Genomic DNA, 67,928 nt, shown 5'->3' on the forward strand with positions numbered 1-67,928 from the left:
CATTAGAGGGAGGAAGGTAAGGTGAGGGCTTATCTGCAATGGAGGAAGGCCTTTCTGACATCCACACCCACACCCTGTCCAGAGCATCCTCCCATCAGCTGTGAATTCCTGGGAGAAACAGGGCTCGGGGTCTACAGTCTGGTGCCCAAATGCCAGTTCTGTTCTCAGTCTTCTAGGGCCTGGTCTAGAGCCCCAAGAACTACAACCCCCACCTCTGTCCACCATGCAAGAGTGTCCTTCATATGACAACTGCGGCCATGTCAGTATCTCTATTAACCCCTCTGCCCTGCCAACAAAGAATCCAGGACGGACAGAGGGGTTTTAACTCCTAAAAATGCCAGCAATCCCACCCCCAAACAAAACTGTAGCTGGTGCTGCACACCTTTAATCCCAGCATTTGGGGGGCAGAGACAGGTGGATCCTGATGACTCCAAGGTCAGCATGGTTTGCAATGTGAGTTCCGGGCCAGCCAGGGCTACATAGTGAGACCCTGTCTCAAACAAACAAAGAAAAAGTCCTTCTGAAGCTAAATCAGAGAAGGATCTCATAGATGTTCTGCTTTAAGCATGTCCCTCCAAAAGGATGGTTTGACATTAAGGAGATGGGAACCTTCCCTATTTTGGGTCTCCTTTGGAGTTCAGGAGACCGGATAAAAACATCTTCCCTCCTTTACGATGCTAATCCCCAGCCCACCTTGATCCCCTTCCACTTCACCAGAGGCTACTGTAGCTAGAGAATATGTAGGACTGTCCCTTTAAGGGAGGAATGGGGTGGGGGCGTCCCTGGCCTCAGGGAGACCTGACTTGTGCCTGCCTGCCCAGGTTTGCTCAGGGCGTGGCAGTTGTGGATAAAGGACTGCCCAGGCTTGGCAGTCCGCTTTCTGCTTTCTCCCGGAACCACCTCTCAGCCTGTTGAGCTGCTCAGGTGAGCGGCCCTGGGGGCCCCTTCCTCTCGGAGCCCTTTGCCTCTGTCCCCCCTCCTCTCCCTGGCTCTCCTCTGACTGTCCTTGCTACATAGAACTGGGGTTAAACATCCCAACAGTCTTCCAGCTTCAAGATTTCTTTTCTGGGAGCAGGAGACTATCCTCTCCTGCCTCAGTTGACTGCTCCTCACGGCTCGACTCTTTGGGACTAGATTAGACAACTGGGGTAACCCACCTGGCATTTACAATGGGGATCAGGGAAGACTGGGGGGGTCTGAGTGGATGGGAAGTCTGGGTTTAACCGGTGGGGGTGTCAGAGTAGACAGGAAGTGATTACAACATGGTATCACGATTGGGGATTTTCTTGGGGGTAAGGTGGGGAGGGGTACCTGGGGGTAACTCAGTAAACAAGAAGTAATTTAAATGCAGAGGGATGACGCGGATGGAGGCTGTGTCTGTATGGACACGCATGTGATATTGGGGCACGCGGATGATGATGAATGCCAGGAAAGAGGGGTGCTCTCCTCTCTGGAGGCTGTAAAGTGTGACTTGGGTAGGAGATGTGGGGGACTCAGATGACGAGAGTTTATGCAGATACCCGGCAGATGTGGCCATCCCGCACCGTCGTGGAGGAGGAGAGAACGCAGGAGGCAGTGATTGCAGCTGTCCTCCAGCTTGCACAGCCAGGAAGTAGATGAGGGTAGGTAGTGTCTCAGGCAAGCAGGCAGCTCTCTTCAGAACACAGCACCAGCAGGACAGGACAGTGAGGGTAGATGGCGGTTTCCAGCTCCCTGCAAATGCCAGGGTCGAGACTGCGCAGTGGCAGGGCTGCAGATGGAATCTCTGTCTTCCCCCACCCCCGCCCAGGCTCTCAGATTTTGGGTGTTTTGTGGGGATGGGAGAGTGCTGGCCTTTCGGGGCCTCAGAGGGGTCTGTAGGGAGAGATGTAAGAGGCGAAACCCTGCAGTGTGACAACAGCCTATGGTGCTAGAAGAGTTCAGAAGTGAAGGCTGTGACGGCAGTGCCGAATTCATCCAGCTGTGAAGATGATATGAGGGAGTCAGGGTCAAACTGAGAAAAATGCATGGGCTGGGCACTCAGGCAGAGCCAGCTGCCACAGCTAGTGTCTTACACACGCGGGCAACAGAATATTCGGAGGCAGCCTTCGACCACAGACATCTGCAGCATGTACCCCTAAACACCACTCCAGCTCTCTAAAGTGCTTGCTGGGGCCCTAGACATCTGAGACATAGTCCCCAAATCTACTACAGAAAAAACATACATGCTGAATCTAAAATAATGAGTTGTATGTGGTGTGTGTGTGTTGAGTATTAAATCCAGGACCTGGAGAGTAGACTAAGCAAGCCTCCAGTGCAGGGCCACTCTCCTGGGCCCTCATGGAGGAATTCTATGCAGGGACTCTACCACTGAACCACACCCCAGCCCCTCACTGGGAGACTCTAAACAGGGGCTCTACCACTGAACCACACCCCAGCCCCTCACTGGGGGATTCTAGGCAGGGGCTCTACCACTGAGCCACACCCCAGCCCCTCACTGGGGGATTCTTGGCAGGTGCTCTACCACTGAGCCACACCCCAGCCCCTCACTGGGGGATTCTAGGCAGGGGCTCTACCACTGAGCCACACCCCAGCCCCTCACTGGGGGATTCTAGGCAGGGGTTCTACCACATCCTCACTGAGAGATCCTAGGGAAGAGCTCTATCATTGAGCTGCATCTCACATCCTCTTTTTACTTTTTGTTTTGTAACATCTCACTAAGTTGTTTGGTCTGGCCTTGCACTCTGTATTCCAGGTTGGCCGTGAGTTAGCATTTCTCCTGCCTCAGCTTCCCTGGTAGCTTACATCACAGGTCTGGACCAATTTAGATGGATAGAGAAGCTGAAGGATTTCCCAGGCCTCTGGGGGTGGACCCAGGGAGATGGAGATGTCTGTGTGAGCATATGGGACACCCCTGCACCATCGGTGGCTGGCTGCATTCCTTCTAAGTGTGTGCTTTGGTGGGTAAAAAGGGTTAGTTCTGAAGGGTGACATCAGGGCTGCTAGGGATTGAGAAAGGAACCTGCAAGGTCACTGGGCAGTGTCCAGCATGTGGGGAATGGGGACAACTGTTCGCACTTACTATCTTGATGTGTGTGTGTGTGTGTGTGTGTGTGTGTGTGTGTGTGTGCACGTGAGCTTCTGATAGCTGAACAAGGCAAGCACAGGAGGTGCACAGAGACCAGGAGTTTATTTCAGGCCTCCAGGGTGACAGAAAGGCAGACTGTTATGGCCAGAGCTGTATGGAAAGGGGCTCTGTGCTGAGTGAGCCTCACTGGGGAACTAGGGGTTGGGGAGGTTGCTGCTAAGTGAAGCCCCAAAGGGCCAGGGACTTTGGTGAGGAGCAAGCTCAGAGGCAGAGTCAGGGGCGAAGGCTAGGGTAGGGGGCAAAGACTGGATTTGAGCTGGGACAGGGGAGAACTCTCTGTGGGGTCTAAAGGGCAGACCCAAGGGTGGGGCAGTAGCTAGGAACCCCCTCTGCACATGCCCTACCGACCTGGCATTATTTCTGCCATACTCCCACCCAGGAGCCCAGGGAGTCAGCTCAGGCCCCAACTAGAAGCCTGCAGCGTGTAGGCAGAGCCGGGCAGGCTCCAAGCTGTCTGTGGGAGCCACTCCCAGAACCCGGGCCTCATGCCACCTGGCTCCTGACACCCTACTCCCCAAAACACCCCGAGGCCCTCACTGTTCTGCGTTATAAACCTCTAGTGGGGGAAAAGGCATTGTTTAAATCTTGTTTTCAGGACCAAGTGATCTTGGACATCGACTTTCACCTCTCAGAACCTCAGTTTCCCCATCATACAGACGGGGATAACAAGCTGAATATGGTGCTGTAATCCTAGCACTTGGAGAGCTGAAGGCAGGAGGATGACAGATTTAAGGCCAGCCTGGACATAGCAAAATACCACTCCACCTCTTCTCTCCAAGAAAAGATTCATGCTGGGCTGTGGTAGCGCATGCCTTTAATCCCAGCACTCTGGAGGCAGAGGCAGCCAGATCTCTGTGAGTTTGAGGCCAGCCTAGTCTACAGAGTGAGTTCCAGGACAACCAGGAACACTTAAAAACCCTGTCTCGAAAGACAAAAAAAAAAAAAAAAGATTCATTATGGTAAAACCTAACTTCACTGTCCAAGCAATGCAATGGCTCCTCCTTCCCAGAGCTTGAGTGCTCACCCAGCCCCCACTTGACTTTGGAGTTTCTTATCTCCAGCCCAGCCAGCTTCAGGCTCACTACCAGCCTTCCTATGTGTACCTTGGGCTGTGCTCCTGTGTGAGCAACAGGTGGGACAGGGAACCAGTGGCGCAGGGCCTTGTGTCCTGGTCACTCTGCTAAGACTGGTCCTGTTCTCTGGACTCCTCTAGATCAACGCTGTGCCATGCAAGAGGTCCTTCTGAGCCTGCTGGTCCTCCTAGCAGGTGAGTGTCTGGCCACCAAACTGCCCTTGCCCCTGGGCCTTGTCTCTCAGCTGGGTGGTGACGAGCTGTGTGCGTGTGTGTGTGTGTGTGTGTGTGTGTGTGCGTGTGTGTGTGTGTGTGCATGTGTGGAGTATGTGGTGTGTTTCCAGTGGGGAGATGCCATTAAATTTTCCCTTACAGCAAGCCGAAGGATCTGCCCAGTAATCTTGTGTGTCCTGATTACTGTCATGGCCTCTCTACATCGCCTTCCCAGATGCATCTAGGAGCCTAGAAGTGATGTAGCGGATAATAGGAGTATCTCGTGCCTCAGTTTCCCCATCTCTGAAAACACAAGAGAAGAACAGCACTTAGTCATAGGGGCTTTGTAAGGCTTCAATGCATTAATGTTTGAACAGCGTGAGACAGGGCCTGGGTGGAGTAGTCTCAAGCATTCATGCCTTAAATATAATTAAGCATTGTTTTTGTCCCTGTAACAGAACTCAGGCCCAGGCTGAAGCCAAGCAAGCTTTCCACCAGGATTTAATCCTCACCCTGTGCTCGCGTTGTGTTCTCTCCTTCCTTCCTCCCTGCCTCTGCCTCTTTTGTGTGTTCATGACTGTGTGTGCTCGTGTGTGTGTGCAGCTGTGCATGTGTTGGTGTGGCTGTGCCTGTGGCAGCCAGAGGACAGCTTTGGCCATCATGTCTTAGGAGTTAACCATCTTTTCTTTTTTTCTCAATTATTTTATATGTATGGCTTTTGCCATTTGAGTGCTTGGCAACTGCGGAGGTCAGAAGAGGGTGTCAGATCCCCTGGAACTGGAGTTACACATGTTTGGGAACCATCACATGGGTGCTGGGAACTGAGCTTGGGTCTTCTGCAAGAGCGGTCAGAGTCATCTTTCTCCAGCTGCCCCCACACCTTTTTTTTTAAAAAAAAAAAACAAACACTTTTTACTTTACCATTCTTTGGGTACACGTGGCATTATTTAGAATAGGGGTGTAGGAATATATTGAAGTTGCCAGCTGAGAGTCATTTCAAAGGGGGTGGTCGGCAATCCTGATAACGGCGGGCTAGCGCTGCGGAGGACTGTGGGCATCGCTGGTGTGGAGGAAACAGCCCTGGGAACAGAAACCATCTGCCACCTTGGAGAACAAAGCTTCTCCAGCAGGAGGCGTGGCCAGGCCGCTGTCTGGAAACATTCACTCAGACAGAGGCCAAAAAGTACCCAGAATAGGATCTGTTTCCGGTGGCAAAATGCTGGTGTGACTCACAGTTGGGGGTGGGTGGGTGTGTCCAGGTGGGACAAGCCAGCGGCTGATTCCTGTGCACTTCGGAGGTGGGGCTGTGCCCCTGCAGAACATTTTCCTCAGGCAGCAAACCTCCACGGCTCTTCTAGGGCCACCATAGTCACCACTTGTCATTCCTTGTTCCCACAGGCCTTCCTGCTCTAGATGCCAATGACCCTGAGGGTGAGTCAGAGCCCACCCCTCCAGCCCACTTACCCCAGACCCCTGCTATTGTCTCAGACTCATGTGTGTGTGCCCTTTCTCTTTGCAGATAAAAATAGTCCTTTCTACTACGGTAAGAAGAGCATCCCTTTTCACTTCTTCCCGACCCTACATAATATTTTGTATCAAGGGTTCCACACAAGGGTGCCTGACAGTTCACAGTGACCCAGGGGCCAGGTTAGGAGAGGGTGTGAAATGGGTCACTGAGTATCCAGGCAGATTAAAGGAATCAGTTGTGAGGGGTAATGCAAGACAGACACGGGAGTGAGTCCAGTCTGCTAGCTGCATTAGGTTCAGATCAACCTCCAGAAAGTTGGTCATGAATATCTTCCCAAAAAAGGTGGGTAATTCTACCCCCCCCCCTTCTCCACTCCCAGCTTCCACTGGGAGCTGCCCCTTGCCCCTGCCCTCTCCTTCTCCACTGACCCTCACCCCTGCTCCAGCTAATGTCCTCAGATACAGAAGGCATCTGCCAATCTCATGACCTATACACGCGCTGGGCCACTCTGTCTTCCTGCAGATCTCTGTTCCAATGGGGCCTCCTCAGAGAGCCCTTGCTTGACAGTGGTCTCTAAAGACCCTCATCTTGACTTTCTATCTTCCCAGCACACTGATGCTTTCCCTTCAGACAGCTTCTCTGCCCCTGAATGCACATGAAGCATCTTGCTTGCTTGGATATGAACTGTAATGTGTGCACCACGGGGCTGCGGTTTTGCTTTTTCCCTTTTACTGCAGCGGAGTGAGTTGGGAGATAGATGTTGGGGGTAGAAGGGGCAGGGGAGCTAGCTTTGCGATTCTCTCTGTTTCTCAGATTGGTACCGACTCAGAGTCGGCGGGCTCATCTGTGCAGGGATTCTCTGTGCTGTGGGCATCATCGTCCTTATGAGTGAGTACAGGAGCTTTGGGAGGGGCGGAATGAACGGGGAAAGGACTGCGTGGTCCTTCCTCTGACCACATCCCTCTCCAACAGGTGGAAAGTGCAAATGCAAGTTCAGACAGAAGCCCAGGTGAGATGGGTTCTGGGCATGCCCAAAAGGCTAAGCCTTGTGCAAAGAGAACAGGCCTGGGTAGCTGCCCTGAGGTCTCTTGGTATTTGTTTCACACAAATCATCCCCTAGAAGGCTTTGGTCCCTAGCTTTGTACAACCCTGTAGGGAGAACCAGCCAAGAAAGTGTCTAGGCAAGCTGAGAATCCCGTAGCCCTGTGGGAGAGAACAAATAAGGGATTTATTTGTATGTTATCATTTTTATTTCCCTAGTCACCGCCCAGGGGATGGGCCGCCTCTCATCACACCAGGTAAGACACTCAGGGGGTGGCAAGGGATGGGGTTAGGGTCACAAGTGGCAGCTGGAGAGGGATTGTGCCTGCACTGGAGAGAAGGGGCTGGAGAGATCCTTGCAAACTGACCCCATCCCCCCACCAGGCTCTGCTCACAACTGCTGAAGATGGACCAGCTGAGGAGCACAGAGCGCCTCTGAGCCCAGGTCCTGGTTTTGGAGGTGGCCTGAACTCTAAGATGACCGTCCCAACCTCTCCTGGCACTGCCTTGTCCAAGCCTCGTTCTTACCTCTCTCATGGTAGCAGGCTCGTTGTTCAGTTTTTAATCTAAAATAATTTTACATCGTGCTCATGTGAGTTAGAGACTCTGTGTTCTGGACTGTGGCTATGGGCAGTGAGGAGGTGGGCAGATGTTGAAGTGGGCTTGGGGGGCCTTGATGAGATGGGCACTTGTGTGCAGCAAGTGGCTGAATCTCTATTAGACCTGCGTGTCATGACCTGATGGTGGACATGAGACGTCCCTCTCTGTCCAGCAGCCTCCTGTCCACTGGTCAACTAAAGACACTTCTGGGAGTGAAAAGGAGCCCTAATCACAAGCAGTGACGTTGAGAATAACTAGGGTTATAAATAAATAGGGCCATCCTACTATGTTGGAGCCACTCAATAACTTAGCCCCACCTTCACCCCTGCAGTGGCCTTCTCGCTCATTCTGAGACCTCACTTTATCATGAGACATTCCCATATACCAAGTGTCCTTTTAATTCCCCAGGGCACCCCTAATAGTTATCAGTGGTCACATAGAGTGAGACCCTCCACTGACCCCAGGCTTTTTTGAGACCCCCCTCCCAGCACCCTGATATCAGGGCCTCCAACAGGATGCCATGTGACACCCTGGAAAATGCCTAAAACCGTTCAAAACAAAATTCTTGCCCAGGGTCCTATCCAGGGCCATCACCCGCCACTCAACAGCATTCACAAGACCTTCCTGCCATGAGTCCGCAGACAGGGCAGGTTGTGGGGAGCACAGGGCATTTATTTCTGTTCTTGCCCCTGTCACATTCTGGGAACAGGGTGCCAGGGCTTTCTCTGATACACCCAGACTCATCATTACCGCTTCACCGTTTCTGCACACACGTAAAAGCAACAAGACACCAGCAGTCAGTCTTTGGCAGCAGACATGCCTACATGCAGCAAAGTACCAGGCCCAGAAACTGCCCAGCAGCTGTGATGTCACTGAATGTCACAGAGATACATACTCCTCCACTAAAGCCAATGGCCAGATTGGGTTTGAGTGGAAAAGAAAGCTTTCTCTCGGTACTTTATACGGAGAAGGGCCAAGGGATCATTGAGGGCGGGATATTTAGACCTCTTGGAGCTCAGCAGATTGCCCTTTTAGCTTCTGTATCCCAGCTCCCTGCTGTGTCCCAGGCTGAGTACCCAAGTCATTGTCTGTAGGAGCATCTGTCCTCAGTCAAAATGTGGCCTCAGACTGCATGGGATCCAAACGTTGTTGGGAGCAGAGAGACCTCTTCCCGTTTGCCCCTAAGCTGCAGATCCTCCAGAGTGTGGGCTAAGCCTGACCCAGGCTGATGCATTTGGATAGTGAGTGGTCTGTATCATATAGGACTGGCTGTGATGGCCAGGTGACCAGGTCCGAGAGAGTACCCCAATGCCGCAGGATGCCCTTGCCAGCCCCTCAACCACTTCCGCCCCAGCCTCAGGCACTGAGATCCAACTCATGGTGCTGGTAGATCTGCGTGGGGCCCTTGAAGCACGCTGCGAATAGAAAGCGTCTTCCCGCTACGGTGACTTGGGCAAAGGCTCGGGGGGCCACCAAGGCCGGGGGTCCCAGTTCCTGTAGCGGCTCCAAGATCCCTTTGTCAGGCTCAAGGCGGAAGACCTGGCTGAAGGCGAAGTCACTGCCCAGGATGGCCAACTGGTCTCGGGCTATTAGCATTGGCTGGAAGACATGGGAACCTCGAGATGGAAGCTGCTGTACCAGGCGGAACATGGAGCCATCCCAGCGCATGACCTGCAAGGTGTGGAAGCTAGTTAGAGCCTGGGCCAAGAGACGCTGGGCCTGCCCGTCATCCTCAAGGCTCTGGAGAACTTGCAACATGAGCCTGTGGGTCCTCAGTTTCTCTGTAGATCTTTTTTTTTTTTTTGAGACTTGCTGGCAGTGACTGTCTCAAACCTTCTAGGTAGTGACAGGACAAGCCTGTGACACCAACACTATGCCTAGCAGCTTCCTTAATGTGTAGATAACAATCACCTTCTCAGAGCAGATAATTAATTGTTCTGGTCCTTTCTCTCTCCCTCGCATACTACAGAGTGCCCAGCAAGAGTCTATTGATCTTACTGCCATGCGTTATATTTACCCAATCTGTTCTGGCTGCATCCTGACCCAGCTTCCAGTCTCCTACTGGTTTCTGACTCCTGTTCTTATCTCCACTGTTTTCCCTTGGAGACCCCTCAAATAACTGAGTTGGGGGGGTCTGTCCCCGACTGTACCTCATTCTGAAAAGAGAATCCTGGAGACTGTGAGCGGGGCCTAACACCAGCTCAACCTTGAGGGGGTAGTCTCCCAATGGGAAGGGTGTGGTTGGAGTTAACTGTCATCCTGGAATGTTCTAGCGTTACAGAGCAAAGCTTAGCAGAGGAGAACAAGCTTAGCAGAGCAGATCATGTTGGCACATTCTTGTTACAACAGCACAGTGCTGAACCACGAGATCGAGGCCAGCCTGGACTGCATGTTAAGACCCTATCTGATTCTGCCTCGGGCTCTAGTTCATCAGTTGAGGGTCAGGAGTGCAGCTCCATTGTGGAATCCACTAGAAAGGGGGTGGGGGTGTGGCTTGCTTGCCTAGAATTCGTCAGGGATTGGTTGTGGGTGAGGCTCAGTGGTAGAACCCATGCCTAGAATTCACCCGTGAGGGGCTGTGCTGAAATAGTGGTCCAGCCCCCTGTCAACTGCTGTGATCAGGCCTGGACCCCACTGACTGCCCCCAGTCTCACCATGGAGTCCCCAATGTATCGTGTCAGGCAGAGGAACACATCTCCACCGGCCTGAAAGTGTTTCGTGGCATAGACATCTTCGGCCTCTGGGATGTCTGTGCGCCTTTCGAAGCGGCCACCAAACCAGTGGAAGAGCACTGGTCTCTGGGAGGCTGAAGCAAGCAGCAGATGCGGTCGGCCATCCAGCTCCAGGACCTCAGCATCGGTGTCGCGGTGCCAGGCATGCAGGCTCTGGCGTGGGTAGAAGCCGGACCCGTCTCGGCACAGCAGGGTGGTGCTACCAGCTTTGGAGGCATCAGCCACCACGAAGCAGGGCTGCCCATCCAACCACAGGAGTTCGGCATCATTGGGTCGCAGTAGGCGTTGAGGGGCTAGGACCTGTATTGGGGCCAGATGCAGGTCGGCGCTGGGCCGAGACCACAGATATGAGCCTCCCCACAAACGGGCAGCCAGTATGAAGAGGCGTGGGCCCAGCACCAGAGGTTTGCAGGACACCACGGAGGGCGCTGTAGGGAGAGTGGGACACAGTCAGGCTCAGTGGCAATCTGGGGACAGGAGGGAAGGGGCCAGGAGAGGAGGCGAGCTCACCAGACACCTCTTCCTCTATCCGGAAGCGGTGCACGCTGTAGTCCCAGACCAGGATCAAGCAGCGGCCAGCAAAGGGCTGTGCCAGGATCATGTGAGGTTCCCCCTGATAGGAGAAGGGCTCCACGCTCAGTGCCGACTCTGCAACAGTCTGGAGCCAGGACAGTTCTAGAGGCAGCAAGAGAGTCAGGGGTGCCTAGGAGTGGGTAGGAGACCTCATTGCTGAGCCTTGGTTAGCATGTTTTTGAAAAGACTTCACAGAGTTCACCACATAGGGACCTACAGAATGGAACCTTTTTGTCCACAGATGTGTTAACTCTCAGAAACATGAACGTGTTTCTTTTCAAGGCCGAGTGGCATCATCAAATAATCCCTTGGAAACTGTCTTAGACAGATGCCATGGACACGCTTGTGATCGCAGCCTTGAGGAAGCCGAGGCAGGAGGATCTCGGGTTGATGGCCAGCCTGGGCTAACGATATAATGCAAGCAAAAATAACATGCTATATATTGTGATCCTGTCTCAAAAACAGAAAACAAAACAAACAGCACATTTAGTTACTCAATTAACTCCACAACAATCCCGTGAGCTACACTCTGTTACCACGAGAACTTGAGGATAAGTGGCCGGGGCAGCCAGCTAGCCAATGACATTCATTCTCCCAAGCTGGAGCTGGGACATAGAAGACAGGCCTGTCAGCCCAGCTATTCAGGAGAATGAGCCAGGATGATTGAAAGTTCAAGGCCTGTCTGGGAAACAAGAGTTCAGGATGGTCTCGGCAACTTAATAGCAGACCCTATTCAAAACCAAAAAAAAAAGTAAAAAGAGGGTTGGAATGTATGTAACTCAGTGGTAGAGCCCCTGCCTAGAATCCCCCAGTGAGGGGCTGGGGTGTGGCTCAGTGGTGGAGCCCCTGCCTAGAATCCCCCAGTGAGGGGCTGGGGTGTGGCTCAGTGGTAGAGCCCCTGCCTAGAATCCCCAGTGAGGGGCTGGGGAGTGGCTCAGTGGCAGAATGCTTGCCTAACATGTGAAAGATTCTGAGTTTAATCTCTAGTAACATACACACGCACATACAACACAAAGACACACAAACATAGAGATACACACACCACTTTTTTCATGAAGCATGGAGATAACCATCAGGCAGCCCCACCAGAATGTTCCAGCACCCCTGCTAACACGCTCCCCAGATATCATGATCAAGTTCACAACAGACAAGAAGTGCGATATTCGCATCACTATGTGAGCAGGACTTGTCCTGGATCTGGCCTCTTTCAATCCGTTTTTCCCATATCCCAAATCACACAGCATGTCACAACCTGGTCTGAACCATAAAAACAAGGCAGCAGCTAGGGGCTACCCCACTCATGCAGAAGATGGGTTATCTGCTCCTACTTGTGTTTTTGTTTTGTTTTGTTTTTTTGTTTTTGGTTGTTTTTTTTTTTTTTTTTTTTGTTTTTTTTGGATTTTTCGAGACAGGGCTTCTCCGTAGCTTTTGGTTCCTGTCCTGGAACTAGCTCTGGTAGACCAGGCTGGCCTCGAACTCACAGAGATCCGCCTGTCTCTGCCTCCCGAGTGCTGGGATTAAAGGCGTGCTCCACCACCGCCCGGCTCCCCACTTGTGTTTTTATGTGTACAGTTGCATGACACGTGCCTGGGGGGTCAGAGGGCAAGTGTGAGAGCTGGTTCTCTCCTTCCATCAAATGGGTTCTGGGGATTGAGCCCAGGTCACCAGGCTTGGTGGCAAGTGCCCTTACCCACTGAGCCATCTCACCAGCCCAGGAGGCTCCTTGATTCACTCTCCAGGTTGTCAGTGAGAGACCCAGGCTCTAACTCCATTGGTGGTGTGCCACCCTATATACCAGGCCCTGTTCCTAAGTAGCAAGGTTGGAATAATAAGCTAAAACCGAGAACGTTCAACAAAGGGAATCTTTGTTTTTTTAGGTAGGCCTTTACCATGTAACCTACATGGGCCTCAAGTTTATAATCCCCCAGCCTCAGTCGTTCCAGTGCTGGGGTTGCAGGCATGTGCTACCATGCCCTGAAGAATCTTTGAAAAATCAGAGTCCTTTAAATCAGCCCTTCCTGGGCTGGGGAGATGGCTCAGGACACTTGTCAGTCTAATGGAGCTGAGTTCAGTCCCAGAACCCATATGGTACAATGAGAGAATCAGTTTCCGCTTGTCCTCTGATCTCTGCACCTGTGCCATGGTACACATGGGGCCACTACTCCCTCACACACATATTTTGAAACAAACAAAGCTGGTCGGTGGTAGTGTATGCCTTTCATCCCAGCACTGAGGGAGGCAGGGGCAGGCGGGTCTCCATGAGTTTAAGGCCAGCCTGGTCTATAGAGTGAGTTCCAGGATAGCCAGGGCTACATAGAGAAACCCTGTTTCAAAAAGCAACAACAAAAAAAACTGCAAACAAAGCCCTATAACTGGTGTTTGCACCCTTCCTTGGCTTCCCTGGTCCCGGCTCTGGGCTTCCTCAGATGCTAAGGTCTTCTCCAGTCCTGACCTCCTCACTCCTACCCCGGACTCTGCCTGTGCCTCCCAACTCTGTCCCTACTCCCTGTCTGTGCCTTCTCATTTTGGGGGAATCATCCGGGACTGTGTGGGATTGCCTGACTTCTCTCACCTCAGGAAGGGTGCGATCCAGGGCCACCCATCTCCTGGTCCTTCTTCATGACCCAGAACTCAGAAAATGTCACGATATATTCTATACATTCGTGGAAGAGCTAAAAGAAGACAAGCTCCAGGGAGGAGGGATGTACCTGCAGCTACCAGGACCAAACAGGTGCATAGGAGGGACATTTAAAGGCCTCCTATTAACAAGACCAGCAAAGACTCACAAAACGCTTGTAAGCCAAGCATAGAGCTGCACGCCTGTCTTCCATACTGGGGAGGCTGAGACCAGAGTATTGCTACAAGTTTGAGGCCAGCTCTGGCTACATAGTGAAACTTTGTCTCAGAAAACAAATCAAAAATAGCTACAAACAAGGGCAGGAGAGATGGCTCAGGTTAGGAGCGCTTGCTGCTCTTGCAGAGAACTGGAGTCCTGGTTCCCAGCTCCCATGTAGGACAGTTTACAACGCCTTTAACTTCAAGTCCAGTGAATCCTACATCTGCGCTTGAATGCACATGCCATACACAGACAGACACACATATGTATTGCAACAACAACAACCATAATAATATAAAAGTCTCTTGTCCCGGGACCGGCATCAGAAACTGTGCCCACAGAAGGTGGGGGAGGCAGAAGAGTCACAAGTTCAACGCCAGCCTTGTTGGTGAACTGAGAGTCTGTCAAAAAGGAAAGAGAAATACTACCCAGCGTTCAGTCCTCACAGAGACCTGGGATCACTGGATACATCCCTGCTTTACAAGTGAGGAAACCAAGGCTCAGGGAGGATAATGCCTCAGCCCTGTGGCTGCCCCCTTTCTCCCTGATTTCCTCCTCTACTTTGGAGGCCCTGTTGTCCCTCCCACCGCTGAGGAGTTGGGGAAAGGACAGGAAGACTTCACCTGTAGCCCTGCACTTGAACTTCTTCGGGTCAAGGTGGTTGAGTTGCATTTGGGCAAGGGCAGAGGGGCCTGCACAGGCCCCCAGGCCCACGCTCGCATTCACCGTAGGCACCCACTGCAGCAGCCAAAGTACTCGGCAGTCACACTGAAATGGGTTCCCACGGAGGTCCCTGGGGCGAGAAGCCAGGAAGAAGCTGTGACCCAGTGTCCCTGGCTTAGAGGCTGAGAAACCTTCTCAAGTGAGGGTCTAGAATGGCACCCTCAGGTGACAAGGAAGTTCAAGCAAAGCACACTGGCAAAGCAAGCCCAAGGAGGCCCACCTCTCCCTCCCTATCAACATTCCCAAGCCCTGCCCTCTGCCCTTCCCGAGCCTGAGCTCACACGTGAGTCAGAGTTTCCAGGCCTCGGAACAGGAATCTGGGGAGAGCCTCGAGGTGGTTGTTGGCCAGGCTTCTGATGGAGCAGGAGAAGAAAGAATGTCAGCCGTGGCCAGGAGATGCTATGACCTTGAGGGATAGGTCGGGTGCCTATGGTGGAGGACTGGGCTGTGGAGATACACACAGGTGTGTGAGCGAGCGGAGTCCTCTCAGGGCATTCTTGGAGATGGAGCCAATCTTGTTGTCCTCAATGAAGCTGTGGGGAGAGGGTAGAGTGAGGGAGAGGCCCGCAGTGCTGGAGAAACCGGCCCTAGGAAGCCACCGGAAGAGCTTCTTTCTCCTCTCTCACATAGAATGACCACAAGGAAACCATTCTTCACCAGGCTGCTCTCACAGTAGCCAAGGCCTTGCCTCTATGGTCACTGACAAGCTTATCATAAGTATGGCTACCACCACCACCACCACCACCCTGGCACCAGTGGCACCAACATGTGTGCCTCTCTTATCATTACTGAACTCAGCATCAGCAACTGCTGTTAACCCCAGAACCACGCTAGTCATCTCCACCCACTTCCAGCAGCACCTCACCACCTTCCATTAACACCCATTGCCAACCCCACACCAACATCACACCTTCATGACCAGAAACAAAACTGTCGCCATGACGCCACCGCTGCCACCGTTGTTACAAATCTCAGCTGGTACCAACAGCATCACCATCACCACCAACATTCTCACCACCCACCACCACCCCCAGCATGGTTTTTTCATGAAAAGCAGCAGCTTCATCATCATTTGTAAACCCAGAGCCAACACCACCATCAAAACTGACAACAGGGATGGGGCATGACTCAACAGGTAAAGGCGGTTGCCACCATGGCAACCCAAGTTCAATCCCTGGAACCCATGTGGTGGAGGAGAGGCTCTGTTCCCACAAATTCTTGTCTGACTTCATATATGGGCCATCGAGTATGCACTGTCACCTCACCCCTCCAAATAAATGCAACATTTTTTAAAAACATGGCACCTGGGCTGAGGTGTGCCTCAGAAATAGAATGCTTACCTAGAATACCCCAGGGAAGGGTTGGGCATGTGTTTTGGCTTGATGGTAGAGCCTCTGCCTAGAGTCCCCCAGGGGGGGGCTGGGATGTGGCTCAGTGGTAGAGCCCCTGCCTAGAATCCCCCAGTGAGGGGCTGAGGTGTGTGGCTCAGTGGTAGAGCCCCTGCCTAAAATCCCTCAGTGAGGAGTTAAGAACTACTTTCCTAGCATGCCCTAGACCCCAGTTTTCAAAACAAACAAACAAATAGAAAATACAAAACTAGAAAACCCCCACCAACATTCTACCCATTGCTGTGACCAACATCAACACACACCATAAGCACGGGCCCCTACACTGACAATCATCACAAACACCAGTCCCACACACCTTATACATAGCCCCAGTAACACCAACACTATTATGGCAGCCATTTTGGTCATCAGTCCTCTTATTCTGTTGGCAGTAATATAACTGTCATGAAAGAGAGATAAGGCCATGTGGCAGAATGTAGATGAATAGAAATGGGTTAACTTAAGTCGTAAGAGCTAGTTAGTAATAAGCCTGAGCTATTGGCCGACCATTTATAATTTATATTAAGTCTCCGTGTTGGTTATTTGGGAACGGTTGGCAAGAAAGAAGTAATAAGCCTGAGCTATTGGCCGACCATTTATAATTTATATTAAGTCTCCGTGTTGGTTATTTGGGAATGGTTGGCAAGAAAGAACAGTCCATCAACAATCAGTTACAAGGGACACCCCCTACATCCCATCATCCACAGCAGCATTACCACACTGCCAGGGGCACTGCAAACCTATCATACAGCCGTGCCTTCCAGCAACCTGACTCCCGCACACTGGCACTGCCACCCACACTGTCACGTGGTCACTGCATAGCTTCAAGTGGCTTCTGGGTAATTTTAAATGTTTCCTGGCTCTGACCGCTTTGTATACACTTTCCTAGAATCCCCCTGCATCAGAACAACTGAGTCTGGCTACCTAGACCCTTTGCTAATTCTTGGTTTCCAAGACTGGGACTGGAACCTGTGGTCTCACACAGGTTAAGCAAATATCTACCCCCAAGATATAACTCTAGTCTTTTACTTTATTATATTTTAATTATTTCTTATTATGAGACAGGGTCTCACTGGGTTGCTCAGGTTAGCCTTGAACTCACTCTGTAGTCCAAGCAGGCATTGAATTAGCCATCCTCCTGCCTCAGCCTTCTGAATAGCTGGGATTACAGGCCTGAGCCACAGGGCCCAGCTTCCATTGTGAATCTTTTTTTTTTTAATTTAAAAATAATTCCTTTATTTTGTTTCCCATTTCCCTCCCCCTCCTCCCACCCTTCTCCCCCTCCTCCCACCTTTCTTCCCCTCCCCCCACTCCTCTCCCCCTCCCTCTCCAGTCCAAAGAGCAGTCAGGGTTCAAAGAACACAAAGGTGAGATTCAGTTCTGACCAGTAGCCCCTGAGCTGTCCACACTGCATCCTTCCTCCTATGGACCTGCCATTGGCCAGATGCCCCCTTCCCCAGGCCACCTCCGTTTGTCTTCTTACACTGGGAGTCACTGAGAGGCTCGCCCGCCCCTCCAGACCCACTTCCCCAGTCTCTGGCTGTACTCACAGGTACTGAAGGTAGGACAGGCCGATGAAGGCATCGTCCTCAATCACGGAGAAGGTGTTGGATGTGAAAAGCCTGGCAAGAGGGCAAGGCAGATGTTTTCAGAGTTGCAAACCAGTATCTATGTCTGTACCCTTAACCTCCATCCAATTCAAAGACACACCTGCAAGTGTGGGTGTATGTGAATGGACACAGATGCTTCCATAAGTACACCCAATGTACACGTGTCCTCACAGGTGTCTGAGCACTCCCCATGAATGTCCATGTGCAACACACACACACACACACACACACACACACACGCATCTCCACACACACACGCACACACAGGAACAGCCATTCCCTTGAGCAGAGAGTCATGGGCCCAACCAGGACATACTCACAGGAGGTGCAGTGATGGCATCTTCATGAAGCTGCCAGCCTTCAGCTGGGAGACCCCCATCCTGACAAGGGATCTGGGGGCATGAGATCAGTGAGCAGGAAGACATTTCAGTTTCCCTCTCTAAAATCAGAGGTCTTGGCTGCTCTGAAGGCCCTGGTCTCCCATGTTGAGCCTGGGGTGCCTCCTACTACCCTCTATCTTTGCCCTCTGCCATTCCCTCCACACAATACAAAGTTCTTGGCAGTACTCAGCCCCGGGATACCAGTGTTCCCATTGTTCCCCCTGCCCTTTGGGACACCCCTAATCGGCACCTTTCCAAATCTCAGCATCCCTCTTTCAGACATCCCAGAATTCTTTGGTATCCAAGATTCTGATAGAGACCCCCAACCTCCTACCCCAAGCCGTGTAGTTCCAGGTCTCCTCCCCCCTTTAGGCCCGCAGAGGGCCTGGCACTCACAGTGACAGGAGCGTGGTGGAGAAGCTCTCGGGCAGCTCGGTGGAGCCCTCACACAGAGTACTTTCCTTGGAGCAGGAACAGCGTGGAGGACACTTTCCTTTGGGAGGACTCCAGGCCACTCCTGCCCCAGCTCCGGCCAACAGCAACAACAGAATGCCTGCCCCTCCCATGCCCCCGGCCCCTGCCCAGGCTCCCACCGACCCTAGTCCACCAGACCCGGACTGCTACATCTTTGTAGGATGCTCCTCCACCCTGCTGCTGGCCATGCTGCCTGTGACTGCCTCGCCTTGTTCTTTCTCTCAGTCCCTTCCCTGGGGACTCCCTGTATCCAGGGAGTGTGGGATTCTCTGTCACTAGCTTTCTCTCCCTATCTTTCTATTACTCTATTTCCCACCCCTGCAATCTCTTGTCTATTTCTGTCTTTGTCTCTCTGTGTCTCTGATTTGGCCTCTAGAATTCTGGTGTGTGTGTGTGTGTGTGTGTGTGTGTGTGTGTGTGTGTGTCTGTCTGTCTGTCTGTCTGTCCTGGTCCTTCTGCCTGATGTCTGTAACTCTCACCTCCCTGCCCTGGTTCAAGTTTCCATTACTTTCTGTGTGTCCTCCCACACTCTTGTCCCACTTGTTGTGGCCTGGGATGTGCCCAGCAGAAGGGTAGGAAGGAGGGGGGGTCAGAGGCCATAGGAAGAAAAGGCTCAGGGAAGGGACTGAATGGCCTTTGAGGGGGCGGGGCTGCCAAGAGCTTGAGCCACCCTAGGCACTCCCAACCAACCCCCTCATCAGAGTCCCTACTCAACCCCAGTTGGGGAGAGTGGGAAGGATGTCCCCAGGGTGGAGACCAGATGGCTCTGCAGACTGCAGATGGGAGGGGCTAGGAGGAGAAGTCCCTGGGGGATGGGGGATATTCTAGCTGTCCCACCAGCCCCTTCTCTTAAAGGGTGTGGTCCAGCCTGTCACCAAAGCTCCACCAGGCCAGTACCGGTCTGGCTGCTCCCCCTGGTGGTCAGTTCAGAGCTCACTCCAGGTCCCTGGGATTAACTCTATGTGATCCAAGACTGAATGCAAGAACTAAGGTGATGGCGCCACCTCTCTTTTCCATGTCAGATCTATCGAGCTTTGTCCTAAAATGTCGCTACCAGTGGTCTACTCTTCCCATGACCCCCAGGTCAGTGTCATTTGCATGACCAATTTACAACTGAAGAAAGGTCAGGTCAGGGGCTCAGGGTGGCTGGCCCCAGTGGAGGCAGAGCAAAGATGCAAACCCAGGAAGCCGGCTCCAGGGCGCTCGTGTTATTATGTGTGCTTTCTTTGGAGGCTGAGATGTGCGGACATATGTACAACCGGGTATTGTCACCTGTGCTAAGCTTTTAGAAACTGAGACAGATTCTCTCCATTAAATGAGAAAAATATGTAAATCACACAGAACCCAACCTAAGGTCCTGGTGGGACGTCTCTCCCATGCCCCTCAAGCTATATGCCAGTCTTTTATGTTTGCTTGCTTGTTTTGAGACCGGCCAGGACTTATTTTGTAGTCCGGGATGCCCTCACATGCATACTTCTCCTGGCTTCGCCTCCCAAGTGCTGGGATGACAGATGGGCGCCACCACACTCAACTGTGTGCCACGTTTTACACGTGGTAGCTCATTGACGTCACAGCAGCTCTGTGAAGCGGGGAGGTAGGTCAGTACTGCCCCTGCTTTACAATCCCTGCTCCAAAATGGGGAAACCGAGGCACGAGACATTCAAATGATTAGCTTCACAGAGCCAGTTATGTCTAGCTTAGTAGAAACAGCCACTTAGTTGCCTGGGGGCAAAAGGCTGAGGAACACCAAGCCTCTTGCCACTAAGATGCCCTGGAGTACTGGAGCCAAACAGATCCTGGGTCCAGCCCAGGCTGTGTTGCCACAGTCAAGTTACTCAACCTCTCTGCTTCTCAGTGTCCTCACTTGTCAATGGGATTATTCATGCCACCTTTGCCCCTACTGAGGAGACTGCTCAGTGGGCTAACAAAACAACGAAACAACTCTGATCTCTGGGGTTCAGGCAGGCGTGGTGGCAATTATTCTAGACAGGGCCTCACATAACTCAGGCTGGCCATGGATGACCTTGATCTCCCAACCCTCCTGCCTCCCCCTCTGGGAATCAGCCTGTGTGCTCACTCCCAGGTGAGATCACTCCTCCAGTGCTGAGGACTGAGCCCAGGACTCCTTGAGAGCTAAGGACGCACTCTACTAACCGAGCCACATCCTCAGTCCTACAGCGGAGTGCACTAAGAAAGGCTCAGAGTGGTGGGCACACGGTATCTGCATCACTCAGAGTGGGGGGCACACCTGTGTCTGCAGCGCTCAGAGTGGGGGGCACACCTGTGTCTGCAGCGCTCAGAGTGGGGGGCACACCTGTGTCTGCAGCGCTCAGAGTGGGGGGCACACCGCATCTGCAGCTCTCAGAGTGGCAGGCACACCTGTGTCTGCAGCGCTCAGAGTGGGGGGCACACGGTATCTGCAGCTCTCAGAGTGGCAGGCACACCTGTGTCTGCAGCGCTCAGAGTGGGGGGCACACGGTATCTGCAGCGCTCAGAGTGGGGGGCACACCTGTGTCTGCAGCGCTCAGAGTGGGGGGCACACGGTATCTGCAGCGCTCAGAGTGGTGGGCACACGGTATCTGCATCACTCAGAGTGGGGGGCACACCTGTGTCTGCAGCGCTCAGAGTGGGGGGCACACGGTATCTGCAGCTCTCAGAGTGGCGGGCACACCTGTGTCTTCAGCGCTCAGAGTGGGGGGCACACCGCATCTGCAGCTCTCAGAGTGGCGGGCACACCTGTGTCTGCAGTGCTCAGAGTGGGGGGCACACCTGTGTCTGCAGCGCTCAGAGTGGCGGGCACACGGTATCTGCAGCGCTCAGAGTGGGGGGCACACCTGTGTCTGCAGCGCTCAGAGTGGGGGGCACACCTGTGTCTGCAGCGCTCAGAGTGGGGGGCACACGGTATCTGCAGCGCTCAGAGTGGGGGGCACACCTGTGTCTGCAGCGCTCAGAGTGGGGGGCACACGGTATCTGCAGCGCTCAGAGTGGCGGGCACACCTGTGTCTGCAGCGCTCAGAGTGGCGGGCACACCTGTGTCTGCTGCGCTCAGAGTGGCGGGCACACCTGTGTCTGCAGCGCTCAGAGTGGGGGACACACGGTATCTGCAGCGCTCAGAGTGGGGGGCACACCTGTGTCTGCAGCGCTCAGAGTGGCGGGCACACCTGTGTCTGCAGCGCTCAGAGTGGCGGGCACACCTGTGTCTGCAGCGCTCAGAGTGGCGGGCACACGGTATCTGCAGCGCTCAGAGTGGGGGGCACACGGTATCTGCAGCGCTCAGAGTGGGGGGCACACCGCATCTGCAGCTCTCAGAGTGGCGGGCACACCTGTGTCTGCAGTGCTCAGAGTGGGGGGCACACCTGTGTCTGCAGCGCTCAGAGTGGGGGGCACACCGCATCTGCAGCTCTCAGAGTGGCGGGCACACGGTATCTGCAGCGCTCAGAGTGGGGGGCACACCTGTGTCTGCAGCGCTCAGAGTGGGGGGCACACCGCATCTGCAGCTCTCAGAGTGGCGGGCACACCTGTGTCTGCAGCGCTCAGAGTGGCGGGCACACCTGTGTCTGCTGCGCTCAGAGTGGCGGGCACACCTGTGTCTGCAGCGCTCAGAGTGGGGGGCACACCGCATCTGCAGCGCTCAGAGTGGCGGGCACACCTGTGTCTGCAGTGCTCAGAAGCCAGAGGCAGGAGGATCCCTGGTTGGAGACTAGTCTAGGCTACATAGTGAGTTCAGGCCAACCTGGGTGTGTGAAATAAGAGCCTGTCTCAAACAAACAAACAAACAAACAAACACACAGAAGAGAGCAATTTAAAAGTTTCTGCTAGGAATCCAAAGGGGACAGTGGCAAGCCTGAACCATTCTGGCAGGTTCTCCTTCCGATACATCACGAGAAAGATGGCTCTTACGTGAAGACAGGGGTAACTTGGTAAAAACAAACATTTACCATGTGCACCGCCCTTGCAGGACAGGCACCAGTTTTCACTGCTTTGTGTGGATTGTTCTAGATAATCACACCGCCTCCCTCTGTGGGGGGAATCCTGCTGTTCTTTCCATTTTACAGAAGGGACAACTGAGCTCCAGACAGGCTGCCACCATTGTAGCATCACACAGCAACAAAGGATGGAAAGGACAGAGCTGTTCCATCCTGGGTCACTGAGCACTTCAGAGCCACTCTGTAAGCAAGGGAAGCTAGCCAGGCAGGTTGACTGCCCCCCCCCAGCACCCTCCCGGTGTTGTGTAAACATGGGGGTTATCTGTAACCAGGGATGCTGGGACAGCCTGGGTAGAAGAAGGCTGTGGGACCTCAGAATATATGAGGCGAGGCTGTGTCCGTGACAGGGCTAAGCTCCTGTCTGTAGAGCACGGTGTCTGGGCTGCTGTTTGCCTGAGGCTGGGGACATTTCTACCAGCGGGGAGGCTTAAGGAAAATCAGTTATCTAGACCTCAGTTTACCAGTCTCTAAAATGGAGATGACAAGAAAAAAATCAAGTTCGTGGCCCTCTGAGCCTAGCCAGGAGTTGCAGGTATGTCAGAGGCTTCTCCATTCTGTAGCCCAAGACAGCCAAGCAACAGTGAGGTCTCAAAAGCTCCGATCAAAGGTCATACAGCAAGGAGTTTTGAACCCATGACTGCCTCCCCTCCCTCCCCCCCCCCCACAGTGCTGATTTCTCTGTCTCTCGGGCCTGTGAAGCTATCTGGCTTGTGAAAATGTTGAAAGTGTTTTCCCCATGGCACCATCAGGATTACATGAGCTCAGGGAACGGGAAGTTCAAGATCAAGTACGTGTCTGTGGCTTCGGAGCGTGTGGCCCTGCGTGTCTGTGACTGCATAGACCGTGACGTGCCCACGGGTCATCTGTGACTGTATATACCACTGGTCTGTGCACAGTGTGGGGGCTGGAGATGGCCGTGCAGAAGAGGAGCCCCCACTATCAATACGCTGGTGTGCCCACACTCCTATGGACGGCCCTCATCTCCTTGTGGTGTGGGAACAGAAGTGCTGGGTGTGAGTCTGTCTTTGAATGTGTTCCTGTGGGCTGGGTGGGATAGTGTGCAGCTGCGTGTAAGAGCAGTCAGAGGCACAACACTGTCCTTTTTATGAGAAGGAGTGTGTGTCTCTGTCGCTCTTTCTGTAGCTCATGCTGCAGGCCAGGCTGACCTTGAACTCCTGATCTTCCTGCCTCTGCTTCCTGAGTGTACTACCAGACCCATCCAGTGGTTATATCCCAGTGGTTTCTGCCCAGATACCCAAGTGTGTGTGTGTGTGTGTGTGTGTGTGTGTGTGTGTGTGTGTGTGTGTACGTGTGTACAGATAAGCTGTTGTGTGTACAAATATGCTGGCCACGTTTGGGTCTAGTGTTAGAGGGCTAGTGAACTAGCTAGGTGTCTGTGACTTTGGTGTATGCATGTGTGTTACTCCTGGTGAATCTGAGTCAACAACACACAATACACATACAAAATCGAAGCACCACACATTTAAAATAAAAATCTACTTATCAAAAGCTGGCAGAACACTGGGTCAGAGGTCAGTGCCCTCGTAAGCGCTTAGGTTGTGTGACCTTAGGCCCCAGCTGGGCCAATTCCCAGGAATCCTAGCAGAAAACATTCTCTGACTTTGGTCTAGAAGCAGGCTTGTATTTGTGTTGTGTTGTGTGTGTGTGTGTGTGTGTGCCTGCACATGCTCGTGCGCGCGCACACACCACACACACACACACACACACACACACGCACGCACGCACGCACGCTTGCGCGCGCGGCAGCCCACATGCGGCCACATGCTGCTCCCGGGCTGTGCTGAGAGAGTTAATCTAGCGGGCCAGGGCGGTCTGGGCTGGGGGCCGCCCCCTGGCCCCCCTCCAGCCTGGGCTCCAGTTTCAGTTGCTCGCTGGGGAGGGCAAGAGTGGGGTGGGGCCAGGAGGGAAGCCTGCGGGGGTGGAGCGTCCAGTTCTGGGCCAGGGGGTCTAAAGTGCTTACTTAGTTCCCAGGGTGCACAGCTGGACATTTGGGGGTCTCCTGTCAGCAGGGACAGCGTGAATGGGGTGAGCATCGCCCAGCCCTTTCTCCAGGCCTCTCTGCTCCCCTAGTTGGGAGGCCTATTTTGGGAACAAGAGTGGCCAGCCTGTGGCTTCTCAGGCAGGCCTGACCCAAGAGGGAGGAGAGCATGGGGACGGGTTGCACAGGGGCGGGAGAGCCGATGACTCCTCCCTTTTTCAGTGGCTGCTGTGTGAGACCCCTGGCTGGGGTTGAGGCTTGGGTACTCATTTGTGTAGGTCTGTTTCTGTCACTGTTTGGGGCACAGAGGGCCCGGAGGAATATGTGCTTATGTCTACACCCTGTGTTTCTCCAATCGGCAGTTTGGGGAGAGGGTGTTGTCTGACTCCATTCCAGCCACACCTGTTTTTGGTGTGTGTATGCGTGTGTGTGCACCCACATATAAGTGTGTGTGTGTGCTCATATGTGTCCCTAAACCAGACATCTAACTTCTCTCAGGCCCAGTAGCATGGGCCTCTTGTCACTCACTTGCCTAATGTTGTCTTGTTATGAAAGATGTCATCCAGGGGAGGGCTAAAGGAGGGGCACTGTCCCCTTTTCTCACAGTTTCCAGGAAAGGAGATGGGGTGGCCTGTGGGGATGGGACTCCTGGCTGAGCCTCACCCCAGCAGCGTTATACAGGACCCCCCGAGTCTTCAGGAGGGGGGGGTCTGTTGCCATGGTGGCCTGTGTGCAGCGAATTCCTCCAGGGTGAAGTGGGAGATATTTATACCCAGGGTCAGGGAGAGAGTGGGCAGGCAGCCGAGGGAAGGAGAGCGGGGACTGTTAGGGTCCAGAGAGACCACTGGTTGAGGTGTATAGGGGCAGGTGGGCCCTGGCGTGTCCTGCTGTCTGTTTCCACCTGTGTCCAGAGGCAGCTTGCTTCCCTTACACGGGTAGGTTTGGGGACTCTGGGACCAACAGTTGGTGGGGGTGGCCCGCGGGAGGCCGCCCGAGGGCTGTGTGTCTCCCCACCCTGCCTTGATGTTGTGTGTGCTGTGTGGCCTGACTCCTGATCCCCATATGGAGTTGTTTCAGTGACATGATTCCTGTGAAGCTGGGGAGCCCCTGCTTCTCGGGCAACTAAGTTGAATGGCTGACACTCCTCCCTCAAGTCCTTCAGCTGTCCTTGACCTAACCCTGTGGGTTCAGGCCCTTCCTAGGAGGGGAGGCGAGCAGGGGAGAGGACATTTCTTGACCCTGGCTGACTCCTTAGGGCAATGGCATCTCCCAGCCACATCCTGGCTCTCTGCGTGTGTCTCCTCAGCATGGCCAGTGCAGGTGAGTCCAAAGGAGATGCCCTCTGCCTCAGCCCTGTGGGTGTCAGAGGGAGGAGAAGGCTCCTGAGAAAACCAGGTGGGAGACCCCAAACTAAAGGAATCGTGTAACTGGAAATCAAGCATCACCACAGAGGCTCTTGTCATGGCTGGTGTCTGGGGGAGAGAGGAGGATACCTGAGTTACACAGAACGGGGAGTGAATAGAAGCTGGGTCTCTGGTAGACGGAAGCATGAACAACCTGTAAGATATCAGGGTACTGGGTAACCGCAGGAGGTTGCTAGGATACAGAATAGACTGGCAGTCTGTCTGTAGTCCTGTAGCACCCAAACTCCCAGCCCAAGAAGGTCGGTAGAGCCCCCAAAGGGTCCTGCTATGCTTCTCCCTGTCTCCAACCCCAAGAGATACTCAAACATTCATTTTTATTTTTATTTCTAGAAGGTCCACAGGAACCAGATCCATTCACCTATGGTGAGGAAAGCTACTATGGGGTTTGGAGAGAGGGACTGGGTGTTTCCATGCTCTCTCTCTCTCTCTCTCTCTCTCTCTCTCTCTCTCTCTCTCTCTCTTCACTTTCTCCTGCCCTGCTTGTCTTAGACTCCTTTGCCTGTCTTTTAATCTTGTCTCATTTGTACTGGTTTCTCAGTATCAGCGGCCCCATCCCCTACTGCCTCCACTTTTCGTGGCACCCTCCTCTCCAACCTTCCCTTTTCCGGCTACCCCCCTTCTTCCTCTCTCCCTCTCTCCCTCTTTCCTCTGCCCTGCCCTCTCCTTTCACACATCTGCTCCTTCTCCTCTCTCACACATCTGTCCTTCCCTTCCCCTCCTCTCTTCCCCTTTGCCCTGCATACTCTTCCCCATTGGACCCTCTTCCCCTACGGTCATTCTCCTTGGGACTATCCACAGATTACCACACACTGAGGATTGGCGGCCTCACCATCGCTGGGATCCTCTTCATCCTGGGCATCCTTATCATCCTTAGTGAGTGTCTGCACCTGCCTTCTCAACCCCCCTCCAGACTTCCCTCCCCAAGCCCGCTCCCGACAACGCACACAACTTGCCCTACCCACTCAGGCTCAGCCTTCAACCACATCTCTCACCCCACTCCAGCCTCGCCCCACACAGACCACACCCCACTTTAAGCCACGCCCCTCGTATCCCGCCCCATCCATCCAGACCACGCCCCCACACCCTACCCTTCCTCCAGCCCCGCCCCACGCCCCACCCCGCGGTCTCCAGAGTTTGGAGAAGAGCCTGGGGATGCGGGAGCACGAGGAAAGCTCAGCCTATACCCTCCCACTCCACAGGCAAGAGATGTCGGTGCAAATTCAACCAACAGCAGAGGTGAGTGCTCCCTCCGGGCCTTCCTCGCTCCTCCCGCAGTGGAGAGGCGGTTGGGGAGAGGCGGCAAGCGCACCCATCCTGCAGTCAAACACGAACCACGTATTAAGCGCTTAGCGTGTGCCAAATTCCAAGTCAAGCTCCTGGACCCAAGCGATGGTCAAGCCCTCTCTTTACTTGGCCCAGTTCCCAGTCAGTGGGGGCGCTGGGTTCCCACCAGCTCGGCAGACGGAAACTCAGGCATAGTGAAGCGAAGCTGGGCAGGAGCTGCCTGTGCTGAAATGAGATCACCTCACAGGGCGGCCCAGTTTAGCTCCAGTCCCCATCCTCGCGCAGGATCCCTCTCGAAATAAACCTTTAAAGCGCAGGCAACGTAGGCATGCCTTCTGCGTGCTAAGACGATCACAGATGCCTCCATACCACCCTCTGGCATGCATGAGTGCACACCACGCGCCAGGTGCCACTTCCTTCCCTGTTATCTACCCCTCACCCCACCTGGATGAGGTGGGTACCACCATCAATCCCGTTTTGCACATGAGGAAACTGAGGCACGGGAGGTAAGGTGACTTAGGGTCATTCACTGGACCCAAGTACCATCAGGGCGGTCTCTGAAGACCCTGTAACTGTCCCTCTCCCCAACAATGTTAAATCCCTTCCCCAACATCCCGGAGGCTTCCACCATGGCCGGCTGAGAGCACCTCCTGCCTCACCCCGAAATAGCAGCAGAGGCTTCTTGATTTGGATGGACCGTGCCCATATCCAAGTCCCCGGGGCGGTTTGGGAAATAAGGCCTGCACTGGGAGCTTCTCGGAAGTGACAGATTCTCCTGGTCCATCCGAATTCTTCTGCTTGTCCCTTCCCAGAACTGGGGAACCCGACGAAGAGGAGGGAACTTTCCGCAGCTCCATCCGCCGTGAGTTCGTGGACACTGCGGGGGGGGGGGGGTTGCGGGGCAGCTGTTTCCAAGAACCCCTCTTCCTGGGCGCGCAGCACGATGGGTTTGGCGGGGAGTTACCTCGGGTTTCCAATCCCCCCTCACCCTGAACTCTGTGTCCCCCTCAGGTCTGTCCACCCGCAGGCGGTAGAACCTCCACCTGGCTCCGGAAAGCTCAGCCAGGTCCTGCAGCTGATGGACTGAGCTAGGAGGGAGGGAGGCAGAGGGGCACAGTTCCAGGGTGGGAGAGTGGCGAGGAGAGCTCGGGGTCTCTGCTTGCCATTCACTCCCTTCACCTCCACAGGACTCCCTTGACACCTGACTCCTCTCCCAACCCAGCTGCTTGCCCGTGGCCACCTCCAGTGTTCCTTGCCTCAGCCCTGCCTCTCAGACACCCCTTACTGCTAAGACCTCCAATAAAACTCGGTTTTTCCTCTTGATAGCGCTTGGTTGATCTCAGTGCCTCTCGTGCGAAAACCCCGGAGCCCCCTCGGCCCCGGCAGGGGGCGCCCCCACCCTTGGGAAAGGGGCGGGGACGTCAGCAGTGGGCGGGGGCGGGGGCGGGGGATGGCCTGGACGGGGGCGGGCTCTCCGGGCCCCCATTGGCTACAGGCCCCCCGCCCTACCAGGGCTCCCCACCTTACCCCCCCACATCAGTCTGTCCTGCTTCCAGCTGCTGCAGCCGCGCCTTCGCTGCCTCAGCATTCAGCAGCCCCCTGCTCCGGCTCAGCATGGCCACCCCAACCCAGAGCCCCACAAAAGGTGAGCGTCGCCTAGGGAATGGGTGCTAGTATGGAGGTGGGGGGGGACCCTGGATCTAAAAGCTTAGAGGGGACAGGATGTGTTGTTAATCCCATACTGAAAGGAAGAGGAAGGGGAAATGTCTGCTCCTATCATGGGCAGAAGCCCAAGAGCACATTCCTTGACGCCCCTTGGGGTTTCTTGGGCACCCTGTACAGGACCTATGATTAGAGAGTGACAGTCCCAAGAGAAAGGATGCTCGGACAGGTTGCTATGGCAACCGGGTGCCTGGTCCAGCACAGCGGTGGAAGCTAAAAGGAAGAGATGGGAATTTAAGGGTGGGAGCTGATGGATCCTGCCTGCAGCCAGAGAGGTTCTGGAAGACTTCAGCACCTGAGGTGGGCCAGTTAAAGGGGTCATTATCCCATGACTGCCTAGTATAGTGTGGTTATTTCCTGAACTCCCTGACAGGCAAATGCTAAAGGACCAGAGGGACTGTTGGAGGGGGAAGAGGGTGGTAGTGGTGTGGCAAGAGATGAGCTAAGAAAGCTTGAAAGAGATAGAGACCAAGAGAAACAGGACAGCCAGAGGCACAAAAACCCAGGTGACAGTCTCAGAGATGCAGAGTTGGGAGGAGACAGAGAGATAGAGAGACAGACAGAAAGGACGAGAGGCCAATTTTTAGACGTAGAGACACTGAGACAGAGGAATATAGACAAGTATGGAGGGAGGGGGAACGGGTGGGGCTGCTGCACTGCAGTGAACGCGCGCAGGGTGGGAAAGGAATGTCGGGGACCCCCCCTTCCCAGCCCACATGTACTTTGGCTTCATCTTGGAGACACACTTGTCTCCCCACATTCAGTCGCACTGAATTTGCTCTTAGCACCCATTAACCCAGATCTGCGTGCACCGGCTTAAACATTCTCTGGCTCCGTGGCTTCCTGATCTCTCCCTGCAGAGGAGCTAGTGTTATGATGCCTGAACCCGACTAAGGGTAAGGCAGAGTATCCGGGGTGCAGCGGAGCTCCTAGCGGTAGAGGGAACCCCAATTCCACTCTCATGGCACCTTCTCTAACCTCTTTCCCAGCAGGCAGAGGGTGGGAGGTTGGTTGCTGTGCAGAGCCCTCGCTGCAGAATTCCGGGCAGGGCGGGGGTGAGGGGCTGCAGAGGCTGGGAGCCACCCCAGGGAGAGGTGGGCAGGATTGAGCTAGCAGGTCTGGCGGGAGCCCAGGGTTTCTTTTTCGCAGAGGTGGTGGTTAGCAGGATCGATGGCAGCAGACGGGTGGAGGTGGGAGGGCAGATGCCTCGCCAATCCCCTTCTCCCTGATAGGGGACCGCAGGACTTGGGAAACCCCGGGGGAGGAAAAGCTCCGGTGCATTTTTCGCAGGCAGCTTACGGAAACAAATTAATGAATTGTTGAGGGAGGGAAGGGAGATGCGGTTCTTGCCAGAGAACAAGAGGGAGAATCAGAGATGTGCAGAACGGGCGGCGATGTGGGCACACCTGAGTCTAGGTCCCTATTTTTGGGAGCAAAGATACTCAGCTTGGCCAGAAGCCAGGTCTGCAGGGGTAAAGGGGGGAGGTAAGATTGACCCAGCCACCAGACCTCACACAGAACCCCACCCAGACTAAAGTGCCAGGACCCCAATCACCTCGCAAGATGCCCTGGTTACCATAGCAACCACCTCCTTCTTGATCTCTCCCTGGCTACTGGCCAAGTGTAGTGAACATCGCTTCTCCTGCCTCTTGGCTCCACCCTTAATCCAACCACACCCTGAAGACTGGAACTGCCGTGGTCAGGGACCCGCAGGGGATCTTTGCAGGAGCCCAGGAAGATGTTGGGATAGGCAGGCACCTGGAGAAGGGATGTATGGGAAACCAGGAGATGGAAAGATCCTCAGCCTTTGCTGCAATCACCTGCAGGCTCAGAGGTCCACTCACCACTCATTTACTCATTCATTAATTCCAGAAAACTTCTTGAAACCAGACTGAACTGCAGAGACCAACTGTCCAATCTGTGCTGAAGCTAAAATGCAGCTCAGTGGTCCCAGCTGTATGCATCTGACTTTTGCCCTATTAGAACGTTCCTTTTATTGCTGTTTATTTAAGATTTTTTTCCTTCAAAGAATTAACTTCTTAAAAAACAAACGTCAGTGGGCTTTATTTCTTTTTGTTACCACCACAAATGGAAAATTTGTACTATTTGTTTTTTCTATTGCCCTGAAAGATAGGAGGCAAGTGTGGTGGTTCATGCTGAACATCTCAGCATCCTGAAGGTAGAAGCAGGAGGAATATGAGCTTAGGACCATCCTGGACTACATAGTGAGATCCTGTCCAAAAAAGGCAAAACTAGGGCCGGGCGGTGGTGGCGCACGCCTTTAATCCCAGCACTCGGGAGGCAGAGGCAGGAGGATCTCTGTGAGTTCAAGACCAGCCTGGTCTACAAGAGCTAGTTCCAGGACAGGAACCAAAAGCTATGGAGGAACCCCTTCTCGAAAAATCCAAAAAAAAAAAAGGCAAAACTAAACCACATTTACCAAACAACAATTCAGTTTGCTAAATTCAAATGCTAAAGATACGTAGGCACCAAGCCAGGACTTCTTTAGAGGGGGAACAGAGACCTGGGAAGGATACACCAGATAAACCAGCTCTATCGGTCAGTTTTAGGCTCCAGGTAGTACTGGTAACACATAGTACCAAAAGTCTCAGTGGAGGAAAGCCACTAGGAAGCATTGCTAACTTGTGGACATGTAGACTGAGGCAGGAGGTCTCCACACCCCAGAGTCAACCAAAGCACTCATCATCTTGGTCGGCTTTAAAGACACAGCCCCTCCCAGTTCCAGGAGAACCCAGAAAGGGGGAGAGAAACACCAGTGTCATCACCGCCCCCCCTTTCACAAGCTGCAGAATTTGCTGGAGACAGGGCAGAGTGTGGTGAGAGTTGCAGGGAGAAGCTGACAGCTATAGGGTGGACATCTTTTAATTTAACCTTTACAGACAGGGTTTCACGATGTGGCCTTAGCTGGTCTGGAACTCACTATGTAGACCAGGCTGGCCTTAGACTTTCAGAGATCCACCTTCCTCTGCCTCCCGAGCATTGGGATTAAAGATGTATGCTACCATGACTGTTCAGGGTGGACATCTAACACTGGAAGGATGTCTGAGCTCCCTCTCTACGTGGCAGGGTCTCCTTGTAGCCCAGGCTGCCTTTGATGTCTCTATCCTGTCTCATTCTTCCAAGTGCTGGGGTATGGGTGTGGACCACCATGGCCTCCTTTCCTAGCCTGCTGGAAGGGGTTTAGGGCAAATGCAAGAGACTGAAAAAGGCACACACATGCGCACAAACACATGCACACACACACATGCACACATGTGTGTGCACTATCTGAGGTTGGAGGAACCCAACCTCCGAGACCTAAGGGCCTTCTGTTTCATGGGGTGGGAAAGATCCATTTACGGAAGAGCACAAAGTTACCACAAGATTGATCTCAACTCCCCAAACTGCTGGTATCTTAGGTGACAGATATGTCAGCACAGGTTGCCCACATGGGCTTTGGTGACAGCCTAAGCCAATGGGAGAGCCCTGCAGAGGGCAGCCTCACAACCTCAGGGACCCTGGGATGACTGGGAGGGTTGAGGGAGTCCTCAAGGAAAGCCAATACATCCATCTGGTGGTCCTCTTGTGGGACTGGGCTCTGGTGGGCCCAGAGGGTGCACGTGTGTGTGTGCATGTGTATGCATGCATGTGTGCGTGTGTGACTGTTCATGAGTGCAAGTGTGTGCATATGTATGTGTGTATGCATGTGTGTATGCATGTGTGTGCATGTACGTGAGTACATGTACGTGTGTGTGCGTGCATATGTATGTGTGTGTGCATGTGTGAATGTGCGTGTGTGTATGCATGTACGTGAGTACATGTACGTGTGTGTGCGCGCATATGTATGTGTGTGTGCATGTATGTGCACATGCGTGTATGTTTCACAGAATAACTGAGGGGTCTAGGACCAGAACTGTTATGCACAGCTGGGCAGGTGGTACACTGTACAGGGTGTGTAACTGACAGAGTGACTGGGTCTGGAGAGCATCCCATGTGTCTACTGAGAGGCGGTATCATCCACAATCGAGGGGCTTCCTACTCCAAGTCCCATAAAGAAACAGCTTGCCCATCTTAGTCCTCAAAGATGTCCAGCAAGCCAACACTGAAACATATCTCCCCCTCTTCTCTGTCTTCTTCCCCACAGTTCCTGAAGAACCAGATCCATTTTACTATGGTGAGTGTTGGATCTTGTGCTGGGAAGCTTCAGCGGGGACTGCAGGACATGGGCCATCAGCTGTGTGGTCACGTGGCTATAGCTCACTGAAGGGGTCTGTGGAGGGCAGAGCCAGGTTGAGGGTAGGGAGGTGGTCTCCTACCCGTCCAGCCCCCGATGGGGACGGTGAGCCTTGTAAAGCCTGTTTTCTCTTGGGTTCAGGGTAGAGATTAACTGGGGTCAGCAAGCACCCACCTAAGGCTGCCTGTTTGGAGACTAGGAAAAGACCTGGAAAGGGCAAAGGAATCCTTGTATCAGTGCTAGATAAACTCCATCAATTGAAGGAGGCTGCTGCCTGCCTCAATAGCAAACAATATTCAGCGCCTCCCTGGATTATGGGCTCGTGAGCTGAAATAAGCAGAGGGGCCACTTGTGAAGAGCTCTGAGGTTTGAGTCTTAATTTATCCATTTCTAGCTGTGTGGCCGAGGGCAAGCAACTTTGCATCTCTGGACCCTCCTAGAAATAAGGTGCAATATGGTTCCCACTTATGAGAACTGTGAGAAGAGTTACCATAAAGACACCTTTCTCTCATCCCTAAGACTCTGAAGTCCTGGCTCTGGCAGATCAGAGATCTAGCCTGAGTTCCCCCCATTTTGTCTCCTGATCCCCTCCATCTTTACTCATGAATACAGACTCCCTCGTAGGCCAAGGTCCTTACTAATAACCTCAGGGTCTTTGGACTTACTCTTTCTTCTGCCAGTAACATGACCCCTCCCCCTCCCCCACACAGTGAGCTAAGGCTCCTCTCCTTGCTGGCCTTGGATCAGATATTGACTGCTCCCTAGGAGGCTGTCCCTGAGTCCCCAGCAGGAGCAGCCACGCCACACCCTGCCGTGACTTGGGGATTTGTGTGTGGCTTTGTGTCTGTTAGCATTTTTTGTTGGTTGCTGAATGCTTGATCACAGCATCGGAGCCAGCTGCTGAAGGGCGGACACAGGGGGTACACTGCAGGTGCTCCCCCATCCCCTCCCTGAGAAGCCTGTGTGCGCTGGGTGGGTGCTAGGCCCCTTACCTGGCTCTGGAGACACCATGGGGCCCTGGCAGCCTCCTGCTCACCTACTTACCACACATGTATAACAGACAAGAACAATTCTTCCCAGCGTTCAGGAGGCTGAGGTAGAGGGATTGTGAGTTTGAGATCAGTCTGCACTATGCAGTGAGATCCAGTCTCCAAGGAATAAATTCTTATGAAAGAAATTCAAAGAGGGAGTGGGGTTAAAGAGAGCTGGGACCTCATGAGACCATGAGGCTTTTAAACGGGACAATTCAACTAAACCCACAGGTTGGTGAGGAAGTCAAGTGCATGGAGCCTTCAGATAGAGGAAGCAAGGTGGTGCAAAGGTCCTGAGGCAGGATGGCATGCTCTAGGATTAGGGGCTTTATACAGCTAAGCAGAGTACTGATGAGAAGATGGGGGGTGGTGAATCCTGAGAAGAATCAGGGCTAGGTCGTGCACATCAGTGCTAGATGAACTGTGTTAGTCAGGAGAGGCTGCTGCCTGCCTCAGTAACAAATAGTACTCAACATCTCCATGGGTTAGGACCAGGACTATGAGCTCATGCCCTGAAATAATCAGAGAAGCATCTTGGGAAGAGTCGTAAGACGACTCTGAGGTTTGAATCTTGCCTTACATTGGTTTTTGATTGGAAAACTGAGGGGGGGGCATTTGGGAGGCCTCTGCAGGCCCCTGGTCTGACTGGGAGTAATAAGGTTCTTGTTGCTGCGGGAGGGAGAGTGGAGGCAGGGAAGCAAGACCATAGAGATGTCTGCTGGGATAGTCTAGTTCCTGACCATGGAGGACAGGACGAAGACGAGGACCCGAGAAGGGGCAGCTGATGGAGCTGAGTATCTAGTGTGAGAATCCAGAAGGGCAGCATTGGGAAGGAGGGTGGAGGGTAGAGAGACACAAAGCTTAGGCTGGCTCAGGCAATTTGGGTCCTCCCCCAGTCCCTGGTGGAGTTGGTGGGCTCAGCTGGCAGCTTTCCTGTCCTGTTGGGCCACTGACCTGAGCCTCAGACTGGGCTGAGAGCTGCCGTGCCCTGAGGTACCCCTGTCTCCCTTAGACTATGCCACCGTGCAGACTGTGGGGATGACCCTGGCCACTATCATGTTCGTGCTGGGGATCATCATCATCCTCAGTAAGTGCTCCCCACTTGTGGGGTGTGTCCCCACCTTAGAGGCTCTCCTGCCCACCCCGACCCTATCCCCATGTGCACAGGTTCCTCTCTTCAATCTTTGAGGGTTCCCTGCTGGCCCTACCCTCCCCATCCTTACCTGTGAAGGTCCCCTGCTTGCCTTGCCCTGTCTCTTCCTACCTTACCCGCATTGTTCCCTGCTATTTCTTTCCTAACAGGCAAGAAGGTGAAGTGCAGGAAGGCCGACTCCAGGTCTGAGAGGTGGGGCAGCCTGGGGAACTGGGATGGAGACCCCTAACATAGGGCCCAGGGAGCCTAGCCACCCTCCTAAACTTCCTTCTCCTCTCTCTCTCTCCACAGCCCAACGTGCAAATCCTGTAAGTCGGAACTGCCCTCCTCAGGTAAGCACGGCTTTGGAGGACACTAACAGGATCCTTAGAAGGCTACCTGTGAGGACCAGAGACAAGGGCCCCACCAGGCCGCAGCTGATTCTAGGTTCTTTCGGGGGGGGGGGGGGACAAAGCTGCAGAGGGGGGATTCCAGCAGTATCTCAAGGAGGTCCCAAGGAAATGCAAGAGTCAGAAAGCTTGGTGGGTGGGGTGTAGCTAGGGAAGTATGCAAGGATGGAAGCACCCAGCTAGTGCCTGGGAAAGCCACACAGGCACCTTTACCTTCCAGTGAGCCCGTGGGAAGAGGAAGGGCAGGAGAGAGAGGAGAGGGAAGGAAGAGAGACTGGACTTCTGAGTAAAGGCAATCAGAAGAAGCATAGGATACAGATTTAGCCTGGCAGTGGTGCCACAGGCCTTTAATCCCAGCCCTCAGGAAGCAGAGGCAGGTGGATCTCTATGAGTTCAAGGCCAGCCTGGTCTACGAAGTGATTTCCAGGACAGGCTCCAAAGCTACACTGAGAAACCCTGTCTCAAAAAACAAAAGAAAAGAAAAAGAAATACAGATTTAAAGATGGAGGAAAAGCAAGAATGGTGGTGTATACCTTTAATCCCAGTGCCTGGGTGGGGAGCAAGGAGGGAGCATCTCTGTGAATCCCAGGCCAGCCAGGGCTGCGGAGTGAGACCCTGCCTCGTAAAAACAAAACAAACAACAGCAACACCAAAATGACAACAACACAAAAGATGAGGTTTAGAAGGGCATGCTGCTGGGGATGCTGGCCTCCATGCGTGAGGCCCTGGGTCTAATGCCAAGCACCGCCTCAACTGGGCGCAGCGCCTGTCCAGGAGACTCAGGAAGAGTTTGAGGCCATTCCCGGTAATAGAGAAGGCTAAAGGGCAGCCTGGGCTACACAAGACTGTGTCTCAAAAACAAGAAAAAGCAAAAAAGATTCCAGCTGGAAGGAAGTGAGGGAAGAGGAAGCCAGTGTGGAGGAGAGGAGAGGAGGGCATGGAGAGTCAGTGCAGGGGACAGGAAGATGATAAAGATGGGCTGGAAGGTGATGGGGGTGGCTGCGGAGGGGGGAGGGGAAGGGAGGCTGCAGACGGTGAGCAGTTCAGGGGGAGGCTTTGGGGTGTTTGTTAGCAGAATTACCTCCTTTCTAAGGACTTTAGAGGAGTAACAAAATATCAGAGGCAGGACTCTCCACCTCTTACGGTGTCTACTTAGCCCTGGCTATCCAAGAACTAACTGTGTAGCCCAGGCCAACCTCAAATTTACAGCAGTCCTTCTGCCTCAGCCTCCCAAGTGCTGGGGTTGCAGGTGTGAGCCACTAGGCCAGCTTCCCATCATCTCCAGACAAAGGGCGGTGCTCTGAGGAGTTAGGTTACTCGGGGGGAGGCTGGGGGAGAAATTAGATCTTGTTTCATGTCTTCCTAATGAGAGTTAGGAACATCAGCCGTGTCTCTGTGGTGCTGGGGCAGGAGTTTGGCCCAGCCTTAGCTGAGGCAGGAGAACAAAGATGTCCTGTCCTGGAAGGGAAGTGGAGGCCTGGAGGATGCCTGCTAGATGTTCGGGTTCTCCACAAGGAGCTTGTGGGTGTAGCGTGAGATGGGGCCTCTTTCTGCCAAGGAGACTTTAAGCCCCCAGGAATACCCAGGTCAGCCGTAGGTGTCAATCACAGCTAGGTTCCCTTACTCTGTGACCCGGGGTGGAGCAGACAGCAGCAATGAAGATGTCCCCATAGTGACCAGATATCAGGGAATGGGAAGATATGTGGATTCCCCAAGCCTAGCCAGAGATAGATCGTCCCTAGCCTCTGGTTTTTCCCTCACTTGGGTCACTAACGTGGATTCTCTTCTGTTCCCAGCACCTGGAGGTGGTGGCGTGTAGGACCTTCTGCAGATCTCCACTGCTGTCCCTGGCCGGAGCGCAGGAGCCCGAGGACCGGGTGAAGGCGGTGGGGACCCAGCCTGGCGCCGGGGAGTATGCCCCCAATGAGCCGCCACACCCACCCCAAGGCAGGAGCCACTGCACCCCGCTGTCCTTCCCCAGGCCTTGGCAACGATGATCCCCCAAAGAGCCCATTTGCTCCCCAGACCCAGAGACTCAGGCCTCCAGCTCCTGGGATCCAGGAGTCTGTCCCCAGTTCCCTGGGATCCTCATTTCCCTTTCTCCTGCATTTCCTGGTCTTCTCCAGGACCTTCCCGGCTGTCCCCTCAGGGTCCACGTGTTAAGCTTAATAAATGTGCATTCGTTTTGCCCCCGTTCTGTCTGTGTGTTGTCATCTGTGGGCACCCAAGAACTGGGTGGGAGGCTGAGGTGGTTGTGCTGTTTCTTCCTTCCTCTTCTTCTTTTCCTCCTTCTCCTCCTCAAGAGCCTCCTCTTCTCACCACATCCTTTCCTCCAGACCTTCCCAAGGGGCCTTCCCTTCTCTTTACCCTTGTCCCCATCTGTGTCCCCCAGACCCTCCAGTGGAGGCCACCGCCCTCGGTCCCCCATCACCCTCCACCGCTCCTGCTCCCACCCCTGCCTGTGGGGCCTGGAAGCCAGAGAGGAAATGACTGAGCTGCTCTGGTCCCCGCCCGCCCTTGCCCGCGCCCCTGGCCACACCCTCCGCCCCGAGGCGGCTCCCACGCGGGACTCTAATACTCCAGGCTAGAGACCCTGGGCTCCGACGTAAGTCCCTTCTTTGCTCTACCCTATTGCTGAGGGCCACGCATGCAGGTGGGAAACAGCTTAGGGGTCGTGGTGGGGGGGAGCCTCGATGCCTCTTTGCCTCGCATTCACCCTGGTTCCTCTGTGGGCACACCTCCCGCCTCAGTCTCCCCAGAGCGGAGTCTTGGTCCCGGGTAGACTGGTCCCTCAGAGATATTCTCAGCATGGGTGCGGTAGTGCCTGCAAGGCAGCCGGACACCAGCTCACTTTTTCCTCTGAGTGCAGCCTTGCATTAGTCACCCTTCCTCTTCCCCTCCGGGCCCCACTGCTCTGGGCTCCGGTCCCCAAGGGAGCAGACACAGCGGGGCCCCTGGCTTCCTTGGCCAGGGAACCACCGGCGAGGAGGCTGAGCTCCAGCAGCAGGAGCAGGGAGCGGATTCTCGGCCTCAGGGGTGTCAGGAGACCAGGCTCAGCTGACGCTTCTGGTTTTCTTTGGGGATCAGGTTTTGGAAGAAGGGGATGGTGGCTTGGGGCTCTAGAAAGCATCCCTTCCCAGAGGCAGGTACCAGAGGGTCCTTGAGGCCGGGGGTGAGGGGGAGCCGGACTGCTCCACGGAGGGGTTGAGGCTGCCGAGGGACCATGCCTCACTCTCCTCCGCCTTCACTCACCCACAGATGTTACCGTCCAGTTGTTTGTGTCTGCTCACCGTTGTCGCCCTGATTCTGCCCAGCAGAGGTAAGACGGCCCCCACCCCCAACCTCAGTTGGCAGCTAGGTACGGGTAACTGAAGCTAAATGCTCAGTTCCATCTTCTCATGCCCCTGGCCCGCAGTGAGCTGGCACCAGGAAGTGGGGGTGGTGAGGCGGGCTCTGGGTTGAACCCTCTTCAGACACTTCACACCTCTGGTGCCTGGTTCCAGAGAGTCTGGCTGGAGCCTGCCTTGCTGAGCGCCCTCCCTTTCACCTCTGAGAAGGACTTGTCAAGTTTGACTTGGCTGACAGATTGGTGTCAGTTTTCTCCTCGGCAGCCAGGAAACCCCAGGCTCCCAGGAAAGCAGAACTGTGGGGGTTTTCTGAGACAACAGTCAGGACAAGGGGTCCAGGTGGGGCTACTGGACAGAGTAGGAGACCCTGAGCCTCACCTGGAAAGCTCTTGTCAAAAGGGTCAGGCCAGGTGGCACTTGCCAATGTGTCTGGCGCCTTAGCTCACTTATGCTTAGTTAGGTCCATTCTACATGGCGACATGATCATTGTATGGATGGGAAGCTGACGCTCAGTGAGCAAGAGTGGGGATACGGGAAGGGGCAAGAGCTGCCTGTGGGAGTCTGAGACACAGTAGCAGGCTGGGTTGCGGTGAAGTCAATGAGAAGAGGTGGTGGGACTGGAAGCAGGTGAACTTGGGGACCAGGTGAACATTTTGGCTTTCCCTAGAGTGAGGTGCAGCTGACCTGGGCTCTGAGCCTTCAGGATCTGTCCTGACTTGGGTGTCCTCACAGGTTCCTTCTGGCTACAGGAGGTCAGAGAGAGGCTTCTGGGCACCCTGGTGGGAGGTGACAGGATCTAGATGAGGAGCTGCCTACAGGGCAGGGGCCACAGTCAGTTACTATCTCACAATTTTCAGATGAGGCAAAGGGGCGGGGGGGCTTCAGTGGTTCAGGACACACAGCAAGGAGGAGGTGGCTGGGAGCAGAATCTGAAGCCATGGATGGCCCTGGCTGGCTCTACCACTGGGCCTCTCCACGAGGCTATCCTGCACGGATGTGCAAAGGCCAGGCTTAATGCATTCTTAGGATCATGGAGTCACCCAGCAAGGCTGGTTCCCCTGGGAGTCAGGACCTTCAGAACTACCAGGAGACTTCAGAAGGTCAGGCACGGTGGTCCAGAGGGGAGTATGAGGCCCCTTCTGACGGTTCAGCCTTGGTTCCCCAGGACAGACGCCAGCAAAGGCCACACCAGGTTCTGCGATGGACCAGACTTCCGCGAATACTCCAGTCCCAGGTAAGGAAAGTGATACAGGTCTGTAAAATTCCCACTGCGGGTAACAACGCCACTGCACTCGGACCAAACAGGGAAATTTACAGTCATGTAACTGAAAAAGATTTAAAAAAAAAGTCAGGGATTGAGCTTCAGGCATGGCCTGAAGTAGCTTAAATGCTATGGTCGGGGACCTAACAACCAATTCTTGCTTCTGGGACCTCTGTTTTGGGTCCATCCTTAGTCAGCTTCTCATCTAGAAGAATCTAAAGCCGGCAGGGGGCGGGGGGACATTTATATCCCAGGAAGAGGATGCTCCCAGTATGGCCCACCTCCTGAGTGCCCAGCCCGAGGCCTCTTACTAGAGCAGCTGATACTGGTTGGTGGTCAGGGAGGTTTGGGAAACTGAGTCAAACCCTCTTTTCTGGGAAGGGTTTCTGAGTCTCACTCACAATCTGGAGGCAGGGGAGACCTGGGCATCGTGTTTGAGTGCTTATCAAAGGCCCTGAATTCTTCTCGTCACCTCACAATGGAGCTGAAGGCAGTCCAGTGAAAGGCTCGCCTCACAGACATAAGGACCCAAGTTCAATCCCCAGAACACACATGAAAGGCTAGGCATAATGGCTACAAATCCCAAGGTGGACAGGTAGGGGCAGATAGATCCCTAGGGCTTGCCAGCCTAGCTTACCTGGTGAGTTCTGAGCCAAGGAGAGAGCCTGTCTTAAAGAAAGTGGGTGGCTCTCACGGAAAGATGGTGGAGATTGCCTCTGCCCCCCCCACCCCCCCCCCCACATGCATACACGCATTGAAAAAAAAATGGAGTTGCTATGGAAACATTCCAGTCTCCACCTGAGGAAACTCTCTGCTGCTCCCTTCCCACTTCTCTCTCTCTGACCCTGTTTTTACCTCAGTTCCAGATGAAACCAACCTAGAAGTCCAGCCTACCCCTCCCATTCCGATCGGGGAAACTGATGGTGAGTGAGGTGGGAGGGCCCACGATGCACCCCCTCCTCTGACATCTGAAGTTTCCTTGCTCACCAGCCACCACAGCTCTGGACCCTTGTCAGCTCCACTCCATGTTTATCTTGTCCAGAAACCTCTGCCTTGTAGCCCAGGGAGGCCTTGAACTTAGGGCAATCCTCCTGCCTCAGCCTCTGGAGTGCTGGCATGACAAGCTCCCTGTGCCTATTTGGCATCTGATTCCATTGATTTAAAAACAAAATAATTTTTTTTTAAAATTGACCCATTTTCAAAGTTGAACACTTGCTCTTTACAGACACTCCAAGTGCCTGCTCTGCCGTGGCTTCCACTCAGCTCTGTATCTCCCTAAAAGTTGTTTTTCAAGTAATTATTGCACTTTTCTTGGAGTATAACATAATTTAGAGTGTTCTTTACCATTTCTTCAGTTAACAATTAATGATGCTGGAGACATGGGTCAGTGGTAGAGCCCCTACCTAGAATCCCCCAGTGAGGGGCTGGGGTGTGGCTCAGTGGTAGAGCCCCTGCCTAGAATCCCCCAGTGAGGGGCGGTGTGATAGCATGCCAGTCATGTATGAGGCTCTGAGTTCAATCCTTAGTATGCCCCCCCTCAAATTAAGTATAAATTGTTTTATGCCAGCACACAGAAAGTTGCAGCAAGAAGACAAAAACTTTAAGTCAGCCTGGGCTACATGGTTTTGTTTTTAAAGAAGAGTTGTCCTGGTAGTAATATGGACACACATTTTCAGTATCCTGCAGTGGTCAAAGGTCCCCACCCCATCAAAATAAAGGAACACCTGGTATTTTAGACTGTGTAGACTACAATGTGGAGGGAGCCCTGCTTGGCAGTTCTGTGGCCATCTCATCCTCTCACTTCTGTCCCTCCCATCCTTATCTTCTCACTGGAGTAGAAACCACGCAAAGCCAGACAGCGGCCAAAACCGAGATCCAGCAACCAACAGGAATGGACACCATGAATCTGGCGACAAAGCCAGGGACACACATGAGCAGAGAAAAAGGTAGAGCCTTGGCTGACAGCAGCAGCCTCTAGGTTTTGTTTAATTTCCTCCGTTCTGGGTCAGCATTCCCCCGAGTGCCTTTCTTAAAGTGCCTGCCTGGGAAATTGCTAATAAGCTCTGGGGTGGGGGAGAAGGTGGGTTCATGCATGTGTATGAGTGTGTCTGTGCATGAGTGTGTGTGTGTGTGTGTGTGTGTGTGTGTGTGTGTGTGTGTGAGGGGGTGAGTGTATGCATGTGTTTGAGTGTGTCTGTGCATGAGTGTGTGTGTGTGAGGGGGTGAGTGCATGCATGTGTTTGAGTGTGTCTGTGCATGTGTGTGCGTGTATGTGTGCGGGTGTCTGCATGAGTGTGTGCCTGTATGTGTGAGAGAGAGGGGGTGAGTCCATGTGTGTGTATGACTGTGTCTGTGCATGAGTGTGTGCGTGTGTGAGAGAGGGGAATGAGTCCATGTGTGTGTATGAGTGTGTCTGTGCATGAGTGTGTGCGTGTGTAAAAGAGAGGGGGTGAGTCCATGTGTGTGTATGAGTGTGTCTGTGCATGAGTGTGTGCGTGTGTGAGAGAGAGGGGAATGAGTCCATGTGTGTGTATGAGTGTGTCTGTGCATGAGTGTGTGCGTGTGTGAGCGTGTGTATGTGTGTGTGTATGTATATGAAGCTGTCCAGAGTTAAAGTTCAATGCCTCTGTGTGGAAGACCTTCTCAGATCCTTGAGAAGCCATTCTGTAGCAAGCAACTCTGTGCAATAGAGGAGCTGACTGGCTGTCTGTTTCCCTATTTCTGGGCTGGTTGGTGCTGAGAAATGGAGTTGTGGGTTTCCTTTGAGTCTTTTTTTTTCTGTTACAGCAGAATCTTTTCAGTTGCAAAATATCTCTCTTAAAAAAGATGTTATTGGCTCAATTCTGTAAAATCTGAAGATAAAGCATCAGGCACAGCTGGACCAGGAACTGTCAGTGTCTGAATTGCTACCCCTGGGTCTTTGCTGTCAACATTCTCTTTCCTTCTTGGTGGCAAAGATATCCCATACTTGGGCGCTAGGAGACACCTAACTCTTTCCCATAAGCCTGGAATTGACTCCTATTGGCCTGGTTGAGATCACATGTCCTTGTTTGACCCAACGGAAGCCTGAAAAGTGGGCCATTCTGATTGGTCAATGGGGGCCTTGTTTCCCCTACCTTGAGGCTGGAAAAGTTCACCCAGCCCGGAATCAGGAAGTAGTTTCTTCTAGACCGGCAGATTGATGGTGATACAGGTGCCAGGAGAGCGCCCCCCCCCAGCTGAGACTGAAGCAGGAGATGATCTAATCCTCACGTGATGTCAGAACTCGGGAGGCAGAGGTGGAAGAGAGAGCATGAGGCCAGCATGGTGGACCCTGTCTCCAAATTTTTTAATTAAATTAATTTTAAGAAGAGAATGCCCTGCTATTTTGAGTCCCAAATCAGAGGGAATGCTCACAATATCTTCAATAAGTATGTCTCCATAAAATCCTGACTTCTGCGCTTGGGTTATGACTGGCGTTCAAGGAGAGGGGTACGCTTGGGGCTGAGCAGCTGGTCCTGCCTCGGGGTGCCAGCAGATGCTTGCTGCCAGAGTGTCTATGGGAGGTGCCTGGGCGCCGTCCCCCAGATGCACAGATGTAGCCCCGTTATTACATCCACACCCCTGTCTCTGCCCCTGCGGCCCTCCTGCCTTGTCTTCTGACCGTTTTTTTCTGCCTATCACCTGAAGGTACGACGGCACCCCCTGAGATGGGGTCTCCAAGCCCAACCAAAGATGAAGTGTGGCACTACTCTTCCGATTCACACGGTTAGTACCTCCTTGTCCTGACCATTGACAGGTGTCCTTTAGTTTCTGCTCTGTGTGGGGAAGTCTGAAGGGCTCATGCCCCGGAGGAGGCTGACAGAGGGCAGGAAGGCGGTGATGTCTGACTGGACAGATGGCAGCATGTGCCTAAACGGCTGAACAAGTCAGGTCACCACCTCAGCGTCTTTGGGTGGCTGCTTTCTGAGCTCTGAATTCTGATAATTGAAATTCAGGCTGGGTGTAGCTGGGTGGCTCTTCTAGCCGCTAGAGACTGGCTTACACACCTAAGATCACTCGTGGACCAGCAAGGACTCCATTTGTTAGTCTTGATTCTTCCCCTCCTGATCTCCACTTCCTGTCTACCAATCCCCAACGGAAGACATAGAAGCCATATGCCCAGGTCACCCATTCACCTGTGTATTCATCCCAGAGTCATGTGTGTGCCAGGCAGCCACTAACAAGACAGACAGCTATCTCTGCTGTTACTGGGCATGGTGGTGCAGCCCTGTACTCTTTACCTGGAAAGCAGGGAAGAAAGATGCCTGCAAGTTTGAGGCCAGCCTGGATTACACAGCAAGTTCCACGACAGCCTGGGCTATATAGCGAGACCCCCTTGAAGCTGACACGTTAGTGGGAGAGGACAGTGTATAATAATTGGGGTTCTTATATGTCGGGTAAGTTTTCATCTGTTATCAAGAAAAACAGAGTGAAATTGGGGATACGAGAATAGTCGGGAAGCGTCTCATACACAGCACAGAGGAAGGCTTCCTGGTGCAGGAAGTGTCAGAGAAGCCTTGCTGGTGTCTAGGGGAAGGCTGTTCCTATAAAGGACCTAAGGTGTGGGACCGTCTGCTTGGACTCAAGAGCAGGAAGGCCAGCGGATGCCAATAGTGAGGCAGAGTGAGTGGCGAAGGATCATGGGAGCCACATGGCATGTCAGAGGGAGGATTTCCACTTTCGTTCTAAGGCCTTCGAGGCTGAGTCTCAGGTGTCCTGGCCCAGCTCTGACTCACATTTGTCTGTTCCCTCTAGCCTCGGATGAGAACAACCCCTTCTACTATGGTAAGTAGCCCCCTACCCCAAAGCGCATACCACTGGAGATAAGGGGAGGAGGGACAAAGACCTCCTGACCTGACACCTCCACTTCTGTCTCCACAGATGATTTCACTCTCAGGAAGCGGGGACTCCTGGTGGCAGCGGTGCTGTTCATCACCGGCATTATCATCCTCACCAGTGAGAGTGGGGCTTGGGCAGAAGGGGCACCGCGACTCTGGGCGGGGCGCTCTGGAGACTGAGGGTCAGGGTCTTAAAACCACCTTGGGTGAGGCTGTGCAAACTCAGGTCACATCTGTGACTCAGCTCCTCGCCTGCCATGTGGGAGCTGGCGAGGCACCACGGGGCCGTTCTTCGGGTTGCAATGGGACTGAGTCAGCAGGGGGCGCTGTTCCCAGGGCGCTGGTCGCTTCCCCTTACCATCTTAGTCTTTCTGGGCTTTTCATGGTGTCTGGTTGAGAGAGGCAAGGGGACACAGAGAAGACACGCAGACTCAGCTGGCGGCTATGTCCACCACATTCTGCTTCACTGCAAGCCAAGGGCCGGCTTCGTTTGGGAGATGAGAAAACAGACTTTACGTTTTTCTTTATGAACAGGGTCTCACTGTGCTGCCCAGGCTGGCCTCAAACTCACAAACTCGCCTTAGCCTCCCGAGGGTTGAGATAGGTGTGTGTGCCACGCAGCTCAGCAGTTTTTGTTTGTTTGTTTGTTTTTTGAGACAGGGTCTCAGGTAGCCCAGGCTAGCTTTGACCTTTCTACATAGCAAAAATGGCCTTGAACATCTTTTTTTTTTTTTTTAAAAAAAAAGGGGGTTTATTTTTGTTTTCAAATTATGTGTAAACCGGGCGGTGGTGGTGCACGCCTTTAATCCCAGCACTTGGGAGGCAGAGGCAGGTGGATCTCTGTGAGTTCGAGGCCAGCCTGGTCTATATTAGCTACTTCCAGGACAGGCTTGATAGCTACAGCAAAACCCTGTCTCGAAAAACAAAAAACAAATAAACAAAGATTATGTGTATAGGTGTGTGTCTGTGCGCTTGTGTGCGTGTGTAAATGCCGATGCCATGGCAGTCGAAAGAGAGTGTTGGATCCCCTAGAGCTGGAGTTGCAGGAGATGTAAGCCTCCCTATATGGGTATGGATACTAGGAAACAAACTTAGATCCTCTCCCCCAAAAAGCGAAATGGCTAACGAACTTCTGATCCTCCTGCCTCCACCTCCTAAGTGCTTAGATTATAGGCTTATAGGCACACTTGGTTAATGCCCCTCTGGGAATCAAACCCATCACTTGAGTGTGCTGAGCAAGCTTTGTACCACCTAAGCCCCATCCCCGCCCCTCCCCCAGCCCCGCTCCCACCCCACCCCCTCCCCCGACTTTATTCATCGCTGGAAGCTCTGCTGTGACCAAATACGGGGAGCGGTGTGTGGTAGCGCTTATTCTACTTTATAACTTAAGAAGGGACCCACGAGGCCTGGGAGCTATCAGTGGGTGAAGTGCTCATGAGAACCTGAATTCAGATGCCCAGGCCCCCCAGGGGAGGCAGCATGTGTCCGTGACACCCCCACCCCTTGCTGAAGAGCAAGAGCCAAGCAGCCTAGCTGAATCGGTGTGTGCCAGGTTCAGCAAAACACTCCGCCTTCAAAGAAAATAAAGTGGAGAGTGATGGAGGACTCCACGTCCACCTCTGGTGGGGGAGGGTGGGTAGCAGAAGAGGTCACATGACAAGACAGGAAGTGAGAGAACAGGGAGGAGACCACAACTCCTTCTCCTGAGGATTAACTGACAGAGAATAAACCTATATCTTCCTGGGTGCCCATACCCTGCCTCCCAGACCGAGTACTGAGGACCCAGCTCTAAGAGCGTTTGGAGGGACCGACCAAACCACTTGACACTTGGCGCAAGGCCTTGTGGGGGCTTCAGAGCTCGGTGGAGCTTGGAGGAACCCTTGTCGGTGAAGCAAGAGGTGGGGGTGAAACCAGGTTGTCCTGAGGACCAGGTGACAAAGCCTCCCTGGGTGGAAGGAGCCGCGTCTGCAGAGGTCCAGGTTCAGAGCAGAGCTGGGCACTGAGCTAACAGTGAGACGAGGCCATGGTGACACAGGCAGGGAGGCAGAGGCAGGTGGGCTGCTGTATTCCCATGTGCCTGGGGCTTCTTAACATCGCTACCCCGTGCCCAGCTGACTCTGATCCAGGTCCCAGCCTCTCTCCTGTTCTTTGAACTCATCTCTGCCCTTCCACTCCCGCCTGCATTTATTTACTTAAGTGTGTGTGTGTGTGTGTGTGTGTGTGTGTGTGTGTGCGCATGTAGTACACATATAGAGATCAGAGGGCAACTTTCACAAGTTAGTTTTCTCTCTCTTTCTCTCTCTTAAAATGAAGATTAATCAGGTGGTGGCAGACTCCTTTAATCCCAGCACTCGGGAGGCACAGGCAGGTGGATCTCTGAGTTTGAGGCCAGCCTGGTCTACAGAGTGAATTCCAGGACAGCCAGGGCTACAGAGGAAAAACCTATCTAAAAACAAAACAAACAAAAAACTACAAAGTTTTTTTTATGTATATGGGCATTTTGTCTGTATGTATGTCTGCACACCAGAAGAGGGCATCAGATCCCAGGGGACCACAGGTATCGATGGTTGTGAGCCTCCACGTGGGTGCTAGGAATTGAACTCAGGATGTCTGGAAGAGCAGCCTGTGCTCTTGAGCGCTGAGCCATCTCCTCCGCCTCTGGTTTTCTCTTCCTACCACATAGGTTCCAAGAATAGAACTCAGGCCAGCTGGCTCAGCAGCAAGCACCTTTCCTGGCTGAGCCAGCTCACCGGCCCCCTTCTCATGTTTATGAAGTAGACTGGGAACTTCCTGAGGGCCAAGACTGGCCTACCTGTCCCCCAGGTGCTTCCCAGAGTGCATGCGATAATCAATAGCTTCCAGCTCATGGGAGAACTGGTCCCTTTTCTTCCAGGTGGGAAGTGTAGACAGTTGTCCCGAGTATGCCTGAATCGCCACAGGTGAGTGGGGACTGACACCCCCATGGGCAGCCCAGCTGGAGCCTCCATACCACAGCAGCTCACCACCCCCTGCCACCTCCCTGTGCCCCAAGAGCCTACAGAGTGGCCAACACAAAATGATTCTCCAAAGAAGAGGCCACTGGAGGGAGCCAGGCCTTAGACTGGTGGCTTCCCCCCTCTGAGGGTGCCTGGCTCCTCAGGCATGCCCTGCCCTGCCCTGCCCTGCCCTGCCCCCTGTCTAATCTGTTCAGATAAATCCAACTGGTTTTTCTTCGGTCTCTGTCTTCTGTGAGTTTGTAACACAGACATGGGAGGAAGAGTCTGGCCTGGGCTCGGAGTCCTTGGGTATAGGTAAGGGTGCCACACGCTCCACAGGGAAGGCCTGGTGTGTGCAGGGAAGGAGGATATGGCCAGGGTCCTTGGGGGTAAGGCAGGACTCTGGTCCAGCCCACTTTCACAACTTGGGTTAGGACCAGCAAACCTGGGTATCAGTCAGAGCACAAATAAGGATGAACTGGGGAACCCTGTCCCTCTGCCACCCAGGATACCTCATGCATAAGTATGCTGCACCTCCAAGCTTTGTCTCCTACCACATGAGGGGCCTCAGGACATTGCTTAGGCCATGCCCACCAGGGAGGCTGTAGGGCTGTCGGATAGGCTCTGAGCAGAGGGTAGGAGCAAACAGAGTGGAGGAGGGGTGGGCTCTGGCAGACATTTCCTGGAGATCTTTGGACTCTACCTCATGAGGAGCGCTCTGTCAAAACCAGCCAGGCTGGTCCTTTCAGGCTCACGGTGTTATGGGGGCTGGTAAGAGGGCTCTTCAGGGTTATGGTCAGGGTCACACCATGGTCAAAAGACCAGGTTCAGGCAGGGGTTTGCGAAATCATTCCAGCAGGCCCTGAGCCACGTGACAATAAGAAGAAATGAAGTCACAAGAAAAGAACATCTTAGGCTGGCTGTGCAAATGAGCTGGATGCCCACCCAGCATGGCCAGATGTTCCAATCTAAACCCCAGTACCCCATAAAACCAGTTATAATGAAGCATAGCTGGAATCCGCACTTTGAAGGTACACCAGGAGGGTCAGAAGTTTAATGCCCTTGGCTGCATATCTCAAGTTCAAGTCTAGCCTTGGCTACATGAATCCCTGTCTTAAAAATAACTAATTAGGCTGGGTGTCAGTGGTGTACACCTGTAATCCCAGAGCTGGGGGGGGGGGCAGAGGCAAGAGAATCTCTGTGAGTTCAAATTCAACCTGGTCTGCAGAGCAAGTTCTAGGCTAGCTAGAGCTACATAGTGAGACACTGTCTCAAAGACAGGCAAAAACAAACAAAACTAAATAAATATAAGAGAAAATGTCAGAGTGTTTCATATTAAAAAATCACACTGGCTAGATGGCCCAGTAGGGGAGAGAGTGCTTGCAGGACCTGTATTTGGGTCCCCAGTACCCGCATAAGAAGCCATGTGTGAGCCTGGCATGGTGGCACACGCCTTTAATCCTGTAGGGATAAGTCCCGCCCCTTAGGGGGCGTGTTCGCCTCGGGCTAATGTCTGCCTATAAATTTGGCGAGCGTGCTCCGAGCGGTCTCTTCTACTTTCCTGGTCTCCGCCGGGAACGGTGGTTCTGTAAGTCTATTTCTACATTAAAACTATATATATCTTTACAAACTGTCTGCATTCGTTTACGCCGCTACATTTTGGCGCCCAACGTGGGGCTCGAACCCACGACCCTGAGATTAAGAGTCTCATGCTCTACCGACTGAGCTAGCCGGGCTCTCCCCTTTTTGTCTAAATAAGACAGAACTAAACCAAATACAACTACATACAATAACAACAAATAATAAATATAACAAACAATATTGAGAACAAAAGCTTTGCTAAACATTCTATCTCAAGGAGCCTAAATAATGTAGAGAGTAACTACAATTATATAATCTTCAACTCCATCAAAGATCTCAGAAGGGAATAAATATTACTTAACAAACGAGATATATCCAAAATGTGCAACAATTGACAGAGACAACTGACTACCTGGGCAATCACCCAAAGTCTCGTTTGCAATGTTGAGTCAACCAATTTTGGCTAAGGCCTAACATAACTGACATACCATTATTAAAGGCAAGGAACTTTTCAAAACTATCTTACCCTGTCTTGGCAGGATATGACAGTCCTGTTTTGTCCATTGATGCACGTTCTGTATCTGTGTCAGTGGCTGAGGTATAGGCATTTCTTTGCCCAAAGGCCAGTTCTGCCAAATAGAAAGGCTCCAGGTGGAGTGTCTTTGGTGCTCAACATTCTCTCGGGAATGGAGTGGTATTGCCAGGAGCAATTGTGTCTCACTATCACGAAACTCTGAGTTAGATTAAAGGCCATTTTCTACAGCTCTTTGAAGAGGTTGAAGATTATCTATCTATACTGAGTATAATCTCTCTATATCTAAAGAACCTGATTAGTCTGATTATAAATGACAAACTTAGATGACTATTTATCTATATAATTCTCAATATCTATCTAACTTAAAGACTAAGACAATAAACAACTGTGTAACAAATGAGGATAATGACCTCCAAATATAAACACTGTACAAATATACATTGCAATATGGTAAATATATATCAATGCACAAACATTATATAAGTATCTTAATCAGAGGTAGAAATGTACATTGCAATATGGTAAATGTATACACTATATATATCAATACAATATATGTCAATACATAAAAATGTTTTAAACAGACATAGAAACATGCATGCATACAATAGTCAATATAATTTAACTTTGTTTCAATATACAAGAATTGATACCAATATATTTGTCTAAAAGCAGTAACTCACAATTATAAATCTATTATCCCATCATTCCCTCTTTTTTTTTTTTCAAAATGATCCCTGAGCTTATAAAATTCCTCCCCCAACCTCCCAACCCCTAAATGATGTCCCTAAACCCAAGGGCAAACTTTACTGGGAGAGGGGACGTCGTCCTCTAGAATTACTTCCAGCTGTCATGGGGGCGACGTTCTTTCTGGGGGATCCTGTGAAAGTAAAATGATGGTTAAATTTCAAGATCAATGTCTTTTAAAATTGCAAATAGTCTCTGAGTATTTTGTGGAGGTCTGGCCAGAATGTTGTACAAGATGTGCACCATTTCAGCTAACCAAGTTGGGATCGTCTTGTGCAGCTGGTATCCAAAACAGGTCTTGTAGTAGTGCTATCAGTATCATGACGTCATATCAACCAGGTAGAGTTGTTGTTGTGGGGCCCCATCTTCTTCCTGGAAACTTCAAATGTCACTTCGGGAAAAACTCATTGTTCATTGTGAAAAACTTAAACATTAATCATATAGACATATATATACATACATATATATATTCAATAAAAGGCATGATACATATATTCAATGAAAAGTATGATAGATATGAAGAAAAGGATGTTTTCTAAACTCATATTTCTTTCTGTCCCATATCATGGCTCTTGACATGAGACAGAAACTCCAGAAACTCTGGGTTTTTCTCTTACTAACAGGCTTGGAATTGGAGAGGGACTGAGCCAGAGTCCAACTTCAAAACCAGCTCTATATATTTATAAAGAAATGTTTAATAAGATATATAAATAAAAATTAATACTTACAAAATGTGTCCATCCATCAGTAATTAAATATTCAGGGTCCCTCAATTTCTTTGAAGATGAGTATTTTCCTGTGGAGATAAGAAAAGAACCCTGCCCCCAAACCTATCTGTATTTCTTACCATCAGTATGTTCGCCATCCTTATGAAAGAATTGTTATTTATCTTTTCCAAGTGGCTTCTCTTCTTCAAACCGAACCTTTATTAATTTTGATGGTATCCATAATTTTTCCTCACCTGTGGAGATAAGAACAAAACCCCTTCCCCAACGTAGCACATATCCTGGCTTCCATTGTGAGGTCAGCACATCCTTGAAATAAACTGGTTGATTTAGTTCAGTAGACTTTTCCATTATCCAATGTCTTTCTGCAGCCGTTGTTCCCTTCTCATTAGCGTTGAGAAAATTCAAGGTTAACAAAGCATTATGTAGCCTATTTCTGGGGGTGTTTTCCACCCCTTTCTGTTTGTTCAACATATCTTTTATAGTTCGATTTGATCTTTCTATGACTGCTTGACCTGTAGGATTGTATGGTATACCTGTAACATGCTTGATATTGTAATAATCAAAAAACCGTTTCATTTTCCTAAACATAAGCAGGACCATTGTCCGTTTTTATTTGTGTAGGTATACCCATGATAGCCATGACTTCTAATAAATGAGTGATTACTGAATCAGCTTTTTCTGAACTTAAAGCAGTTGCCCACTGAAAGCCTGAATAAGTGTCAATGGTGTGATGAACATATTTTAATTTGCCAAATTCTGCAAAGTGGAACACATCCATCTGCCAGATTTCATTCCTTTGGGTGCCCTTTGGATTAGCCCCTGCAGGCAGTGGCGTTTGGTTATAGAAAGAGCAAGTAGGGCATTTCTTTACAATCTCCTTAGCTTGTTGCCATGTAATTGAAAACTCTTTCTTCAAACCTTTGCTATTAACATGATGTTTTTTATGAAATTCAGAGGCTTGTAGCACACTACCAATCAGTAATTGATCAATTTCTGCATTACCTTGTGCTAGAGGACCTGGCAGACCCGTATGGGATCGGATGTGTGTTATGTACATAGGGCAAAGCCTGTTCCTGATCAAATCTTGAACCTGGAGAAACAATGAGGTTAGTTCAGTATCATCAGGTATAAATTCAGCAGTTTCAATATGTAAAATAACTCTTTCTGCGTATTGTGAATCTGTAACTATATTAATAGGTTCTTTAAAATCCCTTAGCACCATAAGAATGGCATATAATTCTGCCTTCTGGACAGAATTATACGGACTTTGTTCCACCTTATCCAAGTCTTCTGATTTGTAACCTGCCTTCCCTGATTTATTGGCATCAGTATAGAATGTACGGGCTCCAGTTATTGGAGCATCACGGACGATTCGAGGAAGAATCCAAGAAGTTCTCTTTATGAAGTTAAGCCGCTTGCTTTTTGGATAGTTGTTATTAATGTCTCCCAAAAAATTAGCACAAGCTCTTTGCCATGGTTCATTATCTTCCCATAATTTCTTTAGTTCATCAGCAGTGAAGGGCACTATAATTTCTGCTGGGTCTATGCCTGCTAGTTGACGAAGTCTCAGCTTGCCTTTTATAATTAACTCAGAGACTTTTTCCACATAAGTTTTCAGTTTCTTACTTGGTTTATGTGGTAAAAAGATCCATTCCAAAATAATATCATCTCTCTGCATTAAAATTCCTGTAGGAGAAATTTTTGATGGTAGTATGACAAGAATACAATCGAGCTCTGGATTCACCCTGTCCATATGTGCCTGTTGTAATTTTTCCTCAATCATTGTCAGTTCCTTTTCTGCTTCAGCTGTTAATTCTCTGGGACTGTTTAAATCTTTATCACCATCCAAGGTTTTGTTCAAATGAATTATTAGATCAGGTGTTATTCCAATAGCTGGTCGTAGACTGGAAATGTCTCCTAACAGTCTTTGAAAGTCATTAAGAGTCCGTAGGCGATCTCTCCTAATTTGTGCTTTTTGTGTCTTAATTTTTTGCAAACCTATTTTATAACCTAAATAATTAACAGAATCTCCCTTCTGAATCTTTTCAGGAGCGATTTGCAATCCCCATTTAGGTAAAAGTATCTTTATTTCTTCAAACAGTCTGTTCAAGGTATCCATGTTTGAATCGGATAACAAGATGTCGTCCATGTAATGGTATACTATAGATTTGGGAAATTTCTTGCGTATTATTTGCAATGGTTGGTTCACAAAATATTGGCAGAGGGAGGGGCTATTTAACATACCCTGGGGGAGAACGGTCCAGTGGTACCTCCTCGAAGGTTGAGAATTGTTATAAGTAGGCACTGTGAAGGCAAATTTTTCTCTATCTTCTTTTTGCAAAGGTATAGTGAAAAAACAATCCTTTAAATCAATAACTATGAGAGGCCATCCTTTTGGTAATAAAGAGGGCAAAGGAATTCCAGATTGCAGAGGGCCCATAGGTTGAATAACCTTGTTGATGGCCCTGAGATCTGTCACCATTCTCCATTTACCTGATTTTTTCTTAACCACAAATACAGGAGAATTCCAAGGGCTGGTAGATTCTTCTATATGTCCAGCATCTAATTGTTCTTGTACCAGCTGTTCTAAAGCCTGTAACTTTTCCTCAGCTAAAGGCCATTGCTTTGTCCATATTGGTTTCTCAGTCAACCATTTTAGAGGCAAGGCTGTTGGTATCTCTGAAGGGACATCAATTGCTTGTTCTTGTACAGCCCGAATGGCCGGTTTTCTCCATTTGTAATATCTTGTAATATTATTCTCAGAACTATAGGCTCTAGAAGTAGCAGGAATGTTAATTTCGGTATTCCATTGTTGTAATAGGTCACGACCCCATAAATTCATTGCGATATTGGCTACATATGGCTTTAATTTTCCTATTTGTCCCTCTGGCCCTATACATTCAACCCATCTCGTGCTCTGCCTTACTCGAGATAGGGTTCCAATTCCCAGGAGCTGAACATTTACATTCTGAAGAGGCCAATACGGATGCCAAGATTCTGGGGTAATGATACTTACATCAGCACCTGTGTCCAGCAGGCCAGTAATAAAAATGCCATTTACACACACTCTCAGTTTAGGTCTTTGATCATTTATAGAAGTTTGCCAAAACACACGTAACTTATCTTTCTGATCATTATTGCTTGTAACAGTAGGCATGGGGCTTCCTAATTGTCCTGATGAGGCACGTTCTCTGCAGAAACTGGATATGACTGAACCATGTTTGCCATGGGGGCCTGTGAGGCCCCCCCTCTCACGTTTCCCGACTGTATCAGGTTGCCTTGTCTATCTCTTGTAGACCTGCATTCATTCGTCCAATGTCTGCCTTTTCCACATCTTCTACATAAACCTGAAGGCTGAGTCCTCCTATTTCTGTTATTTCTAGAAGATGCATTATTATTATTATTGTTTCTGAAAGATGCATTATTATTATTATTATTTCTGAAAATCCGTTGTCTACAATTCCTTTTCATATGACCCATTTTGCCACAATTAAAACATTTGGTATTCTGGTGTCTCCTTTTACCATTGGAAATTGCTTCTTCTACCCATGCTTCAGTGCCATAATCAAATGTATCAACATTGAGTGTATGCAAGACCCATTCTTCCAAAGGCGCTGATCTGAGCTTTAAAGGCCCCAAAATCCTTTTGCATTCCACATTTGCATTTTCATAAGCCAAAGACTCAATCATTATACGTCTTGCTTCTGGGTCAGATATCCCTATTTGTACAGCCTTAGTTAATCTTTGTAAAAAGTCACTAAAGGGTTCTCTCTGACCCTGTTTAACTCTGACAAATGATTCTATTCTCTGTCCTGGGTCTTGTACCCTGTCCCAAGCCCTTAAGGCTGCTGTAGTACACATGGAGAGTGTGTTTTCATCCAAATTAGCTTGTTCCTGAGGGTCGGAAAAGAGCCCTTCACCTATAATTTTATCTAGGGAAATGTCAATTCCCTTTGCTTTTTCCTGCTGTTCTAAGAGTTTAGCCTCTTGCCTGAATAAGCATTGCCATTTCAATTGTGGTCCACTCTCAAGTACTGCAGAGCTCAGCTGGAGCCAGTCCAAGGGGGTTGCTTTGTTTGTCGTGGCCCAAGATCTTAGCATCTCTTTAACAAAAGAGGCTTGCATCCCAAAAGTCATGACAGCCTGTTTAATTTCCTTGAGGTCATTCATACGGACAGGCTCCCATGTATCCTCCTTGATGACCCTAGGGTTTCTGGAACCAACCACCTTCTCTGTTGTTATTACTGGAAAGGCAGGTAGAGCTGTCGGTAGAGCTTTGTGGAAATTGTCCCGGAGAGATTTACCCACAGATGTAGTTAAAATTTGCCCTTCTACCCTTTGCTCTTCTTCATCAGAATTTAGAAATTCCTCAATCTTTTCAATTCTATTCACTATTGCCTTCTGCAATGTCTGAATCTCCTGTCCAGAATTATGTTCCAAAGCCTTCATTGAGGATTCTAAAGTATGAAGTTTGTCCGTTAGTGATAACATCTTATCTTTGGACATAATTTTTATGGCATAAACTGTGCCTTCTTGTATTGACACTCTTTCCATCAATTTGTCATAAGCTTTAGACAAAATCCAATTGTCACATTCAGCAGTTTTGATTCTCTCAGTTAATGTTTCATTTCCTACAGAAAGGGACTGAATCTTATTGTCCAAATCAGCTGTTCCCTCTTCCATAGTAATGAATTTCTCCTTAATATCAGCCACTAATGTTTCAGTTCCTACAGAGAGGGACTGAACCTTACGATCCAGATCAGCTGTTCCCTCTTCCATAGTAATGAATTTCTCCTTAACATCAGCCTGGAGAGCCTCAAACTGATTCTTGAGAAGATTGTTATCAGCCTGGAGAACTTCAAACCGATTCTCGAGAAGATTGTTATCAGTCTGGAGAACTCCAAACTGATTCTTGAGAAGATTGTTATCAGTCTGGAGAACTTCAAACTGATTCTTGAGAAGATTGTTATCAGTCTGGAGAACTTCAACCTGATTCTTGAGAAGATTGTTATCAGTCTGGAGAACTTCAAACTGATTCTTGAGAAGATTGTTATCATTCTCAATTGTTTTTAAGCGTTCTATCTCTGCCTTAAGAATCCTGGATTCGTCTCGTAAAGACTTTATCATATTTCTATTATCAAACCATTTGGTGCCAATGAAAACTACGAATCCCAGAAGGATCCATAGAGGTGGCGTGACAGACACCTCTTGTAAAATCTCCCACATGGTACAATTAAAAAAACTGTTAAATTCTTGAACAGTAATGTGTTCAGACATTTTATTTATAAAAGAAAAATTTTTTTACCTGCAATATTCGGTTCCTGCCAGTTGTTGGTCTCTGTGTTTTTGGAGCCTGTCCTAGAACTAGCTCTTGTAGACCAGGCTGGCCTAGAACTCACAGAGATCCGCCTGTCTCTGCCTCCCAAGTGCTGGGATTAAAGGCGTGCACTACCACGGCCTGGCAGGCCTCAAACTCACAGAGATCCGTCTGCCTCTGCTTCCCAAGTGCTGGGATTAAAGGCGTGTGCTACCACTGCCTGGCAGGCCTCAAACTCACAGAGATCCGTCTGCCTCTGCTTCCCAAGTGCTGGGATTAAAGGCGTGTGCTACCACTGCCTGGCCGGCCTCAAACTCACAGAGATCCGCCTGCCCTTGCCTCCCAAGTGCTGGTATCAAAAACGTGCGCCACCACTGCCCTGCCAAGTCACTTTGTGTCAGACCAAATCTGCCGCTGTGGCAGCTTTTGTTGCAAAACCGCAGGTACTTAAACTTCCGCTAATTCAGGCAGTGGGGTTCCGCTGTAAAACTTAGCCAAGGCAGGCAGAATGGGCCTGTGTGGCCGAGTATGTCTCGGACTCGGCACTAGGGCCGGAGTCACGAATTGAAAAACAGCACCCAGGAGGGTGCTGTGTTAGCTAGCGGGCTACCCGCTTGAGTCGAGGGCAAAATAGCCTTTAATCCCAGTGCCTAGAAGGCAGAGACAAACAGATCTCTGTGAGTTCAAGGTGTGGTAGCACACGCCTTTAATCCCAATGCCTGGGAGGCAGAGACAGGTGGATCTCTGAGAGTTCAAAGACAGCCTGGTCTACAGGGTTATTCCAGGTCAAAGATATATGCTCAAAAAGCAAAAAGTTAACCTAGGAATGTCACAGCTTAGATTCTTAAGCGCCTAGTGATTTAAAGGCGCAAATCAAAAGTGCTCCTGGATAGTAAAAAATTGCAGATTCACAATAGGACAGATTCAGACCACTGAATGAGTCACACTGTTGGATGAATGTACGTAGGCTTGGGACAGAGAAGAAAAAGAATATAGAGAATAAAGTTAATGGTTTTAAAAAAAAAAAGATAAAGTCTTTAAAGAGACAGAGTACAGATAGTTATAGATATAAATAAAAATAAGCCGCGTAAAGATGGAAAATTCACAGAGAGTCTGGATTATGTACATTGTGTTTTCTTTAAAATTTTTGACTGTGAAGGAGCTAAGTACAGAGAGACATTTCATTATATGGGCTGCCAAGTGGAACCAGAACGGATATCATGAGGGTAAGATTTCAAAATTCGGATCTAAGGATATGATGCTTTGGAAAGGAGTTTCTTATTTTGTTTTCACAGAGGATGAGACCCTGTTCATTTCTTCTATTCCGATTTGGTATGATGGACCACGTCCTCCTGAAGGGTTGCTGTGAACATCTTCAGAAAATTGCTTTGCTCAACTGCCAACTGAGATGACCCTGGCACACAGGTTATACCATGAAAGACCTAATTAACGACGCCCCCATTCAGCAGGAAGCAGTTTGGAGAGAAATAACTGCGCCCATGTTCCCAAATATGGTTTATAAATGTTCTTTTACATTTAAAGGGGGAAATGATATAGGTATGAATAATTTGCATTGGTATGGATTTTAAGGTCAATTTTGTTATATGTATAAATGTTTCTGATGTAACTTTTACTTGATAACTTTTGTTATATGTAATTTTGCTATGTTAAAGTTAAAGCCTTCCTTTTTTTGTTTAAACAGAAAAAGGGGAAGTGATGTGGGAGTGTCATATATCAATCTGTTGATTTCATTGTTTAAGCAATAAAGAAACTGCTAGGCCCATTTGATAGGCCCACCCTTAGGTGGGTGGAGTAAACAGAAGGGAAGGCTGGGAGGAAGAGGAAGTGAGGTCAGACTCGACAGCTCTCCTCTCCAGAGCAGACGCCTTCAGAGAGACGCCATGCTACCTGCTCCAGGGAAGACGCACGCTATGAAGCTCCGACCCAGAATGGACTTAGGCTAGAATCTTCCCGGTAAGCGCACCTAGGGGCGCTACACAGATGATTAGAAATGGGCTAAATTAATATGTGACAATTAGCCAGTAAGGGCTAGAGCTAAGGGCCAAGCAGTGTTTAAAAGAATACAGTGTCTGTGTAATTATTTCGGGCATAAGCTAGCCGAGCCGAGCCGGCGGCTGGGGTGTTGGGGGACGCAGCCCTGCCGCCGCCCCTTATTACTACATAATCCCATCACTGTAGAGGCAGAGGCAGGCAGAGCTCTGTGAGTGTGAGAACAACTGGTCTAGAGCGAGTTTCAGGACAGCCAGGGTTACACAGAGAAACCCTATTTTCGAAAAACAAACAAACACAAAAGTCAGTTGTGGCAGCTCACACCTGTAGGCCCAACACTGGGGAGGAAGTGGAAGCTAGTCTACAGGAGGCAGGGAGGAAGCCCAGGTTCAGTAAGAGGATCCTGTCTCAAAAAATAAGATGAAGGGGCTGGGAAGGTGGCTCAGTCTTTAAGAGTACATACTGATTTCTGGCACCAGTTCTGGAGGCTCACAACTGGTTGTAACACTAGCTGCTAGAGAATTTGACCCCCTCTTCTGGCCTCTGTAGTCCCTGCACACACACACACACCTGAAATAAAAAAGGTGGGTGATCTGGTTCATCAGTTAAGAACAGTTAGAACATGGAATCCTTTTGCAGAGGATTCCAGTTCGATTCCAAGAAGTCCATGTTGGGTGTCTCCATCTCTAACCTGAGCTCCAGAAGGATGAGATGCCTCTGGTCTCCATGGACACCGACCTAGAGAGGCTCTGGGTGTATGGAGGGGCTATGTACAGAGACTACATGATTCATATAAGGGACCTGAACACCCACGGGTTTCGGTGTTCTGGGGCATTCCTGAAGACAGAGGGAGATAGATGGTCTCTGTCTGAAGAGAGGGGGCTGAAAACTCATTACTGACACCGACCACCTTATCAGAGCAGGAGCAACTGCTGGGAGCTATTTCCTCACAGTTGAAGCAGCCTTAGAAGACTCAGAGAGTGAGCTACCTGTCAGTGTAAACAGATCTTATTCACATCTCAGGAGAAAAGCAAGCAAAATCTACCAAGCAGCAAATCTCTCTCTCTCTCTCTCTCTCTCTCTCTCTCTCTCTCTCTCTCTCTCTCTCTCTCTCTCTCTCTCTCTCTCACACACACACACACACACACACACACACAATCAAATCATCTGAAAATGTTACTATTCTTTTCTTTTTAAGGAGGGTCTCTCTGTAGCCCAGGCTGGCCCATTGTGGCCGTGCTGTTTCCACCTCCTGAGTGATAACAGACATGTACTTCAGCCACTTACCACACTCAGTTTCATAAGGTGCAAGGGATTGAACCCAGGGTCCCCCACGTACTTAGCAATCACTTTACCGACTCAGCCCTACTTTTCATTGTTAGTATTGTTCTCTCTTCTTAAAGTTCTGAGACAGACTCATTACTTAGCCCAGGCTGGCCTCACGCTCAATGCCCTCTGCTTCAACTTCCCAGCCGTTGGAATTATAGGTGTGCACCAACCATGTCTTTCCGATTTAAATATGTATAATATGAAAAAATTAATACATAATGCCAATGATAAAAAGTATATTGCCAACTCTGGCTCATTTTATTTTATTTTATATTTTTGAGACAAGGTCTCAAAATGTAGCCCTGCCTATCCTATAACTCACTATGTAGATCAGGATGGCCTTGAACTCACAAACGTCCTTCCACATGCTTCTGCTTCCCAAGTACTGGGATTAAAGGTGTGCGCTACTATCAAGAACTGTGGGTCACTTCTTAGAAAACATTGCACAGCCCTGGGGAAGAAGCAAAAAGACTGTTGCAGGGAGGGAAAGTGCCCTTTAGAATAGGAGAAATAGCTGTGTCTTTGCCCCTGGCTAGGCAGTCACACCAGAATACAGACGCTCTAGAATGTCCCTAGGGTGTTCTTTCCCAAACATGGCATTCTCCAGCCTTTGCCACATCTTCCTCCACCTGTACAATACACTACTTTTATGTAAGGACCAACTTCTTTTAATAAATTTACTCTAAACGCCAGTCCTGTGGGAAGCCGATACTATTCGATATAAATAGAAGATAGCCATTACGATAACTGCAGTGAAAACACGTGGGGACGAAGTATTTATTATATTGCCTTCAAGCTGAGTATCAAGTTGCTGACCAAGGGCTCTGAGCCAGTGCCATTCTTCTCTGTTGGATGAGGACAATCAAATATCAGGGGCATGATTGTCACCCCGACCCCCAAAGGGACAGCAGAGTTTTGGAGGTTCAAGAACACCCACATTTCTGACACCAGTTGCAAGTTTGAAGGTGCCTGAGGTGACTCTTGGTTCTGTGATTTGGATCTGAAGTGTCGCTCGAAAAAGCTCATGGGTTGAAGGCTGGGTCTCAGGTAGTGATACCGCTGAGAGGTAATGGACCACAAGGGTGGCTAGCCCATTGGTGTACGCAGGGCTGGATGGGGCTGTTAGGAGGTGGGGTCTGATTGGAGAAAGCAGATAACTGAGGATGTGGCTTGCCTTTGGATCCTCCCTGTTACTCTCCGTATCCTGACCGCAGAGATATGAGCAGCTTTGTACTGAGTTTTCCATGGTGTTCTGCCTTGCCACAGATCCACAGCAGCGAGGCTGTGGATGCTGGGTTGAACCCTCTGAAATTGTGAGTCAAAATCAATCTTTCTCCCATGAGTTGCTACCCTTGGGTAGTTTGTTCCAGTAACAGAATGCTGACCTCCTTTGGTCCGATCATCCCCCAGAAGGACTCACTAAGCCCACTGGGTGCTGTGAGTGTCGTGGTCACAGTGGTTTGTATTTTAATTTTACATGGGTGGGTATTTTGCCTGCATATATGTCTGTGCATCACATGCGTGCCATGTCCCCAGAGGCCAGAAGAGAGCATCAGATCTCCTGCTTTGGAGATTGTGAGTCACCACGTGGGATTTCAGCCTGGTTCTCTGGAAGAGCAGCCAGCGCTTTTAACCTCTGAGTCATCGCTTCTTACAGCAAAGAAGAAACCTCTTAAAACCCACTAAAGAGACAGAGTCCTGGGGGAAGACTCCAGTGGTCCACGTACAATGCTTCTGAATGGCCCACCTCCCTGGTATGGTTATCTGTGGACAGTGTTAACTTCTTCAAGCAACAGAATGCGACAGGAAACATGGAATTTTGCCAGCTGTCTTGGTCCCAATATCAAATGTCTCCCACAGGATCGTTCTTGTCTAGCCAGTGGTGTCCTAACTTTGGATGGCTCCAGAAGCACGGGGCCACACTGGAGGAAGTTGGTTCCAGGGGCAGGTGTACCTTTAAAGGTTCTATGATATGTAAATGTGCTCTCTTGTCCCTCCCTGATGTCTCTGCTTCCTGGCTACCGTGAAGTGAACAGCCTCTCGTACATGCTGTCACCATCAGAATGTCAAGTGACCATAGACTGAACATTCTGAAATCAGGATCCCAAATCATCCTTCTTGCATTCTTGATGTTGCAACAGAACAAACTAACGAACCAGGGATACCCACTGTTGTTCTGGTATCTGAGTTTTTTTTACTGGGGATGCCTTATCCCTGATGGTCTGATATCATCACCATGGTAACATTAGCTTCCAGCTGCCAAGGAGCTGGCACTGAGACTGTGTGACACTCACCACAAATCACACTGTTATACACCCTCTAGTATGACCAGAAACATGGACATTCTTTCTTTTCTCCGGACAGAGGTTTTCTGTGTAGACCAGGCTGGCCTTGAACTCACGGAGACCCACCTGCCTCTGCCTCCTGAGGACTGGGATTAGAAGTGTGGGCCACCATGCCCAGCTGACATGGATATTCTTAACGTAGAATTTTCCAGGGGCTGAGAGATGGTTGTCCAGCTGCCAAGAGCAACACGAGGGGCTTATTCCTTATAACACACGTGCTTAGAGTAACCTTTGTTATAGGGAAATAACAGAAACAGAACCCGCAAGTGTTGGGTGTGGTAGTGCACACCTTTAATCCCAGCACTCAGGAGGCAGAGGCAGTTGTAGCTCTGTGAGTTCGAGGCCAGCCTGGTCTAGATAATGAGTTTCAGGATAGCCAGGGATATGTAGTGATACTCTTGTCTCAAACAAGAACAAAACAAAAACCCTCTTCAGAATATTAGTTATGTTCACTGTCAGTCTGTATTATGTCTGTAGGGCTGGAATGACTGCAAAAGATATGTTGGGACCTAAGAAATAAAACAGCGGTCACTTTGCTTTTCTTTTTTTTTAAGTCGGGGTCTCATGTAGCCACTCCAATCTTGATGCAACTACTGAAAGCTGTATCCTTGAAGCTGCCCGCTTGACTTGTAGGCCACTCCAGCCATTGGAGGAAACCCTTCTTCAGCTCTTCTTATAGGCATTCTAACCTTGGGGAGGGACCCTGTGAATCTGGTAAGTTTTTAGGAGCTTCCTGAGCCTTCTGAGTTGCTTTTGATTCTGAACACTCAAGTGCTTCCCTGTAAAAGATGATATTTCAGGACAGGGGAACTAACAAAGAAACAGGGTGTGTTACTGTCTGTGTTGGCTAGAAGAGATGTAAGTGTACATTTAAAATTCTTAGTTTTTTTTTTTTCTGTAGATGTATCCCCATGCAAGCCACAGTACAACGTCAGTTCTCTGGGTGGGGACAATTCCCAGACCCTGGCTTGCAGACATAATGGGGGTTCTGAAGGTGACCTGTGTACTCCAGCATTTGGTGAAGAGAAGATTTTTTTAGTGGCTTGGTTTGGTTGAGTCCTGGGAATCATTGCAGCTTGGCACCACTCCCACTATCCTCCCCAGAGACCTTGTCAATCTCCAGTTTCCACTAATAGGTCAGACAATTCTTGCTCTGATAACCACGAAATCATCTCACAATATTGATGACTTATACTCAAGGCTGGTTTCCCACACACCTTGCCTGTCCATCGTGGGCAGCCTGGAGCTATGATGGAACCAGAGCTGAGAGGATCATCACTATTAGAGACGTTTATGATTGTGATGGAGAAAAGGCAAGAACAAGGAAGAACAAGGAGACAGCCTCCACCAAGAAGAGAGATGCCTCATTTCCTCTCACCCTTTCAGTGGCCACAAGTCATGGGGCCACATGCAAGTTCAATATTTGTTAGGCTGATCCAAAAATGGAGTCACCTAAGACTGTGAGTGCCGTTTTCCCGTGCTGGCAGCTGTTCTCAAATGACCTCTTCAGAGTCTTAATATTAATTATAAATGTTTGGCCAATAGCTCAGGCTTATTACTAACTAGCTCTCACAAATTAACCCATATTTCTTATCTATGCTTTGCCATGTTGCTTGGTACCTTTTCTCAGTACGGCATGCCCATCTTGCTTCTCTCTCTCTGCATCTTCTGGTGACTCCAGACTCTGCCCTTCTTGCTACCAGCATTCTCAGTTTGGCTCTCCTGCCTACCCTTATCCTGTTCCACTATTGGCCAGTCAGCTTCTTTATTAACCAATGAGAGTGATACATATTCACAGTGTACAGAAAGATTACTCCACAGCATAAGACACTAAAATGGTGGCCTGTGTGGGACCCAGTCCCATCAGGGAATGGAAGTTGAATGTTCTGTACATCTCAGAAGTGTGCTGACCCCTTATCTCAGGAGAACAGTTTGACCACAGCCTCCTGCTACCTAATGGCCAGAGGTCCTGGGAAGTTATACTTATAGTAGTTGTCATTTCCATCACATTCGGGGTCCTAGCGCCATCAGCATTCAGGCAAAAAGCTTAGTCACCCTAGGTGCTAGCATTTCCAGGGTCCCACGGCTGCGCATGCATCATCAGCATTCAGGCAAACAGCCTAGTCAGCCTTGGGTCTTAAGCCCTGAGTAATCTATGCACATGTGCAATGTGGCCACATAATCTATACATGTGCAAACCCCTATAGGCATGCATTGAACTACCTCTAAAAAGAAGACATGCCCGCCCCATGCTCTCTTCTGCCACGTTTCCTTCAGACAGGCCTGTGCACCCCCTCTTTCCTTCCTCTTTGTTAATGCCAACTCCAAAGGTGGGTCTCATTGTATATCTTGTGGTTCGTTCTCACGCAGGGTACTACCAGCAATCCCTTTTGTCTGTCCTTTTTCTTGATGCTCTCCCTCACTCTCCCACACAGTCTAAACCATCCGATAAACCCCAAATTCCCCCTTTTTGGCAGGACTGCTCTCCCTTTTCTTGGCGCACCCTGGCAGTTCATACCGGAAATAAAAATGTCTTTTGGCCTCAGTGTGGCTCTAATGGCTGGTTCTCTTGTTAAGACTCATGATATTAGCTACATTCTCTTGGTTATGATAAAAAAAAGTCCTGACAGAAGTGACTTCAGGGGGCTTCATTGGGGTTCATGGTTTCAGAGGATCTCTGCCCACATGGTGGGTCAGTATGGCAGTGTGGCTCGGTCTGTGCAGTGAGTGTTCACAGGGAGGTGATGCAGAAAGCAGCTGCAGGCTAGAATTGTTGAGGGTGTGTGTGTGTGCAAGCATGCGTGCGTGTGTGTGCATGCATGTGTGTGCATGCGCGCGCGTGTGTGTGTGCGTGTGTGTGTGTGTGCGTGTGTGTGTGTGTGCGTGTGTGTGTGTGTGTGTTGCTGGGAATGGACCTCAGGCCTTGCAGGTGCTGGGCAAGAGCTCCGCTGCTCAGCCCCTCACCAGGGGACCCGAAGCAAATGTTCCACAGGCTATAATCCTCCAAGTCCTGCCTCTAGTGACCTACTTCTGCCAACCAGGCTCCACCTTCTAAAAGTTCCAAAGTCTCCCAGAATAGCCCCACCACCATTTCAAATGGTGAGCCTGTGGGGACATCTCATCTCAGGTTCCAACCATAAGAGCAGGGAAATAGAACTCTCTTGTATGGAGGAAACCAGACCTTGATGGACAGTAGGACAGTTTACCGCGAGAGAAGCTCGCCGTGCTGTGGGGGAACTCTCCAGGCAGAAACAACAGTGACTAGAGAGTCACACCATAGAAACCAAAGTATGGTGTGCAGGTCTGCAGAAACATGTTTGTTCCTTCCCTCCCTCCCTCCTTCTCCTTCTCTTTCCATGTATATGTTCATCTGTATGTGTAAAAGATGGGGGCTACCCTTTTATTAAATGCAAAAGGAAAAGGTAACTCAACCCTGTGAGCTCTTGGGACCTTCAGGGCTCAGCCACAGGGAATCTCCAACTTGGAAAACCTCCAGAAATCTTTCCTGGGCTCCCAAGAGGGTGCTCACCAGCTACCTGAATGCTTCTGGATATAAGACACCTCTATATCTGTTGCCCTGTGGTCTGTCCTCCTCCTCCACTCTGAGATGAGGTGTGTTGAATGGGACAGATGCCAAAAGTTAATGGAATTGGTCTTGTCATTCAGCCAACCTCCTGCACAGAGCTGTCAAGACTTTTGCTTTGGAAGAATCGAGGTCAAATCGCATTAGCCGGAGATAATCCGTTTAAAGGGAAAGGTAGCTTTTGACACTGTGGGCTCTGGGGGCTTTCAGGACTCAGGTACAAGAGCCTTGATGTCGCAGTGGGGTATGTATGTGTGCACCTCCCATGCCCACTTTGGTGCAGGGTGCTGCAGGTTGATGAGAGGATGGCTCTGGGTCTCAGGGATGGGAGATAGGTTAAACAGGATTGGAAGCAGTGTAAGCTGGGTGTGGTCGCTCACGCCTAGGCTGGGAGACAGCTCAGTTGGGGAAGTGCTTACCACACAAGTGTGAGGACAGGCGTTCAAAACCCAGAACCCACAAGAAAAATATGGGCGTGGTGGTGGTGTGTTTGCAAACCCTGTACCAGACAGGTGGAGAATAGAGACTACTGGGGCTCCTGGCCAGCCAGCCCAGCTAAAATGGTGAATTCCAGGTTCAGCGAGGGACCCTCTTTAAGAGAAAAAAAGTAAGAGCCATAGAGTTAGATATCCAAAGCCTACCTCTGGCCAACATTGGCACATGCGTGTGTGTGTGTGGGGGGGTTGACTGATGTGTCCCATACGCCTGGGCATGTGTATACTGGTCCCCAAGTATTGATGGCCCTGTTTGGGAAGGTCGAGGAGGTGTGGCCTTGTTGGAGGAAGTACGTGATTGGAGGGCTTTGATATGTCAAAAGCCACACATCATTTTAAGTTGCTCTCTCAGCTTCCTGCTTGGGGGTGGGGGTGGTTAAGATGTGAACTCTCAGCTTGCCTGGGGCCATGCTTCCCAGCCGTCATGGTGATGGACTCTAACCCTCTGGAACTGTAAGCCCAAATAAACCAAGTTGCCTTGGTGTTGTTTCATCACAGCAATAGAAAAGTAGTAAAAACACAGGCATACATATACACGCACACACCACACACATACACACATACATACATACATGACTACTCCATGATATGGTTAAGAGGAAGATTTTCACATCACAACACAGTGTAAAACAAAACAAAAATGGGTAGATGGTACTTGAAAAATAAAACTGCCCTCTGACCTTCATTCGCACACACATACACTTGTATACCTACGTGTGTGTGTGTGTGTGTGCACATACATACACACCTCCAAAATCAGTCAAGCAAGCAAATGAAACCAATCTGAGACAGCTTCGCAGTGTTAACTCGGCTATTTTAACTACATTCCCCATAATCCCTTCACCTTGCCTTTTTAAAACTACAGTCCCCAGAGTTCCCTCCACCCACATGGTGTTCTTTCCCTTGCTCCTCCTTCAGCCTCTCCAATTCTGAGTGTAACTTTTGTGCTGGGCCTTCTGATTAGAGACCTGGGCTTCAGCAAGGCACTCACACTGTTATCAGTGTCATAGGCCGGGGGCCCGACCGTGGCTCCAGACAAGTAAGGTCTGGCTTCCGACTCTGAAAACCAGCCGGGAATACATAATGAATGGTCCAGGGGGAATACAAGAGTGTTCACCGGCACAGGTGTCCTCAGAAGCCTGACAAGAGTCTTGCAGTTACAAGGTTACATAGTGTGCCTGATCACTGTGTGAGGTTGGTCAGACGTGGCCTTTTCAACATAAGAATCTCGTCACTGCCTGGGGGGATTTTGACTCCAGTCACTGACTGTGGACCCACCAGACCCGTTGCTCAGAAGGGAATGTCTGAGAAACAGAAGTCTCCTCTGATGCTAACCACAGCTGGTGCATTAGCAGACC

The 67,928-nt window shown here is 50.8% G+C and overlaps 5 protein-coding genes across 13 annotated transcripts; 4 read left to right on the forward strand and 1 right to left on the reverse strand.

Annotated features, from left to right (window-relative positions):
- Positions 1-854: 854 nt before the first annotated feature.
- Positions 855-7,508, forward strand: Fxyd3 (FXYD domain containing ion transport regulator 3). The gene is made up of 8 exons (XM_075984845.1): positions 855-924; positions 4,341-4,394; positions 5,811-5,843; positions 5,932-5,955; positions 6,694-6,768; positions 6,853-6,889; positions 7,141-7,178; positions 7,306-7,508. Exons 2-8 carry the CDS (start codon positions 4,355-4,357, stop codon positions 7,323-7,325), a joined length of 267 nt encoding a protein of 88 aa, XP_075840960.1. The 5' UTR covers positions 855-924; positions 4,341-4,354; the 3' UTR covers positions 7,326-7,508.
- Positions 7,509-7,582: 74 nt separating this feature from the next.
- On the reverse strand, positions 7,583-19,018 carry Lgi4 (leucine rich repeat LGI family member 4). The gene is made up of 9 exons (XM_075984831.1): positions 18,160-19,018; positions 17,704-17,775; positions 17,324-17,395; positions 14,847-14,918; positions 14,667-14,738; positions 14,286-14,455; positions 10,764-10,928; positions 10,176-10,681; positions 7,583-9,192 (listed from the first exon to the last, which is right to left on the reverse strand). The coding sequence occupies exons 1-9, from the start codon at positions 18,327-18,329 to the stop codon at positions 8,878-8,880; spliced, it is 1,614 nt and encodes a 537-aa protein (XP_075840946.1). The 5' UTR covers positions 18,330-19,018; the 3' UTR covers positions 7,583-8,877.
- Positions 19,019-24,148: 5,130 nt separating this feature from the next.
- On the forward strand, positions 24,149-28,253 carry Fxyd1 (FXYD domain containing ion transport regulator 1). 5 transcript variants are annotated; one of them, XM_075984906.1, is made up of 8 exons: positions 24,149-24,269; positions 25,478-25,542; positions 25,977-26,009; positions 26,445-26,519; positions 26,846-26,882; positions 27,743-27,792; positions 27,942-27,996; positions 28,118-28,253. In XM_075984906.1, the coding sequence occupies exons 1-7, from the start codon at positions 24,265-24,267 to the stop codon at positions 27,962-27,964; spliced, it is 288 nt and encodes a 95-aa protein (XP_075841021.1). In that variant the 5' UTR covers positions 24,149-24,264; the 3' UTR covers positions 27,965-27,996; positions 28,118-28,253. The 5 variants fall into 5 exon arrangements, with proteins under 5 accessions (XP_075841021.1, XP_075841013.1, XP_075841048.1 ...); XM_075984898.1 differs by having other exon boundaries at positions 27,942-28,253; XM_075984933.1 differs by having other exon boundaries at positions 24,163-24,269; positions 25,414-25,542; positions 27,942-28,253.
- Positions 28,254-28,359: 106 nt separating this feature from the next.
- On the forward strand, positions 28,360-37,652 carry Fxyd7 (FXYD domain containing ion transport regulator 7). Of its 2 annotated transcripts, none has more exons than XM_075984946.1 (6): positions 28,360-28,575; positions 32,797-32,826; positions 34,930-35,004; positions 35,220-35,262; positions 35,362-35,402; positions 37,256-37,652. In XM_075984946.1, exons 1-6 carry the CDS (start codon positions 28,545-28,547, stop codon positions 37,276-37,278), a joined length of 243 nt encoding a protein of 80 aa, XP_075841061.1. In that variant the 5' UTR covers positions 28,360-28,544; the 3' UTR covers positions 37,279-37,652. The 2 variants fall into 2 exon arrangements, with proteins under 2 accessions (XP_075841061.1, XP_075841070.1); XM_075984955.1 differs by having other exon boundaries at positions 35,220-35,253.
- A 129-nt stretch (positions 37,653-37,781) lies between these two features.
- Fxyd5 (FXYD domain containing ion transport regulator 5) lies at positions 37,782-48,139 on the forward strand. 4 transcript variants are annotated; one of them, XM_075984876.1, is made up of 9 exons: positions 37,782-38,064; positions 38,718-38,778; positions 39,972-40,040; positions 40,928-40,990; positions 41,906-42,013; positions 43,737-43,814; positions 44,844-44,873; positions 44,970-45,044; positions 47,820-48,139. In XM_075984876.1, the coding sequence occupies exons 2-9, from the start codon at positions 38,718-38,720 to the stop codon at positions 47,867-47,869; spliced, it is 534 nt and encodes a 177-aa protein (XP_075840991.1). In that variant the 5' UTR covers positions 37,782-38,064; the 3' UTR covers positions 47,870-48,139. The 4 variants fall into 4 exon arrangements, with proteins under 4 accessions (XP_075840991.1, XP_075840981.1, XP_075840998.1 ...); XM_075984866.1 differs by lacking the exon at positions 37,782-38,064 and adding an exon at positions 38,092-38,112; XM_075984883.1 differs by lacking the exon at positions 37,782-38,064 and adding an exon at positions 38,383-38,605.
- The last annotated feature ends 19,789 nt before the right edge of the window (positions 48,140-67,928 follow it).

Source organism: Microtus pennsylvanicus, chromosome 1 (genome assembly GCF_037038515.1).
Source record: "Microtus pennsylvanicus isolate mMicPen1 chromosome 1, mMicPen1.hap1, whole genome shotgun sequence".
Lineage (NCBI taxonomy): Eukaryota > Metazoa > Chordata > Mammalia > Rodentia > Cricetidae > Microtus > Microtus pennsylvanicus.

Excerpts from the sequence above, each read along its gene's own strand:
- Fxyd1 (XM_075984898.1), top strand. Across the intron at positions 26,010-26,444 it reads ACCAGATCCATTCACCTATG|ATTACCACACACTGAGGATT; the intron begins GTGAGGAAAGCT and ends GACTATCCACAG. Across the intron at positions 26,883-27,742 it reads AAATTCAACCAACAGCAGAG|AACTGGGGAACCCGACGAAG; the intron begins GTGAGTGCTCCC and ends GTCCCTTCCCAG.
- Lgi4 (XM_075984831.1), bottom strand. The coding sequence starts at position 18,329 with ATGGGAGGGGCAGGCATTCTGTTGTTGCTGTTGGCCGGAGCTGGGGCA. Across the intron at positions 14,919-17,323 it reads CTGTCCTACCTTCAGTACCT|CTTCATTGAGGACAACAAGA; the intron begins GTGAGTACAGCC and ends CTCTCCCCACAG. Across the intron at positions 14,739-14,846 it reads CTCCGCTCGCTCACACACCT|AAGCCTGGCCAACAACCACC; the intron begins GTGTGTATCTCC and ends CTGCTCCATCAG.
- Fxyd7 (XM_075984946.1), top strand. The coding sequence starts at position 28,545 with ATGGCCACCCCAACCCAGAGCCCCACAAAAG. Across the intron at positions 32,827-34,929 it reads ACCAGATCCATTTTACTATG|ACTATGCCACCGTGCAGACT; the intron begins GTGAGTGTTGGA and ends TGTCTCCCTTAG. Across the intron at positions 35,005-35,219 it reads GGGGATCATCATCATCCTCA|GCAAGAAGGTGAAGTGCAGG; the intron begins GTAAGTGCTCCC and ends CTTTCCTAACAG.
- Fxyd5 (XM_075984857.1), top strand. The coding sequence starts at position 38,563 with ATGGTGGCTTGGGGCTCTAGAAAGCATCCCTTCCCAGAG. Across the intron at positions 42,014-43,736 it reads ACACATGAGCAGAGAAAAAG|GTACGACGGCACCCCCTGAG; the intron begins GTAGAGCCTTGG and ends TATCACCTGAAG. Across the intron at positions 43,815-44,843 it reads CTACTCTTCCGATTCACACG|CCTCGGATGAGAACAACCCC; the intron begins GTTAGTACCTCC and ends TGTTCCCTCTAG.
- Fxyd3 (XM_075984845.1), top strand. The coding sequence starts at position 4,355 with ATGCAAGAGGTCCTTCTGAGCCTGCTGGTCCTCCTAGCAG. Across the intron at positions 4,395-5,810 it reads CCTGCTGGTCCTCCTAGCAG|GCCTTCCTGCTCTAGATGCC; the intron begins GTGAGTGTCTGG and ends TTGTTCCCACAG. Across the intron at positions 5,844-5,931 it reads AGATGCCAATGACCCTGAGG|ATAAAAATAGTCCTTTCTAC; the intron begins GTGAGTCAGAGC and ends TTCTCTTTGCAG.